At 40.3% G+C, this 72,089-nt stretch overlaps 1 protein-coding gene across 1 annotated transcript; it reads right to left on the minus strand.

Moving 5' to 3' along the window:
* Positions 1 to 17,252: 17,252 nt before the first annotated feature.
* Positions 17,253 to 42,628, minus strand: ICOS (inducible T cell costimulator). Its single transcript, XM_005904279.2, has 5 exons — positions 42,494 to 42,628; positions 21,844 to 22,182; positions 21,151 to 21,257; positions 19,731 to 19,815; positions 17,253 to 19,289 (listed from the first exon to the last, which is right to left on the minus strand). The coding sequence occupies exons 1-5, from the start codon at positions 42,549 to 42,551 to the stop codon at positions 19,249 to 19,251; spliced, it is 630 nt and encodes a 209-aa protein (XP_005904341.1). The 5' UTR covers positions 42,552 to 42,628; the 3' UTR covers positions 17,253 to 19,248.
* Between the last annotated feature and the right edge of the window lie 29,461 nt (positions 42,629 to 72,089).

Here is a 72,089-nt window from a genome sequence, read left to right on the forward strand (position 1 = left end):
TGGCACTTTATGATTGAAGAAAACAGACTACCTTTTCCCTTAGAAAGCTGTCAAAGTGTAGAAGATGGAAGTAGAGAATCTCTTGTGACTTGGGTGATTTTTGAAAGCTTGGGAGCTTTCAGAGTTTCCCAGAAATTAGAGAAGTAAGCGACAGAGTGCCTGACGATGCAGTTTTAAGAAGTACAGACCTTACCAAAAAATAGAAATGTATCTAGCTGATGAAATTTATGAAATTTTACATACAACAATGGTCATCTCACCCACCTGGGAAAATGAAGAGCTGAAGTACATGTTTTCAACAGTGAACTGATAGGCTCTGATAATCTACAAAATGTTCACCATGTAAGGTCTTTAAAAAAACACTGAAATTCAAGTGCTGGGAATGGAGCTAAAGATTCTAAAATGCTAGAAGGGTAAAAATTATAGTACTAGAAGCGACTTTAGAAACTATTTTGTAAATGAGGAAAATGAGACCTTGAGTGTGTTTGACTGGCAGTGAAATGACTACTCAGTCACTGTGAAGATAAATGCACAGACAAAAGGCAACATGCTTTGAGAAATAAGAAAAATTACATGCAGAGGTTAAATGCGATTGGGTATAATTGAGATGGGATGCAGCAGTTCATCTGCAAAAACCCCCAAGCTTCAATCCACACTCCTAGCTTCCTCCCCCATGAGTACAAAGAAGTTGGCAACAATGAAAGTGGTAATATAAAGAAACTTAAAAATTCAAAGCTAGTGATAACTGTGAGAAAATGAAGAGGTGTGAGGTGTGAAAGCCAAAAAGCTCACAATAATTATGAGAATAGGAAATTGACTAATTTTAGACAAATTATTGGTGAAAATTGTATAATCACATTGTAAACTTTCTTTCAAGCATGTGATTAAAAAGTGTGTCCCAACGTATTTTTAAGTGTCAGTTTTGAATTCAGGTTTGTCTTTTTTAAAGATTCTTATGTTAATTTGTTCTACAGCAACACTAAGTACCACTTCTTTAGAAAAGCAAATTGTACCATGGGAAAAGTGCTTAGCAAGAGCTTATAGTTTGTTCTTTGTGGGGGTGGCAAAGTTTCTTGGGTGTAGGCACCAGAACTCAGTCTCATTTTCTCTCTAAGCATGGTGTCCTAAGTTTGTTATGCCTGTAAGTAAATAGGGCTCCCAGATGTCTCCCACAGCCAGCTGTGGCTCAAGGTGCTTTTCAAGTGAGTTGGGTGGGGTATTTGAAATTGTAATATTAAGTGCCTCCGGGCACCAGAGATTGCTGCTGATAATAAAGATAATGAAAGGAGGGGAAAACCCAGATGACTTCAAATAAGCCTAAACTTCAAAAGTTTCAAGACTTAGAAGCTGGTAATTTGAGGTAAAGATCTTTTGTGGGTTGAACTTGACTTAATTAATTCCCTGCCCCTACCTTCACCAATAATGCATTAAAGAAAGGAAATTGAAATTGTCTCTTGGAAATTGGATAAAGGAAAAAATTAGGTCCATTTGGCCTAAAGAAGAGAAGGTAGAGACAAGGTTTACTAACCATCTTCAAGGATATAATCCTCATGAGAGGATTAGTGGACTTGTCCTAGAGGTGTTCAGTAATAGTTACTGAATGAGCCATTTTCGTTAATGGCAGGAAGAAGTTAGTTTAAATTTCAACAAATAAGAAAGACAGTCTAGTGAGAACTAATGAAAAATAACTATATAGGAAACATCCACCTCTGAATATTTTAGGAATAGATAAGGCAGGAAGATAGATTACACTTTTTCCCAAGATCATATCATATTTGAGTTCATCAAAGTTCATCTTAACATAATAAATGGCCTTGTAATATCTCTAGGATTATTTCAAGGGAAATTAATGTATTTGTCTATGTGCTCCCAAATTCCTACAATAAGTTTTACACATGGAAGAGAGAAAAGCTTTCTGTGGCTACAAACTTTCCTTCCTGAGCCTACAAACAGCAGAGAAGTTGAAATGAGAAGCCTGGGAGGAAAGGAGAGATGAGAGTGCTCAGAATCAAAGAGGGCCATCTCAAACCCAAGGAAGCACTTGACTGCCAAGTCAAAGAAGATATCAGTGACTCCACTTCCACCAGAGCCCAAACTGCTCCATAGGACTTCTGGGAACACCAATTACAAGGTGAATATATCAGCTGCCAACTCTGATTGTCCTACACCATATTATCTGATCCCAAGTTTCTGGAACCACTGTCACCCCTTAGGAGATCATCCTTCCTTGCAAAATCCCAAGTCAAGATAGGAAACAAACTTCTCAGAGTTGATTTCTTATTAAATTGGTCAAGATATATTTTCTAAGCTTTTCCTTTTCCTCTGAAGCTACCAGACTTTCTAACCTAGGGAAGAATAATGATATCTGATAAAAACTCTCAGCTATCAGTTCTCTAGAAGATCACCAGAAAAACTTATTAATCAAGCAAACTCAGACTACTAAATGCATTGAAGTAACAGAGGACACCACTTTGAGAGTCTCAAAATAGAAAATTGAGATAAATTATCCATAGTGTTTTAGGGCCTAGACAAGATGACTTTAAGGTAGGTCTTCCAAGGCAAGAAATTGGCTGGGGCTGGGCAAAGTTTATGACAAAATAAGTTAATTTAGTAGGCACAGTAGGCAAGGTTGTTAAAGTAGGTCTTGATGAGCAAGCTGTTAGAAGTAAGTTATAGAGCTGACATTACAGGTTGGGTTCTCCATAAAGCAGATCCTGGGGCAGTTTAGTATTTCAGATGGTCATTAGGGTGTGTCCTTGAGATCAACAGCTGTGCAATAGAGGTGGGGGAAGGGGCAAGCCAGAATGGCCAGGAGGGAAGTCAACCTGTGATACAGTCTCCATAATCTCAGAAAATCCCCCATAGTGAGTTCTACATATTTAAAATGACTCATCAGAAACGTCCTTTATTGGGCCATGTCACTGGATATAGGTTACCCCTGGAAGGAAGTTATGGTCAAGGCAGCTTTGATGAAGTAATTAGTGCTCAACTGCAGCTGAGGTGATCTTGGAAAGGAAAGACAGAAAAAGACATTCAGCCAATAGCATACCTAGCAGCTAGGGTAGAAGTCTTAAAGAGGGATCTAGACAAAGTGGTCCACAGTTTCATCATATTCTCTAATCACACTCCCTGAATAAGTATCTATTATTATTGCTTGGTCTGAATACTGTCTAGCGTAGGAGTAGGAAAATATGTCTGATCTCATTATTGTGTAACATCAGATCAGATCAGATCAGTCGCTCAGTCGTGTCCGACTCTTTGCGACCCCATGAATCACAGCACGCCAGGCCTCCCTGTCCATTACCAACACCCGGAGTTCACTCAGACTCACGTCCATCAAGTCAGTGATGCCATCCAGCCATCTCATCCTCTGTCGTCCCCTTCTCCTCCTGCCCCCAATCTCCCCCAGCATCAGAGTCTTTTCCAATGAGTCAACTCTTCGCGTGAGGTGGCCAAAGTACTGGAGTTTCAGTTTCAGCATCATTCCCTCCAAAGAAATCCCAGGGCTGATCTCCTTCAGAATAGACTGGTTGGATCTCCTTGCAGTCCAAGAGACTCAAGAGTCTTCTCCAACACCACAGTTCAAAAGCATCAATTCTTCGGCGCTCAGCTTTCTTCACAGTCCAACTCTCACATCCATACATGACCACAGGAAAAACCATAGCCTTGACTAGATGAACCTTTGTTGGCAAAGTAATGTCTCTGCTTTTGAATATGCTATCTAGGTTGGTCATAGCTCTCCTTCTAAGGAGTAAGCGTCTTTTAATTTCATGGCTGCAGTCACCATCTGTAGTGATTTTGGAGCCCAGAAAAATAAAGTCTAGGAACAAGGAATTAGGACAGTTTCAGTTTTCAAAACAAGTTCAACTTCTGTCCTCCCCACATGAAATTTGTCTGGATCTCAGAGAAAGAGGTGCTTTTCCTCTATATATCAGTTGGATCCTCTATCCATCCATCCTCAACCCCTTTTCTCCACTCATGTATTACATGTGTTATCATTGTACCCTATGCGTGTCCCATTGCCCCTCACCTCTGATAACTTTTCTGCCAAAAGTTAATTAATTAATTTTGATTTATTTGGGCTTGTAGATCTGTATATAATCATCTGTCTTCCTTTCATCATCAAATGGCTTCACTTTAAAAAGAAATAAAAGATAGTTCTTACTGGCTTCATTTCTCTTACCAACCCTTCCAATTCTACTTTACTCTACTCTACTTTATGAAAACTACCCATTGGGAAGTCATTAGTAAGTCTCCCTTGATATTTACAAGATTTGCTCAGATTGACCACCTTCTTAAAACTCACTCTTGGCTTTTCGCTTCTGCAACTTTTCCTTCTGCCTCTGACATAATCATTTCTTTGTCTTGTTTTTTGTTTTTCTTTCTCTTCATTATCTGTCTCAAAAACAAAGATAGTTCCCATTTCTCTCTCTTTTCTGCTTTAGCCATACTTTCCTAGTTGTTGATCTCTACTCATATGAACAGCACCTCCATGTGAATAATATATTGTTTTCTTCAATATCCAGTTGCCAACTAGAAATCTAGAAGTGATTCATTTGTCAGCACCCCAAACTCACCGTTTCTATTAGCAGACTTAATGTATACTCCTTCAAGCGTACAATTCTCATATTTCCTATCTATATCCTCCCATATATCCCTATTCTATACAGAATACTGGAGGAGAAAGTGGCAACCCACTCCAGTATTCTTGCCTAGGAAATCCCATGGACAGAGTCGGAGCCTGGTGGGCTACAGTCCATGGGGTTGCAAAGAGTAGGACACGACTTAGTGACTGAGCACATACAAAATATAGTCCTGCGTGGATCAGCATTCAGTGAGGGAAAGAGAACACCACGCCAATTATTCCAACAGAGAAAATTTAATACAGGAAATAATTTAAATAGACTTTGGAGGATTGAAAAGGCAGAGTAAGAGGGGATTCTGAGGTAACTCAAGACAGTAAGTCCAGAAAGCAGCTACCATTTGTAGGGCTGTTGGAACAGAGGGGAAAAGTTTGGGTTATTAGAACCTAGAATCTTGGGTCTGAGGAGAGGTCTCTGCCTGTCTGGCACTGATGGCTCAGGAAATCAGAGGAAGATCCTCAGGATGACAAGATTCAAACCCCAGTGGAGACGGTGCTACGTGGGCTGGTGCTCACATCACTAAGGCAGCTCTATTAGAGGCTGATTCTAGAAGTATGGGAAGAAACTGGAAATCAGAACCCACTGCAGTTTCCAGGGTACAGAACCATTGTAATGACCCTGATGGGAACAGCGATCAAAACACGAAGGAGCATGTGCCTTCTCCCTGCTCCAGATCTCACAGGGAGCAGAGGGAAAGCAGAATTGTGATTTGCAGAGTCCCAGTCCCAGCATCCCAAGAGGACAAGTTTATAGCTCAGAGGTGACAGCTTAATGAATATCAGCTCTGGTGCCATAGTCTTCTAAGCCAGGGATCAGCAAACCACAGCCCACAGGCTGAAAGTCTTAGTAAATAAAGCTTTACTGGAATACAGCCTTGATTGTTCATTTATTAATATGTATTGTGTGTAGATGCTTTCATGCTAACTGTGGAGAGTTGAAAATGGCATGAAGTCTGTATGGCCCAAGCAGCCAAAAATATGATTTTGTCCTTTATAGAAAAAGCTTGCCAACCTCTGCTCTAAACTTCCAAAGCTGAACAACTGCATTTTTTTTTTAAATTAACTGCACTTCTTTCACCCTCAATAGATCTATCAAGCTACATGTCTATGATATTATTTCTCCTTCTTGACTGTTTCCTCAGACATTATCTCTCTTCTTGGTTATCATCTTTCATCTGCCTTCAGTCTATTTACATACAGCTATAAGATTATTTCCTTGGGCTCTGCAGATGGTGACTGCAGATATGAAATTAAAAGGTACTTGCTCCTTGGAAGACAAGTTACGACAAACCTAGACTGCATGTTGAAAAGCAGAGACATTACTTTGCTGACAAAGGTCTGTATAGCCAAGGCTATGGTTTTTCCTGTGGTCATATATGGATGTAAGAATTTGACCATAAAGAAGGCTGAGTGCTGAAGAATTGATGCTTTTGAAATGTGGTATTGGAGATGATTCTTGAGAGTTGCTTGGGCTGCAAGGAGATCAAACCAGTCAATCCTAAAGGAAATCAACCCTGAATATTCATGGGAGGGACTGATGCTGAAGTTGAAATTCCAATACTTTGGCCACCTGATGCAAAGAGCCGACTCATTGGAAAAGACCCTGATGCTGGGAAAGACTGAAGGCAGGAGGAAAAGGGGACGACAGAGGATGAGATGGTTTGATGGCATCACCAACTCAATGGACATGAGTTTTAGCAAACTCCTGGAGTTGATGATGGCCAGGGAAGCCTGGCGTGCTGCAGTTCATGAGGTCGCAAAGAGTAAGACACAACTGAGCAAGTGAACAACAACAACTAGATTATTCTTCGTAAAATTTGCCTCTGGAAATGTTTCTTCCCTGGCCAAATACCTCCATTGCTTCCGCTTTTTGCTAAAAATAAAAAATCTAAAGTCATTCTCATGTTTGGCTCAAACTACATTTCCTGGCTTGTTTTCTACCACTTTCATGCACCCTCAGATCAATGAATTGTCTCTAACAAACTCTACTCTTAATATCTTTGTGATTTGCACTTACATCTCTGGTTTAACATAATTAAAAATAAAAAACACCTCTACTCCACACCTGAGTTAAAATCCAATTGAGAAAACCAACTCTCAACTGAGTATGGGAAAAAGATCAAAATGTTAGATTTATTACAATGAAAGCTAAGGTACAGTATGTGGTGTATGCAAGAAAAATGGATTACTGATACTCTTTACTATCTCTCATTCACATACCAATTAGACCTTTAGGAAAGCCCACTCAAGGAGAAAACTTTGATCTTCAAAATAAAACAATATCCAGGACCTCTGCCTCCCACTGATGTAGGATAGAGAGGACATGATAGAAATTAGCACCCAGGGCTTGGAACTTTGTGATAGATCAGCTCCACTAAATGGATCAGTGTGTACCAATGGATGTCTCCTACCATCAGAAAGGATGGAGTAGGAAAGAAGACAGGTAAATGATGAGGGTGTTAATTAAGGACTCCCATATAAAATTTAAAGCAAGAATAGGGGAAGGGTTAGTTCCTCCAAATAGTCCCCATTTTTTCTCTCTTCCTCTGGGATTCATCATGAATTATGTCAACGAAAACAGTGATCATTCTCTGAAAGGGAGGAGACCAGCTGTTGATCAAGGCAGTCTTATTTCCACCTTCATGGGTTGCTTCCTTAGTATCACCTATTGATCCTTTGGTAACCTTCTGGGGAAGCATAAAAATGCTCCAGACAGTATACTAATGAGATTAACTCCAAATCGACACTGTATCCAAGGCTGAGACTTTGCTTCTTCTTCTATTTCCCATCCCAAATGATGCCCAACTACACTGCCCACTGTAGCTTACCAGAGGTTAGGCAACACAATTAAAATGCTACACCAACATATTTCACGCAGAAATTTCCAACAAAATAAAGATGACAGAGCTTTGCATAGAAACTCCCTCCCACTGTGAAATTCCCAGAAGAAATTGAAGTCCAAATATTAAATTCTCTTGCAAGTTAAGGTTCAAATAATTTAACATGCAAAGAATTAACATCCTTAATTCTTCTTCTCCATATTGCAAAATGGCTCTGTGAGAAGGCCTTACAAATAGCTGTGAAAAGAAGAGAAACGAAAAGCAAAAAAGGAAAGATATACCCATTTGAATACAGAGTTCCAAAGAATAGCAAGGAGAGATAAGAAAGTCTTCCTCAGTGATGAGTGCAACGAAATCAAGGAAAACAATAGAATGGGAAAGACTAGAGATCTCTTCAAGAAAATTAGAGATACCAAGGGAACATTTCATGCAAAGATGAACACAATAAAGGACAGAAATGGTATGGACTTAACAGAAGCAAAAGATATTAAGAAGATGTGGCAAGAATATACAGAACTGTACAAAAAAGATCTTCATGACCCAGATAATCACGATGATGTGATCACTCACCTAGAGCCAGACATCCTGGAATGTGAAGTCAAGTGGGCCTTAGGGAGCATCACTACGAACAAAGCTAGTGGAGGTGATGGAATTCCAGTTGAGCTATTTCAAATCCTGGAAGATGATGCTGTGAAAGTGCTGCACTCAATATGCCAGCAAATTTGGAAAACTTAGCAGTGGCCACAGGACTGGAAAAGGTCAGTTTTCATTCCAATCGCAAAGAAAGGCAATGCCAAAGAATGCTCAAACTACCGCACAATTGCACTCATTTCACAGTCTAGCAAAGTAATGCTCAAAATTCTCGAAGCAAGCCACGCTTCAACAATACGAGAACAGTGAACTTCCAGATGTTCAAGCTGGTTTTAGAAAAGGCAGAGGAACCAGAGATCAAATTGCCAACATCTGCTGGATCATGGAAAATGCAAGAGAGTTCCAACAAAACATCTATTTCTGCTTTATTGACTATGCCAAAGCCTTTGACTACATGGATCACAATAAACTGTAGAAAATTCTGAAAGAGATGGGAATACCAGACCACCTGACCTGCCTCTTGAGAAACCTGTATGCAGGTCAGGAAGAAACAGTTAGAACTGGACATGGAACAGACTGGCTCCAAATAGGAAAAGGAGTACATCAAGGTTGTATATTTTCACCGTGCTTATTTAGCTTACATGCAGAGTATATCATGAGAAACGCTGGGCTGGAGGAAGCACAAGCTGGAATCAAGATTGCCGGGAGAAATATCAATAACCTCAGATATGCAGATGACACCACCCTTATGGCACAAAGCAAAGAAGAACTAAAGAGCCTCTTGATGAAAGTGAAAGAGGAGAGTGAAAAAGTTGGCTTAAAGCTCAACATTCAGAAAACTAAGATCATGGCATCTAGTCCCATCACTTCATGGGAAATAGATGGGGAAACAGTGAAAACAGTGACAGACTATTTTGGGGGCTCCTAAATCACTGCAGATGGTGATTGCAGCCATGAAATTAAAAGACACTTACTCCTTGGAAGGCAAGTTATGACCACCCTAAACACCATATTCAAAAGCAGAGACATTGCTTTGCTAACAAAGGTCCGTCTAGTCAAGGCTATGTTTTTTCCAATAGTCATGTACGGATGTGAGAGTTGAACTATAAAGAAAACTGAGCACTGAAGAACTGATGCTTTTGAACCATGGTGTTGGAGAAGACTCTTGAGAGTCCCTTGGACTTCAAGGAGATCCAACCAGTCCATCCTAAAGGATATCAGTCTTAAATGTTCATTGGAAGGACTGATGTTGAAACTGAAATGCCAATACTTTGGCCACCTGATGCGAAGAACTGACTCATTTGAATAGACCCTGATGCTGGGAAAGATTGAAGGCAGGAGGAGAAGGGGACAACAGAGGATGAGATGGTTGGATGGCATCACCAACTCAGTGGACATGAGTTTGAGTCAACTCTGGGAGTTGGTGATGGACAGGGAGGCCTGGCGTGATGCAGTCCATGGGGTCGCAAAGAGTTGGACACGATTGAGCAACTGAACTGAACCGAAAGGATTTAAGCTCAGATATCTGGTGGAGTCTATGTTCTTTTGACTACTACTGCCTGGGATTTTTATCACTGATATGGGCATCAATTTTGTTTTTCCCTCACATTTAAAGAAGTCTTACTTTGATTGTTACAGCAGCACTGCACATGAAATTTAAAACAGGACAAAACTCAGACCCTAGAAATTTCATCTCAGGCAAAACTGTGCCCTGAACACAATACTTAGTCTAGACTCATGTTCATTTGTCCAAAGATCATGGCAATGAATCTGTGGTAATGAAGGGCAGTCAGAGTGGAGAAGTTCTCAATTTTAGTCGTGCCAGGATGCCGATCAGCTGATGTCAGTTATCTATAGTTCATGACTATGAACTTAAGCCCACCTGGACAAATTCTCTTAAGAGATTAATACTACATCTGAGAAAAAATCCAAAAGCATACTCTCTTTTTTCTTGGAGAGAAGTGCTGAAGATGCAATAGCCGTCTTTAAAAGGGTAGAAATTTATAGTGGTTAGAGTATTAGTCACATGGTCTTATTTCCATTTCCCGTTTGAGTTTTGGGGTAGTAGAAGATAGGAGCTGAGTCCCAGAAGCCAGGGATCTGGCTTTCATTTCCACTGACCATTTCATTCAAAACCAGTTTTGGGCCAGACTTCTCATGTGTGGTTAGAAGGAAGAGAGATCTTGGATGAAGAAGAGGGTTACACCAGTGTTTCCTAGGTCAAGAGCAGAGAGGGGTGTTGAGAGAACACTGGCTCTGGAGGGCAGGTGGGGGTTTGGAGGTGGGGACAAGTCCTGGTGAAGAAGGAGAAGAAAGAAAAGGAAAGTGAAATCGACAAAAGGGCCCCAATAGAGTCTCTCCACATGCTCCCCACCCTTCCTCTTTCTTTGTCTTCTTCAGTCTTCCTCCATGGGTGGAGAAGTTGGGAGATAAGAGGGGTGAGTTAATGTTTAGGGAGAGGATATAGGGTTTGTGAAATTGAGTTGTGTAAGATAAAACAAGTGGGAAAACAGATAAGCAAAGGAAATAAAAGGTACAGTTTCTAGTCTCTTTATGATACTAGGAATGTTAACCATGAAAAATTATTTTACTTCTTTAGACCATCAACAAAGTTGGACTGTGGATCCTTGTAGATTCTGTGGTTGCAGAGCCTGTGGAGTTTCTGTGGTTATTCTGTTGAGCTTTATAAATATCTTTTCTTGTGATCAGATTTGATATCTCAGGCCTCACCTTCACACATGTAAAATTGAATATTCTAGACATTTTAAAATCTGGACAGTGGGATTTCTATAGCATTTTGCTTAAAATTCAGAAATTAACATAAAATTCCTTTAGGATAACAGAGTGGTATTAGACAGGGACGAGAAGGATGGAGAGGCATTTTGGTTATTTTAAATCACTCCTTTGGTCCTCACATACCAAGAGGGTTTAATCTCAAAGTACTGTTTGGGAAACGTTAGGCTGAATTCAAGCTTCAACTGGACGGCAGTCAGTGGTTCCCATATTTCTCATGTTCATTCACTTGGGTTTCTTTACGTTAAAAGAAGAATGCTTCCCAGAAATCGCCATTTTTCTTGACTATTGCTAGGAAATAAATTCAAACCCCATGGCATTTAATATATATCATAGGATGGAGGAAAATAGAAGATCCCTACCTTGATTTCCATTAGAGTGGAAACTCTGACCCAAAATAATTTAATTAATTCTAGCCCACTTCCCACATTAATAAAGTGAACAGATATTAAAAATTAACATCAGCTTCTTTTAGGATGCTGGCAGGCACTTCCAAAGGATGCAAGATAAAAACTTATTTCATAGTGGTGAGGACCAAATGACTCCTGGCTAAGTGAGGCAATTGAGTCTTTTCTTAATCTGAGCTTAAACTATACTGATTCCCAAGCATAGTTTGTTTTGGGGGGATTTGCTTACTTTAGTCGGAGAAGGCAATGGCACCCCACTCCAGTACTCTTGCCTGGAAAATCCCATGGACAGAGGAGCCTGGTAGGCTGCAGTCCATGGAGTCGCTAAGAGTCGGACACAACTGAGCAATTTCACTTTCACTTTTCACTTTCATGCATTGGAGAAGGAAATGGTAACCCACTCCAGTGTTCTTGCCTGGAGAATCCCAGGGACAGGGGAGCCTGGTGGGCTACTGTCTATGGGGTCGCACAGAGTTGGACACGACTGAAGCGACTTAGCAGCAGCAGCAGCTTACTTTAGTGGACCAATTAGTAAACAAACCACTGGGTTTACAGCTCCTTTTGGTGGATGTAATGGAAAGGAAATTGGACTTGACAAAACTGTATTCACTATTGCCCACTGGACTGAAACCGATTCTAGCCCATCCTCCTTCCATCTCAGCACCTGCTCTGCAAAGAGTAATGAACTTCAGCCATCCAGTTAGCTGAAGCCTAAAACTAATCACAACACTAGGGCCAAGAATAGGAATATTGTCCACTGGATAGGGAAAGAATCTAAAGAGGCAGTAACTGGAGCTTTGTCAAAGAAGGGTTTGAAATTTCAGAAAGAGAGAATTAAAGAAAGGGGTAGGGCATCCAAAGTATACAGACTCAAGTTGAGAGTGAAAGGAAAAGTTCATAAGGGATTCCCCACCCCCGACACCCTGATGGTTAGGGGACTATGGAAGACAGAATAATGGGCTAGGAAAGATATCCCAGTCTTAAGCCCTGAAATCTGTGGATAACCTTCCAAGGCAAAGGGGACTTTGCAGACATTTGCAGATGCCATTTGGTAAGGATCTTGAGATGAGAAATCATCCAGGTGGACCCTCAATGCAATCACAGGATCCTTATAAGAGAAAGGCAGAGGGAGACTCAACAATGGGACTACAGAAGCAGAGATTGGAGTGATGACAAACCAAAGACCACTGGAAGCACTGCAAAAGCAAGAAAATGGATTCTTCCCTGGAGCCTCCAGAAGGACCAGCCTTGGTCCATCCATTGACCGTAGGCCAACAAAGCTGATTTTGGACTTCTGACCTCCAAAACTCTAAGAGAATAAATTTATGTTGTTGTAAGCCACCAAGTTCATGATAATTTGTTACAGCAGCCTCAGGAAACCAATACAAGGACAATGTGAATTAGGAAGAAAGAGCTATTTTTCATGTGTTGTGAATGGGAAAGTGCAAAGGGGAAAAGGAAGTGATGGGCAGGCTGCTTGGAGAAGGCTCTAGGAGAAGAAAGGAGGGGGCTACTGCTTCCAGAGCTGCCCCCAGGCGTGCAAGAGGCACTGATGAGGAGGACAGGGTTTTTTTTAATGACATTTTTTCTGTCCTTTGTGAATGAAACCCATCCCCATTTGGGCATGTTCTCAAAAGACTGGAAAGATATTTTCAGTTAACGTTTATTTCTGATGCAATGTTATGTTTTTCAATGCAATTCTGAGTAAGCTCGGAGATATCTGGGTTTTATCCTGGGGGTTTTAGAGAATGTCTTTGATGTTTTGGACCTAAAATGGGCGGGGGGGCGGGGGGCAGGTATTCAACTATGTCTTCCTAGCTTAGCTCAAGAGAGCATTTCATTATGACTTCCAAAGTAAGGGAATAATAATGCAATATAGTGTCATGTCCATTAGACAAGCTGCAGTCATTTTGGACCATGACCCATAATTAAAGCCAAAAGGACAGAGTAGAGAGAGACTGTATGGAGGAGAAGTCACAAATAGGGTTCAGTGTTTCTGGCAAAGAACCATACATAGATGCCATTATAATCTTCATGTACATGAAAACTAAAAACTCCCCCATACAAAATGAGATTTGTTTTTTTTTTTCCCCAAAATGGCTAAATTTAATTTTTGTATGTTAAAGTTTACAGAGTCCTTTTGAAAGGACTTGCTAGAAAGGGAATGGGGGGCGGATAATGATATTACATACAGGAAAGAAAAGAGACTAGCTGGCCCAGGAGTGCTTGGCATGGAGAAGTACAAAGGTATCTAGATGTGTCATGGCAGAAGGAGAAGCTGTTGAAATGTTAGTCAATGGCTAAGTAATGTCTGATTCTTCAGTCCCCTGAAGGAGTCCCCAAGGAGGCAAGGCTTCCCTGTCCTTCACTATCTCCCAGAGTTTGCTCAAACTCATGCCCATGGAGTCACTGATGCCCTCCAACCATCTCATCCTCTGTCACTCCCTTCTCCTCTTGCAGGGCTGTGAATTCAGTTTCTGTTAGTTTACAATTGTATTTAGTTTTGTTTCATTAAAAAAAATATTCAGCCAGGCAGCTCCCTTTTCCACAAGCCTTTTTGAGACTTTAAAATTATTGTAGAGAAAAGATTCTTTTCTATATTATAAAAAACAATTATCCAACACAGTAATATTGGTATCTGTCATTTTTCCACTTTTGTTGAACCCAGCCTCAGTGGACACCCTTTCTTAAGGACAGAGGTCAGTAACAGACATCCATGGTTTGGTGAAGGCTTTTATCCAGCAGAGATCAGGAAATTGAAATTGAAAACTTTCATAAAAAGCTCTATGCTAAGGAGACTTGGAAAGAAAGGAAGATTTTTAGTCATGGTTAGAGCAGTCCCTGAAATGAGAAAAGAATGGATTGACTTGGAAGACAAAAAAGTAAGAATCCACAAGTGTTGGTTTTAGGGATAATTTTTAGGTTTGTTGATAGACACTCTTATTGCCTTTAGATGGGTTATATGGCAAAGTGGAGAATAGCTTAGACTCATATTGAATCACAAACACTAATCAGCAAGAGAAAAATAAAAGGTAGCATAGAGTGAACGACATCCAAGGGTAGCTTCCTTTAAATTCACCAGCGTCTTCTCACTGAAAATATAGACTATGGGAAGGGAATTAAATGTTGATATTGATGCAGTCACCCTACTAGAAAATTTCAAATTTCCCTGTTTCTCATTTTCACAGAACAAAGGTTGACAAGCAGGTAGGATGAGCATAGCCTGTCTTCCATGGCACGAAGAGAAATCTTATGTACCCAATACAAGAGAAAAATTATAAAACAGAGTGGGAAATGGGAAGACGATTTAGAGCACCCAAAGAACAAGTGGTCCCCTCACATAAAGAATGTGAATGTTACAAGGTGGAGAAATGTATTCACCAGAATTCAAGATGATACTTCTAAGCAAGGAGGTCAGATCCTAGGAGGACTCTGTGTCCCAGGGCACTGGACACAGTGGAAGGGAGTAGAAGGGGCAACAGATTGCAACTTAGTGGTTAAGTGAAGAGGGCAACAAAGAGATTTTTCCAAAGGTGTACACAGAGTCAAGGAACAAACGGGAGAGGATGAAGCACCAGTTACAAGCAACAGTGGGAAAATAGGCTTTCCCTAGTCCTGGAGGATCAAAGGCTATCTAAGCTGGAGTTACCCCAGAAGCCAAAGCTGAGACAAGGATGCTAGGGCAGGAAGTTTATGTGAGAAGTGAAGGAGATGCCAGTAGGGATGTAAGCAGGTAGACAGGGAAGGAATGGCTGCCAATAAAGTGTATCAAATTGAACCAGTAGTCATTGTAGGCAATCAGAACTTAACACAAAGGGCAAGCTCTGGGAGCCAGTAAAAAGCACAAGCCATAGGTTAGACATCCCAGGCCAAGGGAGCCACTGTGGCCCCCAGTTGAGGATGGAGAAACCACCCAGACTGGGGTGTTAGAGCCCAAACAGAGTTAAGGGGGCATCCATGGGGTAGGGGCATCCATGGGGTGGGAGGACCCAGCATAGGGAGTGAGAACCCAGACAGAAAGAGGAGGCTATCATGTGGTGGGGGGAGGAGGTGCAACCAAGATGGGAGATTGGTTTCATTCTGGGGGACTGATCAAACAAGTGACATATTAAAGATAATAAAAGTCATATTTCTCAATGTCATAAGAGGAACAAATAATAGAAAGGAATAAATCTAGAATGAACTTTGTTGTGTTGCATTAGAATCAAAGGCATAGGTGTGAACTCATGAATTTCAAAACAGCAGATGTGGGTATAGAAATAAACACAATTGTAAATGTGTATATGTATGCATATAATGTATATATATATATATACACACATATTTATATCCAGACCTAGGTATACATGTTATATATGCATGTATATTTGCATCCAGGCTTCCTAGGTGGTGCTAGTTGTAAAGAATGCGCCTGCTCATGCAGGAGACGTAAGAGACATGGGTTCGATCCCTGGGTCAGGATGATCCCCTGGAGGAGGGCATGGCAACCCACTCCAGGGTTGGAGAATCCCATGGTCAGAGGAGCCTGGTGGGCTACAGTCCATAGGGTTGCAAAGAGTCAGACATGACTGAAGCAACTTAGCATGTCCAATTTGTATCTACACACATACACACACATATATACACACACACATATTTACATCTACATTTGTGTATATGTGGGTATGTGTGTCCCATTTCTGTCCAGTAAGGATCCTGGAGCAAGGAAATCCCAATAGGAATGAACACTCACTAATGCTTAAATCTTGGCTTCTAAAAACCATTGTCCACTTAAAGAGATCAGGGATCCGTGGGGAAACAACTGATTTCAACACTGTGGAAAACACGAGCTGAGCCTGGGGGATCTTGTTCTCCCAGAAAGCAAGGAAGTGCTGAGAAGATGATGGAGACCTGGTTGAAAGACACCAGAGCCAGTTTGAGTAGGTGCCCACTGGCCAAGGATGGGACAATTCAAGCATCAAAACAGACTAAAGATAGTAATAGATGTTTGCCACTGAATAAAACAGGAAATCATACATATATATTAAATAGATGGACAAATGACTAAATTGTCACTTCAATGAGGAACAGATGATTCACAAAACTTGAAAGTACCTCCCTATAAACTGTTACTATAAACAGGAAAAGAGTTAACTTTACAGAGGAGAAGCTTGACAGATACCAGCTTAGTCAAGGGATCAAAATGCCTGTTGTCAGTAACATAACAAGTTGAGATTTCGAACCACCTGACAAGATGCAATTAAAAGAAAGTAGCATCGCTTCCCAGAGAAGGCAATGGCAACTCATTCCAGTGTTCTTGCCTGGAGAATACCAGGGACAGGGGAGCCTGGTGGGCTGCCATCTATGGGGTCGCACACAGTCGGCCACAACTGAAGCGACTTAGCAGCAGCAGCATCGCTGATTTTAATTATGAAGAAACACCAGACTGAGCCAAATCAAAGGACCTTCTACAGAATATCTGCTTATAATCTTCGAAAGAGCCAAGGCCATAGAAATCAAGGCTGAGGAACTGTCCGGACCAGAGTTCGCAACAAAGGTGTGACGACTAAATGCAAAGGGAGATTCTGGATAGAATCTTTTGCATAGAATATATTATAAGGATATCTGGAAAAACTTGAATGTGGTCTGAGAATTAGGGGCAGCAATGTAACCATGCAAATTTTCTGATGTTGACGATAGTATTGTGTTTATGGAGAAAAGGGGCTTGTTTGTTACAGGAAATACATACCAGTTGGAGGTGATAGGCTATTAGGTCAAAAACTTAGAACTAATGCCCTATTAGGGCATTTTGGTGGCCTTCCAACTATATGTTTGTGATGGCCTCAATTAAAAAAAAAATGAGAACAGAAAGAACAACTGTTCCAAGCTGTACGACAATCTTTAAGAACGAGGTCAGATTTGCACATGCTGGCTACAGGAATCATTTTCCTCCTCCAAGAAAACAGATATTTTCAGTTGCTGAGTATCAAATGTTTATTCTTCAGCTTCCTAATACTACTAAAATCTATTTCATAATTAGCTCCTCTTCAAACCAGCTTTTATTTCACAGAAATTGTATCCTTTAATAATTCCCTTTGAAACATACAGGGCTAAGGATGCAGGTGTTTCAGAGTACAACTCAGACAACCAGGAGAAGTGGACCACCTGAGGGCTGTCCTCCCCACTTGACACCCCACGCAGAAAGCCACAAACAATTCTGGGAACACCTCTGCAAAGCCAGCCAGGTTGTCCAACTCAGTAGAACATCGTACTTGATTCAAATTACACATTCAGTACTGTACTGTACATATCCAGCATCACACATGCTTAAAATAATATAAGTATGCATAATGACATCTCAGGTCTCGTTTTTAAAGTAACGATAAGCAGGCAACTACACATTCTAAAACTACTAAATAATCCCTTTTTACCTAAATTGAAAATGTCACATACACATTGGCTGCTTCAGAAGCCTTGGGCATGCAGACAGGAAGTGAAGAAAATATTTCAGCTAAGAATAATCACATGTTATATGTACTTAAGAATCTCTACAGCCAAACTGAAGGCAAAGGAAGACTGTCTTGAAGAGCCAGGGCCAGTTTCCAGGCTGAATGGTTACTAGGAGGGGGGGATCATACAGATGTTTTCCTGACACATCTGTGTTTCATCACAGATCCTGGAGGAAAAGTCAAGCAGACCCACTCTGGTTCCCAGGGTGGCTTCAGCCCCAGGGGGAAGACCACCTGGTTGTCCTGGCTCAGTAGAGTCTCCCAATTCTGGGAATTCCATCCAGGTCTGGATAGCTGCTCCAGGCTGATGGGGGCCACTTCAACCTCTAAAGAACAGCGGCATCATGGCTGAAGCTTGGCAGTGACCTCTAAGAACTGTAGCCTTCTGCTGAATGGATCATGGGCTTTACCTTCCAGGACAATGCTTGACAAAGAAAGATGGTTTTCTTAGTTTGTTCAAAATTTTAGCATGATATCCAAAAACAGGCTGGTTTGTAATTAATAGCACCGTGAAAATATAAAAATAGTAGAAAAAAGTGTCAAAAAATGAAGTCACTTTTGATTCTGAGCAGTGCTTCCTACCACTGATGTCAACATGTCAGCAAAGTAAACCATTTGGAAAGTAAACTGAAGGCAAAGTAAATCTTTTTCATAGAATACATTATAAGGACATCTGGAAAATTTTGGGAAATTTGGGAAAATAAGATATCTCTCTGGAGCAAAAATTATGCTTATTTAGGGAGAATACAGGCAAGTTATATTCACTAGACTGCAACTACATATATGTAACTGAGCAGCAGAAGGAAAAAATGTAGACAGTAGCTCCCAACTCTGTATGCCTGTCAAGTAGTTAGGTAGAAGCATTTTTAAAAGGAAAATTGAGGGCAGAAGAAAGCATCTAAATTGTTGGGGCAGTGGTCAACTGGGGTTAAGAAGTTGGAAAAGAGTGCTGTGTACAAACGTATCAGTATGTTATTGTTACACATCCACACCTCAAAAATAAAATAACTACAGTTTTCAAGCATCTTCCTCTACTGCCTGATTATGAAAGGAATGGTCATTCCTACAGAAAGAAAAGGTAGTCTGTAGTGAAATGCAGATAGACTCTGGCTCTCAGCTGCCCATTTGCTTTGCAGATTTGGTACCCCTGACATCTTTAAAACATTTTTGTAGATGTGTTTGTTCTCCTGGCTGGTGCTTTGCTATAAGCAGATGTGAAAACAGGGATTCCATCCCAGTGAGGTCTGTTTGTCGAGCACACATGAGCTGGGCTTTCTATAAAGCTAGTTGCAAGAGGGTATTTGTTTTAAGAGAACTCAACAGTACTAAGGCAGTCTGTTGAAATCCCTATTGACTGACGTAGTCAGTGGTCCAGACTGAACAAAACTCTAGCAGAAGATGTATGTAGTCAAATCAAGTCAGACTCTCTGTGGTCCAGGAAATAGAGAATCTTGCCCTTCAAGTTGTAGAGAACTGGCCAAGGTGGTTCATGCCTGGGTGCCAGGGAGTTCCAAATTACGGGTCACATCTGTAATAGAAATATAGCATAAATTCTTTAAAAGTTCTTTATGTGCCAAGCCCATTCAACAAAACTTCTCCTTTCCTCTGCCTCTTATAAACACACACATATACACACACACACATGCACACACACAGGGAAACATATACCCCTTCTAAACTCTTCTTTATGTTTCAAGATTGAGCACCAATTCTACATTTTCCATGGAGTTTGACCCAACCTCTATTGTAAACTTGGCTCCTATTGCAAACTTTGAGCTCTACCATATTGTTTATTTTCAATGAATGAGACAAAGCATCAATTCAGTGAAAATGAAACTTTGGCATTTTACAGAAAATACTAAAATTCTGTCTTAAAGACATCTTCCCTTCTTTTCAAATAAAAAATTAAAATTATAGGCTTCATGTAAAGAACACTCTTCCCTTCCCAAATCCCCGTGTGTCACTGTACCTGTGGGTGCAGGCTTTTTAGCAGTGTTCACCGCTGCCATGAACATATATTCACTGTTAGGGTCATGCACGCTGGTGGGATACTTCTGCAAGAAAAGTCAGAAACGTGGTTTGTCTTCTCCTCGTCCCCATCTCCATTCTTGTGTGTGTGTGTGTGTGTTACTGATTTCTATTCTTTGTTGAAGCAGTATGTGACAAAGTATTAAATGAGACTTAGGCTCTTGACTTTGGGATTCCCTGATAGCTCAGTTGGTAAAAAATCTGCCTGCAATGCAGGAGACCCCAGTTTGATTTCTGGGTCAGGAAGATTCACTGGAGAAGGGATTAGGCTACCCACTCCAGTATTCCTGGGCTTCCCTTGTAGCTCAGCTGGTAAAGAATCCGCTTGCAATTTGGAAGACCTGGATTCAATCCCTGGATTGGGAAGATCCCCTGGAGAAGGGAAAGGCTACCCACTCCAGTATTCTGGCCTGGAGAATTCCATGGACTGTGTAGTCCATGGGGTCGCAAAGAGTTGGACACAACTGAGTGACTTTCACTTTCAAGGGGAACCATATGTGTAAAGGACTTTAAATAAAAGGCTTTCTGCTCGGTATCTTTTCTCATTTATGCCTTTACTTTTCCTTCCGCCATAGACTTAAGACCACAGGACTCATCTTACTCTCTTCCTTTTTTGTCTCTCTTTCCAAATTCCTTTCTGGAAACAAATACACATACTGTATGGCCAATGATCACACTGTGGATGTGCTTGAAGGTGCTAACATCCTTGCATAATACTCAGAATGGTATAATTTCTTTGAGAACCCATTTTGTGATAGATTAAAAAGAATATTCGCCAGCACAGAGAGACTTTCGTTATCGTTCTTTTATCTTTCTGCATAGCTTTTCAGTGATTTTCTTTAAAAGCAAAGAGTCCTAATAACTTACCATGTAAAAAAACTGGCAGTTTCTTTCTCAACTACTGATGGCATCTTCCAAGACTTTCTCACTGATTATTTCTTAATTGACAAGTTGAGGAAAGCTTATAACTGTTTCATCTGCCCTGACTTTGGAAACTTAGAATCAAATTTGCAGTCCACATGGAATAATATATTTTAAAGTTGGAAGCATCTTTTAAAAAATCTTTTAAACTTCCTTTTCCCTTTTGGTCTTTCCATGGCCCCTTTCCCTTAGCATTTTGGAATAATAATAATGACATATCTCTCTGGAAGCCACTGAACTCTTCTTGGAATGAAGTGGCTATAAAGTAAATAAGCTTCTGTTCCAAGTTAGTAGTTTAATTAATAGGCACATCTTAAAGAAAAGACATTATCTGTCTGTCAATCAAATTATTCTGGAAAAAGCAATACATACTCTGATGAGTAAAGAACTACTGATATCCCCCAGTAAAGCTAGTGCAAGAAAAGATCGATGTTGCTCACCTTTTTTGTAAGCCAATACATAAGGACACATCCAAAAACGCAGACTGTAACAAAAGCTGCACATCCTATGGGTAACCAGAACTTCAGCTGGCAACAAAGCTCTGATTCTGGGTTGAAAAAAAAGATTAGTTAGACAAGGAAAAAGTCTCAGAATCAAATCTCCCCTTTCACTGCTGAATTATAAGTTCATTTACTAAATTTAAAAGAGCTATTTAATCAAATAAAGTTTCTATTCAGTACAACCATGAAATGCAGTAAATAGTAAATAAATAACATCATCTCAGTATGATAGCAAGGATCCAAAAATAAAACCAAAAAGACCCCATGTACATATATGTCTACAAATGTGGTTAATGGAAAAGACTTTGCTGTCTATGTTCTTGCAAAACAGTAAGAAAAGTACTGTAGAAAACTATTGTTTTCAATCATCTCACTTAATTCCACACACCCCAACAAAAAACCCAAACCTTAAACTTTAGGTGAATAGAGGTAATAGCTCTTAAGCCATGGGTTTTGACATTTGTTCTAATTTTTTTCCTGATTTTCAACAGCATGTCTGTTTTAAAGACAATATGACCTATTTCTAACTCAGCAGTTTATATGATACTTGTTTGTTTAACTGTTTTCACAAGTGAGAAAAATGTTAAAATGCATATATACTCTTAAGTCTAGAAGATGAAAACAATATCTTACCATAAATATTCAAATATTCTCTGCTTAGAATATCTACTTGAAAAGGAGGAGGATCAAAAATTGACAATTTGCAGATGTAATAGCTGGCATAAGAACTGTCCAAATTATATAGAAAAAAAGAGACACTATTATTGGATAACTGAAATTTACAGACATTCAGATTCCTGATGGATACTGTGTCTTCATTTCCTTTAGTCTTAGTGAGATCACAGAGTACATTATCCCCTTTCAGCAACTGCATTTTAAATTGTCGAACAGTATCAGGGTATTTGCATAAAATTTGTACACCTCCATTGTGAAATATGAACATCTCAGATGCAGCAGAATCATTGAATTCTCCTGGGCAAAAAAAAGAAAGCAAAATTTTATGATTTTGTTCCTCTAATCATTATATTTGAACACAAAAGTCATCTCTTCATAAAGTCACCATCATTGCAACAAAATGAAAGAACTTCACAACCAAAATATAGAATATTAAGGTAGAACTGTGAATTAGGAAAAAACCTAAACAGAGACTTGTTTATCATACATAAGTACATAATATTTAATATATTAAATAATACATTTACATAGTATAAATCAAGCAGAAGTGGTTCCTTCCTTTTGGCAGATTTGATATTGGAGACAGATGACAAATAAATATGTAGTCATGCACCATAATTTATGCTAGAAATGGAGTACTATTCAAATATAGGTACATGGGTCCTAATTTTTATTGAAGAATTCAGATAATGCCACTTGGAGAAAGTGACTTTGAAAATTAAAATTGAAGGAGGATTAGCACTTTAGTCAAACAATGAGAAATTCGGGGAAAAACATAGTTTAGGGAAAAAAACTTTTTAAAGCACAAAACAGCTTAAACTAAAAATGAATGATTATGTATAACTATATATTTACACTATATGCTCTAAGAGAGTGAAAGAACAAATGAAAATTGTTTTCAAATGATAGAAACATGTCTTCTCTGAACCTCATCCATTGAGAACTGAATCAAAGTCTGATGATAAAGATAAAGATCCAAATTTTCTATTTACTGTCTCATTTTAATAAACAAATTTGAAGCTTATAGGAAGCCAAAGTTGTTTTTGTGAGCTACATAGGGGATCACAGAAGAAAGAGGCTGAAATGGTTTTGGACCAGTTGCAGATTCTGAGTTATAAGTTCAAACAGCTCTCTGCCTTCCTTTTTCCTTTTTTATTTTTAATATGATTAAATTTCATACTGAAATTGTTTGGAAAAAATTATTACCATGACAGTTGCTAGTTTAAATTTTGAAATCCCTGGTTTTACTCTTGAGAAAACTATGTAACAAGTACAAAGAATTTTTAAGGAAAAAAATTACCTTTTGCTCCTATTCCAGTGAAATAGATATTATCTGTGAATTTTTTGCTCTTTACCTTCCAGATATATACTTATTTTATATAGCAAACGTATTACTTAATGTTCTTCTATTGGCATTTAATATTATAAATGTTCTATTTTTTACATAGTCATAATAATTATCCTTTTTAATGCCTATACAAAAGGCTGAATGTCAATCTAGAATAACTTGTTAAAGCATTCCACTCATGTTGACTGGTTGGGGTTATTTCCAGCATTTTGATTTCATGTAAATATTTCAACATGTGGGAAAAATCTTTTAAAGACTCTAATGACACTCTGCATGGCCATGTTGCTTTTGGGAAGAACTGTTCCACTTTTTAACAGGACTAGCATTATGCAGGAGAATTCACTTGCCACAACTCTGCTTACACCAGTGTGTCAATTTTATTTAAGATTTACCATAGTTACTTACTTTTTTTTTAATATCTCTAGGCTTTCTATCTCTCATATTGTTAGGGAATAGATTTTCAACTTGAGGATTTGATTGTGAAAATATATATGAGTGTTCTATTTTTCAGTTATGGCAGTCCAGATTTTTCAAACTAACTCCCACACCGAAATAACCAAAAATGCTTAATGAAATGCCTAAAATTATTAATTTAAAAGATTAAATGGTGAAAATAAAGAAGAAATTACTAGATTAAATTTAAAGAACCAGAATCAAAGGAGAAAAGCAAAGGTTAGAACTTGCTTTTACTTTGAGAGTGTATGCTGTTCTCTCAGATTTATATTTTCGTTTTCATGTCTCAACTTCCAGAGTCTGAAAGTGAGAAATCTGGTAAAAGACATTTTATCAGATTTCTCCTTAGTAAGATGAAATCCCCAAGGTTTGCATTCTTGGAATACAGGTAAAGCAGAAGTAAACCAGCTTTCACCCAGATTATGCCCCCCCTTCAAATCACTCCAATGGTCCAGAAAAACCTCAATAACTGAACTTTGTTTAAGGTGATTGGGATTACTATTCAGTTCAGTTCAGTTCAGTCGCTCAGTCGTGTCCAACTCTTTGCAACCCCATGAACCGCAGCATGCCAGGCCTCCCTATCCATCACCAACTCCTGGAGTCCACCCAAACCCATGTCCATCAAGTTGGTGATACCATCTGACCATCTCATCCTCTGTCATTCCCCTTCTCCTCCTGCCCTCAATCTTTCCCAGCATCACTGTCTTTTCAGATGAGTCAGCTCTTCGCATCAGGTGGCCAAGGTATTGGAGTTTCAGCTTCAACATCAGTCCCTCCAATGAACACCTAGGACTGATCTCCTTAAGGATGGACTGGTTGGATCTCCTTCTTGTCCAAGGGACTCTCAAGAGTCTTTTCCAATACCACAGTTCAAAAGCATCAATTCTTCAGCATTCAGCTTTCTTTATAGCCCAACTCTCACATCTGTACATGACTACTGGGAAAACCATAGCTTTGACTAGACGGACCTCTGTTGGCAAAATAATGTCTCTTTTTTTAATATGCTGTCTAGGTTGGTCATAACTTCTCTTCCAAGGAGCAAGCATCTTTTAATTTCATGGCTGCAATCACCAACTGCAGTAATTTTGGAGCCCAAAAAATAAAGTTTGTCACTGTTTCCACTGTTTCCCCATCTATTTGCCATGAAGTGATGGGACTAGATGCCATGATCTTAGTTTTCTCAATGTTGAGTTTTAAGCCAACCTTTTCACTCTCCTATTTCACTTTCATCAAGAGGCTCTTTAGTTGACATATTATAATAAAAATCTTGAAAACAACCAGGGGAAAGAGACTGACTTTTTTTCTAAAAAGCAACTGTTAGACTGACAGGTGGTGTCTCAAGATCCACAATAAAAGTTATGATACAGTGGGATTACATCTTATATCTTTAGAGTACTGAATGAAACTGTCAACCTAAAATAGATTGTCTAGGCAGACAGAAAATGTATATGTAACGTTGAAACTTTGATAAATGAAGTACACATGTTGTGATTTCTTAATAATGACCAAAAGAATAGAAACAGACTATAAAACCCAAATGAATGTCACAAAATTTAGTACGATGCTTCTGTATAAAGGGGAAGAAGAGTTGGGATCAGGAAAGAAATACAGAGCGGAAAGCTGTCTGTGTGCTGACAATGTTTGACTTCTGGACCTGTGGTAATTGTGGGAGTAAGGTAGTATGCTAAGTCACTTCAGTCGTGTCCGACTCTGTGAGACCCCAGAGATGGCAGCCCACCAGGCTCCCCCGTCCCTGGGATTCTCCAGGCAAGAACACTGGAGTGGGCTGCCATTTCCTTCTCCAATGCATGAAAGTGAAAAGTGAAAGTCAAGTCGCTCAGTCATGTCCGACTCTTAGCGACTCCATGGACTGCAGCCTAACAGGCTCCTCTGTCCATGGGATTTTCCAAGCAAGAGTACTGGAGTAGGGTGCCATTGCCTTCTCCGAAGGTAGTATGCTTAGTAGTTATTCATTAAATTGCACATTTTATTTTTTCACTTTTCTGAATAGATGCTTTGTTCTAGAAAAAAAATGGTTTCAAAGTACAAAAAAAAAAAACTAATGCTTGTTTCATTTAAAAAATTGAGGGTAAATATAAGCAACAGGCAAAGGGGGAAAATTGATCACATGAGAATAGGTGCAATCTACATTAGATTAAAATAAAAGATGATTTGCATGGGGACTTATTTGTCTGAAAGTAAATTATGTTGCACTACTCTTGCTTTGATGCAGAAGATAAAATCAGTGAGCTGGTTCACAGTTTCTTTAGAAATGTTCACAGCAAATTTCCCAAGGACTTTAGAATGGCAGTGTGTAAACCACAAAGGAATCTTGGAACAAAAGTGTCTGCAGCCACCCTTGTGCTCACCCAGACACAGATGCACTTCTATTTCTGAAGATGATTCTGTCCGCACCTTTTCCTCCTTTTATACCCACACTATGACCTATAACCCAACACAACATGAAATATAATGGTTGGTGGTGCAGAGTGAGAGAAGTACAATGCAGTGGTTCCCAAGGAAACCAGAGGAAAATTCTGGCTTTGCCATTCACAAGTCTCTGTAACAAGGATCCCTCTCTAGACTGTAGTTTCTTCATCTGTGAAATAAGGAACTGGGACCAAGACATCTTAAAGTCCTTTCCAACACTTACTGTCTGTGGATTCAGGATGAGAACATAACCAGATGAGACCATGAACAACCAAGAGAGATTACTTTGCCATTGAATTCTTCAGAGGAGAAACCATGTTTCCATAATCCTCTCTCTGTTCCAGCATCTTACTGGGCTATTCCAGGAAGTCAGGAGAAATGAAAATTAATGAGACTATCTTCCTGACCTATAAAGCATTTAGGTATGGCTAGGAAGACTCTTGAGAGTCCCTTGGACTACAAGGAGATCCAACCAGTCCATTCTGAAGGAGATCAGTCCTGGGTTTTCTTTGGAAGGAATGATGCTAAAGCTGAAACTCCAGTATTTTGGCCACCTCATGTGAAGAGTTGACTTATTGGAAAAGACTCTGATGCTGGGAGGGATTGGGGGCAGGAGGAGAAGGGGACGACAGAAGATGAGATGGCTGGATGGCATCACCGACTCGATGGGCACAAGTTTGAGTGAACTCCGGGAGTTGGTGATAGGGAGGCCTGGCATGCTGCGATTCATGGGGTCGCAAAGAGTTGGACACGACTGAGTGACTGAACTGAACTGAACTGAACTGAGGAAGACTACTCAAGTTTTTCTTGAGTGACAGTGCTGAGGGTGTAAGCTCGGGGAGTAACTGCTGCTGCTGCTGCTGCTGCTGGTAAGTTGCTTCAGTCGTGTCCAACTCTGTGCGACCCCAGAGATGGCAGCCCACCAGGCTCCCCCATCCCTGGGATTCTCCAGGCAAGAACACTGGAGTGGGTTGCCATTTCCTTCTCCAATGCATGAAAGTGAAAAGTGAAAGTGAAGTTGCTCAGTTGTGTCCGATTCCTAGCGTCCCCATGGACTGCAGCCTACCAGGCTCCTCCGTCCATGGAATTTTCCAGGCAAGAGTACTGGAGTGGGGTGCCATTGCCTTCTCTGCAAGGAGTAACTGGAGATCCCAAATTCTCATATCTAGAGACACTTTTTTTTTATTGGAGTATAATTGCTTTAGAATGTTGTGTTAGTTTCTGCTGTGCAACAAAGTGAATCAGCTATATGTATGTATATATGTATATGTATCTATATATCCTTTCCTTCTTGAACCTCTTGCCCACTCACCCACCCCCCTCGGCACCCACCATCTCACCCATCTAGGTTATCACAGAGGGGAAAAAACCATCACCAAAAAAATCTATAAACAATAAATGGAGACAGTGTAAAGACAAGGGAACCTTCTGCTAGACACTCTTAATTATTCATTTTATCAATTTTAATATATAAATTGCCTGTCACCTTTTTATTATTAAATGTGGTGGTAAGAAGCCTGACTTAAATGTCCACATACCCAATGCTTGGAGGATGAAATTTCAACCTACTCCAGTATTCTTGCCTGGGAAATTCCATAAATGGGGGAGTGTGGTGGGCTACAGTCCATGCGAGCTCAAAGAGTTGGACATGATTGAGTGACTAAGTGTGCAGACACACCCAACATTTAAACCTTTCCATCTGGAAAACCATTTAGTAACTCTTAATCTGCTATTTGAACTTTTTCAACTACAGGAATCAGATAGGGCATGTAATCAATTGCTTCACAATTGCTCTGGATCCTGTAGAACCTCAAATCTCTCATCACAAAATCTCCTCATTCTTTGATGGCATTTGAAAAACAGTATCAAAAGGAGGTCATCCCTATAATCATGACTAAAGCATTTAATGGATATACAGACAATTTAAGAAAAATCTGAATATTTTAGTTCCTTATAACTATAGAAGCAGCTAGAATCTTTTCTCCACATTTCCCAGATGTTATCTTCAAGTCTGATATTCAACCAGGAGTACTGGTACAATAGCACCAACTTTTATAGTCAGTGTCTGCTTTGATTGGGCATCACATCTCTTTGGTCAGTTCTCCTGCCATGCCAGTGGTGGAAAATTGTGACCGTCTTCCTCATCAATGTCTTTCTTCTCACATACCACATTTTAATATAAAATCATCCTCTAAAATAGTCTCTTACACTCTCTTTGATATGTTCCTCACACTTGCTAAATCACCATCTCCATTCCCAGTATGCATAAGTTTTCATATTCACTGTCTGCGCATGTTTCAGGCATCCTGTAAACAGCTCCACCTTCACACTTGTGTTTCCTGTAACATGATTCAACGTCTGCCCAGTATCAGACACAGTCAAACCTAGCAAACATACAAATCATACAGCAAGTCCAATTTTTCCGTTTACAGTCAACTGATGACCCAGACAGATTAGATTGTCTGTCTAAGGTCACACAACCTCTTGGGCACATGAAAGATTTGGGGTACAATCTGAGGTTGAAGTGCCACTAGCAACAACCAGAGAAAGTATAATGGAAGCAGGCAACCACAAGAAGCTTTACAGTGATCACTTCAGACTGAGTCTTAGAGGATCACTGTTGAAATCTGTCTACAGGAAGAAAGTCTAATTTCCTCCTCTGTTTTAAATCCAATAGAATCTACCCATTTCTCCATCTAAACTGCTATTGGTCCAAATTAGCAACATCTCTCTCTGGCATGACGAGAGCTTCCAAACTTTCTGTTCTCACTCGTGCACATTCACCATCCATGCTCCTCAGGGAAACCAGAATAATCTTCTTATGTACATAATCCGATAGAGCACTTGCCCTGCTAACAAAGCATCCAGGGCCTCCCATCTCAGTTAGAAGAAAATCTAACTCCTTACACTGGTTTCCATGACTTGCATGATCTACCCTGTCTTGCTAACACTATTTAATACCAGTCACTCACTACACTGCAATCACACTGCTCTTCTTTCTATTCCTCAAACATGAGAAGTTGGACTCCAGGGCTTTAAATTTCTTGTTTCTTTGTCTGAAATGTTATCTCTTATTTTCATATGGCTGCTTCTTACTTCTCCAGCAACCACTGACCACTCAATCCAAGTGAAAGTGTTAGTTGCTCAATCATATCTGACTCTTTTTGACCCCATGAACTGTAGCCCTCCAGGTTCCACTGTCCATGGAATTTTCCAGGCAAGAATACTGAAGTAGATGGTCATTCCCTTCTCCAGGGGATCTTCTCAACCCAGGGACTGAACCCAGGTCTCCCACATTGCAGGCAAATTCTTTGCCATCTGAGCTACCAGGGAAGCCCCATTCCAAGTCATGTTCTAGCATATTACCTGAGATAAAGTATCATTATCTGATTTGTTTGTTTACTTGTTTATTACCCAATAATGTAAGCTTTAAAACCAGAGACCTTGTTGATTTTATCCAGTGATCCATCGCAAGTATCTACAATAGCACCTGGTATGTAGTAAGTCACAATAAATATTTATTGGATGGATGGATGGATGAATATGTAGAGCTCAGTGATATAATAAATCTAGGGAGATAAAGCATAGAATATTAAAGAACCAAAAAGGCTCTTAGAAATGATCCAGTTAACCCTTTCATTTTAAATTTAAATTTATCAAGCCAAACTGGGGTCAGAAAAGTGAGTATATTACCCAGGATTACACAGCTCATAGTTGGGACATGATCCTAGGATTGTCTTTCCTCTGCAGACAAGTACATGCAAATACACAATCAAGTACAGAAGATACCTCCTCAACTGGGATGTCAGATTCTAATGAATATTACCTGAGTATTAAAGAAGCATGTTCTTTAAGTACTATAAATATCTACCAGGTTCATAAAGACTTATTTGTAGGTGTGCATCTAAGTTGCTTCAGTCATGTCCAACTCAGTGCAACCCTATGGACCGAGCCTGCAAGGCTTCTCTGTCCATTGGATTCTCCAGGCAAGAATTCTGGAGTGGGTTGCAATGCCCTCCTCTAGGGGATCTTCCCAACCCAGTGATCAAACCCAAGTCTCTTAAGACTCCTGCATTGGCAGGTGGATTCTTTACCACTAGTGCCACTTGGGAAGCCCAGAGATTTGTTTAGATGGTTGACTATTCTCTTGGTTCTTGTATCTACAGAGAGGAAGACAGATTTAAACCTGGTTATTTTTGTATCCTCCAGAGGGCAGAATCATTAAATTTGCCCAATGGATGTCTATGATAGGTGCCTCTGAACCAATAACTGTTCTAATACACCCAGATGTTTCATAACCAGAGCCTGTTAATGATTTGTAATAGAAAGTGAAGTCACTCAGTCCTGTCTGACTCTTTGCTACCCCATGGACTGTAGCCTACCACGCTCCTCTGTCCGTGAGATTTTCCAGGCGAGAGTGGGTTTCCATTTCCTTCTCCAGAGGATTTCCCAACCCAGGGATAGAACCTGGGTCTCCTGTATTATAGGCAGATGCTTTACCATTTGAACCACCAGGGAAGATATTTGTAATAGAAACACAATGCTATCACATTTAGCACTTAATGCATTGTTAAAAACACAAATAGGATAATGCTCTCTTGAACTCTGGTGATGAGTTTTAAAATCTGGATAATAAGACTTCGTTTTTGTTTTGCTACCATATCTGTTCACTTCTTGTTGCTACTCCTAGATTATCAGTACTCTAAAATATAGATACTATACTTAATCACATTGACCACCATGTCTAAAGGGTTCAGTCTTTCCAACAGAGGTTCAAACCTGTTCACTGCTTCTAGCTATGATTTTTATAACATTATCATTGATATTAGTAGACTAAGGTTTTAACAGTAAAATCAAAATCTTTGTATTAGATGATTTCTTTAGATCTTCAAACATTTCAAAAGATAAAATCATTTGCATCTTCTTTTAGGGGCAGCTATTAAGAAAAAGCTCTGAAAAAAAGTTCACCTGAGAATTGCACTATGGTTCAGAAGTTTATTTGCAAACTGATTCTTTTAATATCTGAACTATTTCATTTCTTCAGTGTCAGATTGTCTTGTTAGAACCTGTTCTGCCAGGACTCTTTATAAGGAGTCATATTATACTTGTTTGAAAGTCTTTTGGCAAAAACACTTTAAAAACCCACACAGTGCAGAGGGTGCGAGACAGATCAGCAATTTGACTTAACTCTCCTTAACTCAGACTTTTAACCACAAACCTCCACAAAGATCTGAGTGATAGAAAGATAAGAACTCCTGAGTATGCAATTATTGATAGGCTTATTAAAAATATTTTCTGTAATCCAATAACGATAATCTTTAGCTTAGCATAGCACACAAATGTGACATAAGATGCAAAGTGCTAAAAATGGCAATGTTTATGTTAGGGTTTTGTTACGTTTGGGCTTTTACTAAGAAATTCTAGCATTTATAAAATGTGCTTTCTACCACTTTTTTTAAACTACCACTTTTTTTAAACGACTCATAAGAACACTGTCATTTCTTATACACCTACCAGCTAAAACTTTTAGAATCCTGATTAGCAGATTTTAATATATGCATTATTTCTGCTGCTGCTGCTGCTGCTAAGTCACTTCAGTCGTGTCCAACTCTGTGCGACTCCATAGACGGCAGCCCAACAGACTCCTCCGTCCCTGGGATTCTCCAGGCAAGAGTACTGGAGTGGGTTGCCATTTCCTTCTCCAATGCATGAAAATGAAAAGTGAAAGTGAAGTCGCTCAGTCGTGTCTGACTCTTAGCGACCCCATGGACTGCAGCCCACAGGCTCCTCCGTCCATGCGATTTTCCAGACAAGAGTACTGGAGTGGGTTGCCATTGCCTTCTCCAGAAAAACAGCTGCTGCTGCTGCTGCTAAGTTGCTTCAGTCGTGTCCGACTCTGTGTAACCCCATAGACAGCAGCCCACCAGGCTCTCCCATCCCTGGGATTCTCCAGGCAAGAACACCGGAGTGGGTTGCCATTTCCTTCTCCCATGCATGAAAGTGAAAATTGAAAGTGAAGTCGCTCAGTCGTGTCCAACCCTCAGCAACCCCGTGGACTGCAGCCTTCCAGGCTCCTCCATCCTTGGGATTCTCCAGGCAAGAGTACTGGAGTGGGTGCCATTGCCTTCTCCAATATTTACCTTATTATTCAAAGGCATCCGTAATCTAAAGTAGAGATTTAAATCAGTAGCAAGGGTAGGCAAAATAAGCCCAATCCAAAGTCTTAACACTTGAAGAAAAGGAAGTAAAAAAATTTAAGAAAAAAAGGAGAAAGTTAAAAAGCCAAAAGTGTGTGTGTGTGTGTGTGCGCGCACGTGTGCATACTGACACAAGCATAGATTGTGTGAATTGCTTTTTTCTCCAAGGAACTCTGTAGAGGAGGTAAAACAACCTTTGGTGTTCCAAAATGTGTAATGCTTTTAAATGAAAGATTGGTTTTCTTCTAGTGAAAACTGATGGGAAAATCCCAGAGATGTTATAAACTTTGTCGTGATATTTACAAGTAATTAAAATAAACTCTACTCTCTACTCAGTAACCTTTATCTCCAGCCCACCGTTCCCTTGGCTTAGTTCCTTCTTTCCGGCTTCCTTTCAACATCTTTCTCAGGATGTGCCTGACACATCAAGAGTAACATTTCCAGACTGAATTCAGCATTCACTCACCAAACCCAAACAAGTCCTGTCCTTTAAGGAGTTAGGACCTCAGTCTTCCTCAGGTCTCCCTCTCTCTGATCTGCCTCTCTGACTGTCCTGATCCTATTAGTCACCAAGTCCAGTTGCTCTCAAATTCAGTTGCTCTTCTGTATTCCTATCACCAATCCAGGACTATTTTACAACTTCCCTCATGTGTGGAAGCATCTTCTTGACTGGCATTCTCAACAGCCTCACTCCCTCCAAATCTAGCCTCTATACCTGCTTCCAAAATTGTGTTACTAAAAAGCATGCTACTTCCCAGGTTAAAAATATCCATTACCTTGTTGCTTATGAGGTTAAAAAAAAAACAATTTTCTTGGCATGATACAAAACCCTTTCATGATATTAAGGACCATATAGCTTCAAGCTGCACTATACATTTTGGCCATTCCTTTAACTTGGTTACCTCTATCCCCATAGACTAGAATAGCCTATTACCACTTTATTTGCTTAGAAATCCTTGTTCATCCTTTAAGAACAAGTTTAAACTGGTCTCAGAGACCCCTAGACAAAGATTCCCATCTCTATGCTCTCAATTAATCTTTGTTTACATTGATATGTTTATAATATGTATAAGCTTAGATCATAATTATTTTTGTCTATCTTCCTCATTTAACCAATAGCTTTACAAGTATAAAGATTGTATCATGGTCACTTAAATAATCCCAGGACCTGGAGTATATTAGATACTCAATAATAATGAATGAATGAGCAGATGGATATGAAAAATGAGCACGATTGGTAAATGTCCTTCATTGGGGTGAGGAGGTGATCAAGGAAAAGAGAGCAAAAGATCCTATTTACTAGATAATGGAGAACACTTATTTCCAAGTCCAAAGGCAAAGGCTCAGACTGAATGACTCCCAACCAATTCTTTGAAGCCCAGTGGTTCTGGAGTTATACAAATATCTAAGCCTTCCAAAGCTTCCAAATAATAATAATAATAATTGCAACTTATAAGCATTGCATGTTTCTCATGTATTAAGGTTTTAGATACATTACATTCAATATATCATTTGATGTTTATAACAGTATTTGACATCAGATTTTCTATATTTATCCCTATTTTACAGATGAGGAAACTGAGGCTTGAATAATGGGCCCAGAATGAGGTAGAGCCATGATTTGAACCTAGACAATCTGAAACCAGAGTCACCCTTCCTAAAGAGCCCCTTAGTCCAATAATCTAGCCCAACTCCCTAATTTTATAGAAATTGAAGGACAGAAGCTAAAGAGACTTGCTGAGAAAAAGGAAGAAAAAGAAGTTCTTAACATTAACCTAGATTTAGAAGTTATTTTCAAGTATTTCTTTTCCTTCAAGATGTATTAGGTATATAATTGTTCCAAATACTTAAAGTGGTGTTTATGTTGGTGCCAAGGGGACATTTCATGCACAGATGGGCTCGATAAAGGACAGAAATGGTATGGACTTAACAGAAGCAGAAGATATTAAGAACAGATAGCAAGAATACACAGAAGAACTGTACAAAAAAGATCTTCATGACCAAGATAATCACGATGGTGTGATCACTGATCTAGAGCCACACATCCTAGAATGTGAAGTCAAGTGGGCCTTAGGAAGCATGACTGAACAAAGCTAGTGGAGGTGATGGAATTTCAGTTGAGCTATTTCAAATCGTGGAAGATGATGCTGGGAAAGTGCTGCAGTCAATATGCCAGCAAATTTGGAAAACTCAGCAGTGGCCACAGGACTGGAAAAGGTCAGTTTTCATTCCAATCCCAAAGAAAGGCAATGCCAAAGAATGCTCAAACTACTGCACAATTGCACTCATCTCACACACTAGTAAAGTAATGCTCAAGATTCTCCAAGCCAGGCTTCAGCAATACGTGAACCATGAACTTCCAGATGTTCAAGCTGGTTTTAGGAAAGGCAGAGGAACCAGAGATCAAATTGCCAACATCTGCTGAATCTTTGAAAAAGCAAGAGAGTTCCAGAAAAACATCTATTTCTGCTTTATTGACTATGCCAAAGCCTTTGACTGTGTGGATCACAATAAACTGTGGAAAATTCTGAAAGAGATGGGAATACCAGACCACCTGACCTGCCTCTTGAGAAATCTGTATGCAGGTCTGGAAGCAACAGTTAGAACTGGACATGGAACAACAGACTGGTTCCAAATAGAAAAAGGAGTACGTCAAGGCTGTATATTGTCACCCTGCTTATTTAACTGCTATGCAGAATATATCATGAGAAACGCTGGGCTGGAAGAAGCACAAGCTGGAATCAGGATTGCCAGGAGAAATATCAATAACTTCAGATATGCAGATGACACCACCCTTATGGCAGAAAGTGAAGAGGAACTAAAAAGCCTCTTGATGAAAGTGAAAGAGGAGAGTGAAAACGTTGGCTTAAAGCTCAACATTCAGAAAAGTAACATTCATGGCATCTGGTCCCATCACTTCATGGGAAATAGATGGGGAAACAGTGGAAACAGTGTCAGACTTTATTTTTTGGGGCTCCAAAATCACCACAGATGGTGATTGCAGCCATGAAATTAAAAGACGCTTACTCCTTGGAAGGAAAGTTATGACCAACCTAGATAGCATATTCAAAAGCAGAGACATTACTTTGCCAACAAAGGTCTGTCTATGGTTTTTCGTGTGGTCATGTATGGATGTGAGAGTTGGACTGTGAAGAAAGCTGAGTGCCGAAGAATTGATGCTTTTGAACTGTGGTGTTGGAGAAAACTCTTGAGAGTCCCTTGGACTGCAAGGAGATCCAACCAGTCCATCCTAAAGGAGATCAGTCCTGGGTGTTCATTGGATGGACTGATGCTGAGGCTGAAACTCCAATACTTTGGCCACCTCATGTGAAGAGTTGACTCATTGGAAAAGACTCTGATTCTGGGAGGGATTGGGGGCAGGAGGAGAAGGGAACGACAGAGGATGAGATGGCTGGATGGCATCACCAACTCGATGCACATGAGTTTGGGTGAACTCTGGGAGTTGGTGATGGACAGGGAGGCCTGTCGTGCTGTGACTCATGGGGTCGCAAAGAATCAGACACGACCGAGCGACTGAACTGAACTGAACTGAACTGATGTTGGTGCCACGTATGTTTTATATGATTGAAAAGGTTATTATACACCAAAAAATACATAAAATTATTTATTGTATATGAAATTACATTGTGTTTAATACACTCATTTCCCTAGACAGCCTTAAACCATTGTGTGTTGAGCTGCCTTGTGTACTTGAACCTGCAACAAAGTCTGGGTCCTTGCTCTAATGAGGTCTAAATTCTTGATAAGTATTGTAACTAACTTGCCTGTAGAAAAGTAAACAGATATATTCACATCTATAAGAAACTCTCATAGTTAAATAAGTGCAAACAGGAACTCCAAGAAGATTTTGCTTCAGTCCTAAATAGTACAAAATGAACAAAGCTTGAATTTGAGAATGGTAGGCTGCAGTCCATGGGGTCACAAAGAGTCGAAGAGTCGGACACGACTGAGCGACTTTACTTTCACTTTTCACTTTCATGCATTGGAGAAGGAAATGGCAACCCACTCCAGTGTTCTTGCCTGGAGAATCCCAGGGATGGTGGAGCTTGGTGGGCTGCTGTCTATGGGGTCGCACAGAGTCGGACACAACTGAAGCGACTTAGCAGCAGCAGAGGTTTATTTCTGTTTCTTGTTGTTTTTTATGAATGAATTTTTTTGGCTCTAAGTCATAGGAGAGTATAATTGCTGGCTATAAAAACTTTGATGTCTTACACTTGAAGAGGTTCCTTCTAAGTGATCGTCTGTTGCTTGTTGGAAGTGCCATGTCTATGGCAGTACACTCAGACAAACAAAAGACACTATCAGAACTAGTGGTTGACTGACTCAAAATTCTTGAGTCCATTACTTTCCTTAAAGACAACCTGATTCTTCTTGGCTTTTCTTCATGCAAAGTAGATCCAGACATCAGTATGTCTGCAAGAGTCAGAGGAGGTTCATATCCTGATTTCTGCCTCTCTCTAAACTTGCCTGTCTGTTTCAATCAACCATACAGGCCAGACTAATGGGAAAAATCACTTGTTGACTAACAGCTCTCATTTGTGTTACATATTTTTTGCATACTTAAGTTACAAACTCCAAAGTGTAATTTTGAATTTTCCTTAAAAGGTGTTGAATGCCATATTCTTATTTTACTTAGAATGACCAAAATATGTCATTTAATAGACTCAATTTATTAGAATAGAAGTAGCACAGAGATGCCATTTATGGAGTAAACGTGGCTTTTTATTCAGGCATTGAAGACAGCAAATGATGTGTGCTGCTGCTGCTGCTAAGTCGCTTCAGTCGTGTCCAACTCTGTGTGACCTCATAGACGGCAGCCCACCAGGCTCCCCCGTCCCTGGGATTTTCCAGGCAAGAGTACTGGAGTGGGGTGCCATTGCCTTCTCCGAAATGATGTGTAAGTGTATGTGTATATACATGTGTGTATATGTATATGTACGTGTATACATATGTTTATATATATACTGAGCTTTGAAATTTTATCTTTTGCATCTTTTATGTATAAAAGTCACGCTGTTAGGATAGGGAGTCAGCATAAGCTATGGGTTTTGCTCAGTTTACAACTGTGAATACTGAGGCCAATTTTTTTGTCAAGCAAGTCTATGGATACTACAGTGAGCAAAGCTTAGATGAGAACTGAAATCCTCCCTACACACTCGCATTTTGTTTCTACTAAGAAATTGGAATATTCTGCTAGCAATTTAAAAACCAAAATATTCCATTTCATCTGAGGAAGTTGTTAATACCAATTGCAAGTTATGAAAGTCATTTTGTTCACTAATTATGAAACAACAAGGATCTCAAGACCTTCATGAAAATAATAAGCATTTCTAGAAAGAAGGAAAAAAAGACAAAGATATGACTAAACAACCACGGGAAGAGAAAAATATCCCAAAAGTTTAAAATAAAGAACTGAAATCTTCAGTTTGAAAAGACTCACTCAGTCTCAAACAATGTTAATGAAAACACTCACAGAATTAGGCATATCCTAGTGGAATTCCAGATTCCAATAAGTCGCTCAGTCGTGTTCAACTCTTTGTGACCCCATGGACTGTAGCCTATCAGGCTCCTCCGTCCATGGGATTTTCCAGGCAAGAGTGCTGGAGTGGATTGCCATTTCCTTCTCCAGGGGACCTTCCCAACCCAGGAATCGAACCCGGGTCTCCCGCATTGCAGGCAGACACTTTACAGTCTGAGCCATCGGGGAAGCAACGAGACTCCAGAGAAATTTTTTTAAGCTACTTGCAAAGTAATGAGAGTCAGACTAGCATGGAACTATTTACCCACAACTCTAGAAGCCAGCAGACAGTGAATGAATATCCACAGACAATTAAGAGAAAAGAGGACAGATCAGGAATCTTATTCCCAGGAAAGATATTAGTTATTCATCAGAGTAAAAGGAAAACATCTTTACCCATGCTGGAATTCAGAGACTTCAAGGTATCTGAAGAAAATAATAGAAGTCTTCTGAACATTGGATAAGAACAGGGATGACAAGGCAGGAGCAGATGGCAAGACTGATGCTGCCATTGAAAAGAGGTGATGTGAGTATAAGGAGAGAATCCTTCAATCAGAGGAGAATTTCTGTTAGAGAAAACTTAGCAATGATCTGCAACTACAAGTTTTCATTTATTTCAACAAAACCCACATATGGGGTGTGCATGCTAAATCACTTCAGTCATGTCTGACTCTTTGTGAGCCTATGGACTGTAGCCTGCCAGGCTTCTCTGTCCATGGGATTCTCCAGCCAAGAATATTGGAGTGGGTTGCCATGTCCTCCTCCAGGGGAACCTTACTGGTCCAGGGATCAAACTCAAGTCTCCTGTGTCTCCTGCACTTTCAGGCGGACTCTTTACCACTAATGCCACCTGGGAAGCCCCATGTAAGGGGCAAGGGTGCACTAAACAGAAAATATAAGAGTGAAAAGAGAACATTGTGAAGTTCCCATGTCACTGCAGGGGGTGGGGGATAAACATGTCAAGCAAGCCTATTGTCATTATTGATTTTATTATGATTTTATCATTTCATTATTAAATTATGATTTATTATTTACAATAATAAATAGATATTCAATTAAGATGCTCTGAATATGACAGTGACTTAGTCAACCAAGAAGTGTAGCAGACCTTTCAAATTACAGAGGGAAGATTTCCTCTGTAGTCTGGAAAAGAAACTTCCTCATTTCAACAAAAATAAAAGAAAATACCACAACCAAGGAAAATCAAAATAAACATAATGTTGAAGGAGTAAAATCAATATAGGGCTTGCTTGGTGGCTCAGCAGTAAAGAATCTGCCTGCAATGCAGGAGACACAGTAGACTCAGGTTTGATCCCTGGGTTGGAATGATCCCCTGGAGAAGGAGATGGTAACCCACTCCAGTATCTTGCCTGGCAAATCCCATGGACCGAGGAGCCTGGCAGGCTACAGTCCATGGGATCGGAGAGAGTTGGACACAACTGAACAACTGAGCACAAACACACTAAATCAACATAGAGTTATTGTACTGAGTGAGAAAATGGCGTGAATTCAACTACTGAAAGAAAAATGGACAATTTGGATTTTTTAAATGTAGCACAAACACTGAAAGGAGGAGGCTCAAAGGTTGCCTCAACTCCTCCCCTGAACACTGGGGAGGAGCAGATGCTGGAGACACCAAAGAGATGGTTTTTCTCTCAGATGATGGAGTTGAGGAACCACTGCTTCAATGCCTAGGTGACAAAATCAAGGCTCAAAATGAGCCTGAGGGTTCCCCTTCCAGCTTCCACCCAGAACACACCATGAGACATGCACATTTATTAAACACCACCTGATCTTGCCCATTCACACTTCACTGCTTTCAAAGTGGTCTTTCCAAAACCAGAATTCATCAGATCACCCACATGGTCTCCATTGCCCATAAGTTCTGGAAAGAACGTCTTCTAAATGTAGACAGAAGGTCCCACTTTTCCCAAATGCTTCTACAACAAAGAACCTTATTGTTCCAGAATCATTAAAAGAAGATGATTTTGTTAAATTTTACATTGAGATCAATAGAAGACTGAGAATCACCAAGATTTCTTTCCCTCTTAACTCACCAACCAAATAACAAAACTGGTAATTTCTCTTATTTGAGATTCATGTTATTTCTCCACTACTTCAACATGGTACAGAAAGATAGTGGATATTGGAATCAGATGTATTTGAATTCTAATCTTGGTTCTGCCACTAAATACTAGGTAACCAAACACTTAGCCTTTCCTGAGATTCTTCAAACATTATCTAAGAATGCCTACCTCTTCGTGGGATGAGAAAGCCTACCTAGTTGGGAGGATTAAAAATATGCCAAAGGAAGGGAGCTGCAAGAACTTAGTTGACTGCAGTTTTGGTCTTTACTTTGCATTTAGAGTCTTTAAAACAGTAGTTGCTGAATAAATGGATTGTGATGATACTTTGGATATGATGACCTAAATGGGAAGGAAATCCAAAAAAAAAAAAAAAAAGAGAGAGAGATATATGCATACATGTAGCTGATTCATTTTGCTGTGCAGCAGAAACTAACACAACATTGTAAAGCGACTATACTCCAACAAGAATTAACTGCAAGAAAGGCATAGTGATTGCCTTAAATTAGGAGCATAGATGCTCAAGTTCATTTAATAAGGAATGCCTTACCAATGATAAATCCCTGAACCAGCTGAATCAATTATATAAATTAAAGGAGCAAAACACAGCTAGAAAAAAAAATTGTTAAGCAGTTTACTATCTCCATCTAGCCATTCATGCTCCAATTTTGCCACCAAATAGGAAAACAGCTTGTCGTGTGGCATGGTTTTCTGTGTGATGAGAGGGAATGTTGATTTTATTCCATCAAAATTTAAGATATATATCATTCCAGAAGTACAATGTATTAATCAGCTTAGTCTGACAACTGGAAATAATTCCACCTAGGCTGGATCGATCCTTCCACAGTGGTAACACCATTGTTAATTTGAATCTCCTGAGCATAAACCACCACAAGTACCCAGTCGGGTTTGGCGTACTGGGACACTTTCTAACAGTACAAACAACCCCTTCAATGACTTGAACCAAAGTTCTTGGGAGAAAATCCACAATCCTTCATGTGGCACATAAGGTCTGAATAGTCTAGCTTCTGCTTTCCCTTCCAGCCTCATCTTGCACCATCGCCAACTCTTTCCCTCTCTGTCCTCAGGCACATCCATCTTCTTCCTGCTTTCTGACTTACTTCATTCCTTCCTGACACAGGACCTTTGCACTTACTCTTCTCATGATATGAAATGTCCATGATATGAATGTCCCACCATTCTCCCCATTTATTCTTATTTATCCTGCAAATCTCAGCTCAAGGACCACTTAAAAGACTTGAATGAACCCCACCCCCCACCTGCACCTCCATATCCACCCAGTCTACACAAGTTTTTTTTTGTTACATCCCCTGATGGAACTGAGTTCTGTCTGTAATTGTCATTTCATTCACAAAATTATCTGATTTGCCTCTCTCCAGCCTTTCAGTTAGTTTCATGAGAGCAGGGACTAACCTGGTTTTGCTCATCATTACACACACAGAGGCCAGCACAGTACTGCCTACATGGCAAGTTCTTGGTGCTGAATGAATGAACGGCTGAGTGAATGAATGAATGAATATCGATCCCTGTGCTATTCCCTGTTGCTTGTGCAGCTAAAGGATTTCACTGGCTGTAGAAAAGGTATAGTGGTCCCAAACTACCCTTGGGACCTATAAATAATTCCTCATTCCTCTTAAGAGCTTTGGAGCCACCTTGAGCCACCACAAGCTCAAATATTTGATCAATACACTTTTTTTTTTCTTTGAAGATAAAAATAAAGTCTGCTTTTGGTACCACTGCAAAACATTTCTAAATAAAAGTATACCAACCAAAATTCTGCCTGCACTTTTAGTGTTAGTAAAACTTCCCAAAGTAATATAATTTCACTTTGTTTTTTCCCAACCTTGGGAACATGGCCCAGACTTAAAGATAAAAAGAAAATAATTGAAAACATACCCAATAAGAAGTAGAAGAAACACATATTAATTTCATCGTTGGTAGCATTATTTAAAATATTCAAATAGAGTCTGATATACACCATATCAGAGAAAGAATTGAGGACTTCAGAATGGTTTTTTTTTAGTGTCTTCAGAGGCTAAGGACTGTTTTACATTGTCCACTGATCCTTGGCCTTTCACAAGGACCTTGACATTAGTGCTAAAAAATCCCTGTGGCAGCCAGGGCATTTCTGACAAGACCACCCAGATAAGATTAAAATAAAACTCCTTCTTTTCAAAGCCCTTCCATTTTATTTTCTCCCAGCCAAATGCCAGGCCTACTTTTTTTCATTCTGTTGACACAAGTCATTTTGCCTTTCATCTTCCTCTGAGAACAGTAAGCCACTCTTCTATTTTATCCACTAAAAGTTAACTTCAAGCAGGTAATTTAAAATTTTAATGATCTGATGAGACATTTTTCATCTTAAAACAGTGACATAAATGCTGTTAGCCATGGGCTTGGGCTTTTCTGTAATTGTTCTTACTTTCTAAAAAACAAACAAAAACTTTCTATTTGGTGCCTAACTTTTCCACCTTTGATTTTTCTTAATGTTCACTTGAATTATAACTTAATAATGCATATTCAATAAGTCACTTACCTGCTAGAATTTCAACTTGGATGCAGAAGAGAAAGAAATACCAGAGGTCTGACTTCATGTTTGCCAGAAGCAAATGCAGTTTTCTCCTTCAGTGTTTAAGCCTGACAGTGAATTCACGTCCTTAACTGTTTTCTATTTGCTGGAAAGGAAGTGGGTTTGGTGGGGGTTGATGTCGTGTCACACTTACCATCAAGGCAAGGAGGTGTCTCTGAAGTGATGTCAATGTCAGTGGCATTATTGCTCATGGAGGTTAAGTTTAATTCATGGATTATTATAATTTGTTATATTTATGTATTTGGCTGCACAGGATCTTAGTTGCAGCACATAGGATCTGGTTCCCTGACCAGGGATTGAACCTGGGTACCTCCTATATTAGCAGCATGGCTTCTTAGCCACTGGACTACCAGAGAAGCCCCTTACTCCATGGATTATTGATGATTTGGAAGACAAAGGAAAACTTTGCCCTCATTTCAATTCCAAGAAAACAAATGAAAGAGACAACGCCTGCTATTTTCAGAACCACCCTATTCCCTCTGAATGAATAGTTGTTGGGTATAGCATGACCTAAAATTAACAATATGATAAATAGCATGTATTTTGATGCATTTCTATCTTATGCTATTTGCTCCAGAGATAGAAAACCTTTGAAGTAGGACAAGAAATACATAAAATTACTACAAAACTTCGGGCTTCCTTGGTTGCTCAATGGTAAAGAATCCTCCTGCAATGCAGGAGACATGGGTTCAGTCTCTGGGTCAAGAAGATTCCCTGGAGGAGGGCATGGCAACCCACTCCAGTATTCTTGCCTGGAGAATCCCATGGACAAAGGAGCCTGGTGGGTTACAGTCCACAGGGTCACAAGGAGTCAGACATGACTGAGCAACTAAGCACACATGCATGCACTACAGAACTTTAAATAATGATATCTGAAGGAGCAGCAACACAGAAATCTAAGAAAGAATATTTTTTATGGCATTCATTGTAGATGGTAATTTTCCAAGTGATAGAGTCAGTTTTAATCTAACTTAAACCTTGCCTCTTGATGAAAGTGAAAGAGGAGAGTGAAAAAGTTAGCTTAAAGCTCAACATCCCGAAAACTAAGATCATGGCATCTGCTTCCATCACTTCATGGGAAATAGATGGGGAAACAGTGGAAACAGTGTCAGACTTTATTTTGGGGCTCCAAAATCACTGCAGATGGTGATTGCAGCCATGAAATTAAAAGACGCTTACTCCTTGGAAGGAAAGTTATGACCAACCTAGATAGCATATTCAAAAGCAGAGACATTACTTTGCCAACAAAGGTCCGTCTAGTCAAGGCTATGGTTTTTCCAGTGGTCATGTATGGATGTGAGAGTTGGACTGTGAAGAAAGCTGAGCACCAAAGAACTGATGCTTTTGAACTGTGGTGTTGGAGAAGACTCTTGAGAGTCCCTTGGACAGCAAGGAGATCCAACCAGTCCATCCTAAAGGAGATCAGTCCTGGGTGTTCATTGGATGGACTGATGCTAAAGCTGAAACCTCCAGTACTTTGGCCACCTCATGCAAAGAGTTGACTCATTGGAAAAGACTCTGATGCTGGGAGGGATTGGGGGCAGGAAGAGAAGGGGACGACAGAGGATGAGATGGCTGGATGGCATCACCGACTCGATGGACGTGAGTTTGGATGAACTCTGGGAGCTGGTGATGGACAGGGAGGCCTGGCGTGCTGTGATTCATGGGGTCGCAAAGAGTTGTACACGACTGAGCGACTGAACTGAACTGAACTGAAACCTTGTTTTGCAGAATATAGCAGAGTCTGTGCTAAGCTGCTTCAGTTGTGTCCGACTCTTTGTGTCCCTATGGACTGTAACCTGTCAGGATCCCCGGTCCATGGGATTCTCCAGGCAAGATTACTGGAGTGGGTTGCCATGCTCTTCTCCAGGGGATCTTCCCAACCCAGGGATCAAACTCGCATCTTTTATGTCTCCTGCATTGGCAGGTGGGTTCTTTATCACTAGTTCCACCTGGGAAGCCCCAGCAGAGTCTGTAGAGAAAAGGGATTCTGAATCTATGGCCTCAGATGAAGGCAAGAAAGCTGAAGAGCCTTCCCATAGTGTCTCTCTGTGCAAGGAGATAGAGTAGACAACAGTAATAATAATATAAAGAGTTATGTTTATATGTATATAAATGTTTATATGAAATGTGACATGTGCTCTGTCATGTTCAGCTCTTTGTGACCCAAGGACTATAGCCTGCCAGGCTCCTCTGTCCATGGGATTTTCCAGGCAAGAATTCTGTAACGGATTGCCTTTACCTCCTCCAGAGGCCTCTCCGACCCAGGGATCAAACCTGCATCTCTCTAGTCTCCTGCATTGTAGGTAGACTCTTTACCTGCTGAGTCATCCAGGAAGCCCCTTTGTATGAAACAATGCATGTTAATGCAAAACATATAAAATTAAATGTAAAATATGTATTTAATATGTATAAAATATGTAAATACAGCTAATATTATGTTTTTTCACATTTATTTATGTGGATTATTTGCTATATATTTATATAATGTTTTACACATGTATTAATTCATTTAATCCTCTTAACCATCCGATTAGATGGGGACTACTATTTGGAGAAGGAAATGGCAATCCACTCCAGTACTATTGCCTGGAAAATCCCATGGACAGAGGACCCTGGTAGGCTACAGTCCGTGGGGTCACAAACAGTCGGACACGACTGAGCGACTTCACATTCACATTCACATTCACACTAATCCTCCCATTGTACAGATGAAGAAAACTGAGGCACAGAGTGGTAAAATACGTGGCCCAAGTCATTTAGTTAGTAAGTGGCAGTGCTAGGATTTGGAGCTTGTGGCTCCAGAATTCTCACTCTTAACCAAGCAGGTGAACCCAGTCATGCCAAGGCCTGCCAAGCTTAACACTCAGAGGTCTGAACCAGCTTCCAGAACGCTGGATTCAGGCTGGGTTTCTAGGGAGTAACAGGGCAGGATCAACCCTCAGTCTACAGAGTTGACACCCAAGTGAGGTGCTGGAATCCGCTGGGCAGGGCAACAAAGGGGTCAATCCAAATGTCCAGGCTCTGAAGCAGAATCCAGGATAGACTATAAGAAAGCAATTAAGGATACTGGACCAGAGTCAAGGGATTCTAAAGGTAAAGTAGGAGGCTGTTCCTATAGTGATTTCCAAGCTGCTGAGGCTTCCCAGATACCTTTTTCAGGGCCCCTGAGCCTCCATGGTGGGTATGAAAGATGCTATTCGAAGCTGATTAGCACCAACGGGGCCACAGGTATCTTGGGAATCTGCTACCCCTGTTTCCTTCCTTTCCCTTCTCTCTATCCCAGACGGCATTGCGGGCAAATTCTTCACTGTCTGAGCCACAGAGCAAGACCACAACTAAGTTAGAAAAAGTCAGTTATTCTTCCCTGCTGTCTCTGAGGGCAAGGACTCCAGTACAATGTCAGTGGGACTCTTGATGCTGTCAAGGACAGAGAGAAAGGAAAGGAAGGAGATACGGTTTACTGGGGCTTCGCAGGTAGCACAGTGGTAAAGAATCCTCCTGTCAACGCAGAGGACACAAAAGACACAGGTTTGATTCCTGGGTTGGGACAATCCCCTGGGAAACGGAATGGCAACCCACTCCAGTAATCTTCCCTGGAGGATTCCATGGATGGAGAAGCTTGGCAGGCTATAGTCCATGGGGTCGCACAGAGTTGGATTGCTGCTGCTACTGCTGCTAAGTCGCTTCAGTCGGGTCCGACTCTGTGCGACCCCATAGACGGCAGCCCACCAGGCTCCGCCATCCCTGGGATTCTCCAGGCAAGAACACTGGAGTGGGTTGCCATTTCCTTCTCCAATACATGAAAGTGAAAAGTGAAAGTGAAGTCGCTCAGTCCTGTCTGACTCTTAGCGACCCCGTGGACTGCAGCCCACCAGGCTCCTCTGTCCATGGGATTTTCCAGGCAAGAGTACTGGAGTGGGGTGCCATCGCCTTCTCCGACAGAGTTGGATAGGACTGAGCAACTAACACTTTCACTTTCTTTTCCAACCTAGTTGTGGCCTTGCTCTGGAACTAAGAATGGAGAGACTTTACTTCATTTGATAAAAGCTGCTACAAATTCGAGAGTTCAGATGCAGTTGCACAGAGGAAAATGGGGGTGGGGGATCTAATAATGAACATTTATTGAGTAGCTGGGGATTCCCAGGTGGCTCAATTCCCAGGTGGTAAAGAATCTGCCTGCCAATACAGGAGATGTAGGAGACATGAGTTCGATCCCTAGGTTGGGAAGATCCCTAGGTTGGGAAGATCCCTAGGTTGGGAGAAGCAAATGGCAACCCACTCCAGTATTCTTGCCTGGAGAATCTCCTGGACAGAGGAGGCTGGCAGGCTACAGTCCATGGGGTCACAAAGAGTCGGACATGATTGAACATGTGCACAAACAGTAAGTATTCAGTTCATTGGGTTCAAAAGGTTCATTGGGTTTTTGCATAAAATCTTATGGGAAACCCCCAAATGAATCTTTTAGCCAATCCAATGCTATGTACCAGACACTGTGTGCCACATGAATTATCTCACAACTATTCTCTAAAGTATATCTCATTATTATGCCCATTTCCCAGATGAGGAAACTGAGATTTAGAAAGATTAAATAAGTAGTCCAGGATCACACAGCTGATAAGTAATAGAGTCAGGTCAAACACAGACAACAAAATCCTGAATTCTATACTCTTAATTACCACAATAGGCTCACATGCTGGTCTTCATTTATCTGGCCAGAAATTACTGGTAACATGAATTTTTGGCTTCAGATTTTGGTGGAAGACACACACTTAGGTCCTTGATGAAGTTCCCAAATATCTGAATGCAAAAGAGATTTCCTATAAAAATTGAGATGCAATGTTTCTATATCAAGGGGAGAAAAGTTGGGTTCTGCTTTAGTTCAACTGAATATGCATATTTTCATTTGATAGGAATCTGTTTGCTTTTTCCCAACCAAATGACTTCTCTGTTTTAAGATTCTTGATTGAAACTGAGCTTGAAGCAAAGCAGGCGCGGCATCAACAATGTAGACGGTACTCATATCAAAGGCCCCTCTGAGGGATCTTTCCCTCACCTCCTCATCTCAAAAATCTCAGTTCAGAAAATAATTACTTGTGGTTTTAATTATTCAGAACTACTTTTCAAGTGCCTGGAAAACAAACTGGGCAGAAATTTCCATTCACCCCACAGGAAGAACTCTTTGTTTGCTTTTACTTTTTTCACTTTTTCATTCCATGACTTAAGAGGGTTTTGATTTGTGTGTGCAGATGCCTAGCATGCGGGTGGGAATGGAAAGTCTGTTACATTAAAGGTGCCGTGTTTATTATTACTTGCTTTGCGAGCACTGGGGTTGGGGAGACTATGTGCTTGCTTGTTTGAAGTTCTGCAGGTGAATACCTTTCTTTTGCTTTGCTTGAAACTTATTGAAAGCAACAATCACAGGTGTAAGACAGCCCACACACCAAGGCCAGTGAATCCGAACAGTGGGGCTGAAAAGGACCCCCAAAGTATCTCTGCTTCATTTGAACTTGGCTTGCTCATCTGAAACAGAAAAGCACTGGAAGAGAAGCATTCTTCCTAATCGAAATTATTTCTCCTCCTGTGTCTCCAGTTGTTGGGCAACGCCGTCGTACAGTCAGCTGGGAACCTGCATGTCAGCCCTCTCTGCTCCACTATTTCACCAACAAGCCCAGTTATTCTACTTTCTTGCTGTCTTCCACATTGTTTTTCTTCCTCTCTTGTCTCCAGCATCTCTCTCTGGATCTTTCTGTCCCTCTCTTGCCTGGTTTCAATCTGTCTCCACACTATACCCAGAGTAAGCCATCTTTGTAAAATGTAAATCTGATACAGCTGCTTCCCTGATTCTCACTCCCCCCTAGCCTCCTGCCAGCCTTAGATAAGGCCCAGGCTCCTTACAATACCCTTTACAACAGGGTTCCAGTGCAGTGCCATCTCTTGCCACGTGTCTTCTTTCTTCCTCCTGCACTCAGTGCTTCAGCCACACTGAATGACATATCATTCTCCAAGTTCCCCAGCAAACTCTTCCTCCAACCACCAGGAGCCTCTTCTTGTCCCCACTTCCTTCGTTCCCACCCCAGCCTCCCTTCTTCTGCCAAAATCCTACCAAACTTCAAGTCTTTGCTTACATGTCCATCAATTTATCAAAGAAGCCTTTCCTGACCCATTTACTCCATAGTTAGAGTCCATTGGGTGGCTTTTCTGCATCTGCCTAAATTCCCTCTGTATCCCTCATCCCAAGACTCATTACACTAGTGCAGTGGCCTGTTTGCTTCCCTGCTGGACTGTGAGCAGCATCAGAGCAAGGACTGAGATATATTGTCTTCAGCCATATCCTCCTGGTCTCACACAGTGCCTGGAGCTGACTAGATGCTCCATAACTATTTATTGAATGAGTGAGAGTTTGAAGAATCCTCGACTTTTGAAGAAACTATATTACCTCAGGAACCATCAGCAATATTGCTCTTAGAATGATTATCTGAGAGCAGAAAGTTAGCAAGATGTGTTTGTATTTCACATTGAAATTAACTCAGTAATATAATAATCATCTTGATTTATCTCTTTTAACTGATCATTTGTCCATCCCTAATCATTAAACAAATAAACATTTCCATTTTAATAGCAAAATAATAGCTTCTCATTTAAAAGTTACTAATTCATCCCTAAAGCCCTGAAAACTAAAAGTATATTTCAGTTAATGGTGAAAAAAATCAGTGTAAGATGTGACTGTGAAAGTGAAAGTCACTCAGCCATATCCAACTCTTTGCACCCCATGGATTATACAGTCCATGGAATTCTCCAGGCCAGAATACTGGATTGGGTAGCCTTTCCCTTCTCCAGGGTATTTTCCCAACCCAGGGATTGAACCCAGGTCTCCCCCATTGCAGGCGGATTCTTTACCAGCTGAGCCTCAAGGCAAGCCCAAGATGTGACTATAATGTGATATAATCAATATTTTTGACAACAAAAAAAACCCCACTTAGTCACTTTGGCCTCCATTCTGATAATGGTGCCATTGTCCCAAACATCACAAAGCACTTCTCTAGATCCCAATTCCTCCAGAATCTCCAAGCTTATATTTCTCTCAGTCCCACCTTTCACTCTTGGGTGGCCTTCTATAGCTCCTTCCTTTCTGTTTATAAGTGTGCTAGAATCGCTTCAACCATTAACATATATGTGCACATTTCTTCTGACCATACAGCCCCAGCCATTGACTTCTCTCTCTTCTTTCTTAGTAAAAAGACCTCACTCAGACTCACTCAGTCCCTGTCCTTCACTAATTCCTAGATGTTCCTCAATCCACTGTTTGTTGGTTTCTGTCTCTATCATGTCATTGGAACTGCTCTCCCTAAGCCTACCCATGACCTCCACATTGCCAGCTCCAAAGAGCACTCTCCCTCCTTCCTTTCCTTGACCTCTCTGAATCATTTGATGCCATGCTTACTTTGTGTTGATGTTACACTTACTTTATGTTGAAAACGGTACCATCTGGTCCTGATGGAATTATCAGAACTAAAAATATTCTGATATATTCTGTGTTGAATAAGGTCTAACTCTCAGAAGGAAACTTTAACCTTCCTAATTTCAAACAGGTCATCACAGCCTACCTGTGGTCTGCCTCAAAGTGATTGGTCAGATCATTGCTCCTTACTTTTTAACTTCCATCTCTCAGACCCTTTTTTCCTGTGCCAGTCCTTCTAATTCCTCTCTCCTCCTCAATGTTGATGTTGATGTTGACAGTCCCCAGAATTTGAGCTTCATCCTCTGCTGTCTTCATTCGAAATACTCCACCTAAGTGACCAAGCAGATAATGTCACTGTTATTTTAAAAATTAAATGGGCTAACATACCAGCACCATTTTTCTTGTGTGACTTTTTTTTTTGAGTGGCTTGACACAATAGAAACTTATTGGCTCGCAGTTACAGAGGCTAAGAGTCTAAAATCATGGTGTCAGCAAGGCCATGCTCCCTCTGAGGCTCTGAGTAGAACCTTTCTTTGCCTCTTCCTGGCTTCTGGCAGTTGCCTGTATCCTTGGTGTTCTTGACTCACAGTTCCATCACTCCTGTCTCTGCCCCTTGTCCTCACATGGCTAGCATTGTTGAAAGGAGTACATAGTCTTTCCTGAAAGACTGAAATTCAAAAGATTTGCAAGCTCATGTGTATACAAGGAGGCCGGCAGATAAAAGAAATGAATGAAGTGGGCCTGGTAGAAGGCAATAGGGAGTGATGGAAACTGGGCCACACAGGAGAGGACGTGGGAGAAGCAGCCAATCAGATCCATTGCTACAAGGAAATACAACTCCAGTAGCCATAGCTTCTGCTTTTTTCCAAATATGTGTATGGAACTCCAGTCTTTGTAGGAAACGTCCCAATTTTAAAATTTTGCAACTTATTCAAAAAATTTAAAATCCATTATGAGTGAGCACTCTGGGGGTGGGGTGAGGGGGCAAACAATACATATCTGAAGATCCACTTTGGTTTAACTCCTCCTCTAAAGGATAACACTCAGTTCGCACTATAAACCCAGGCATACCAAGTCAGAAGACTTGTTCTAGACCTGGATGTGTCACTCAATAACTGTGTGGCCCTGAGCAACAGGCCTAATCTTTTTGAACACAAGTTTACTAATTTATAACCTCAGAGGATTCTTATGAGAAAAAGATAATGGATATAAACGCTCTTAAGAACTGTTACATGATACCAAAAAATCTAGTTACTATAATTTTTAAATTGCATAACTTTTTCATAAGTGTTAGATATTTTTTAAATATATCATATTTTGACTCATCTTGAATTCTTATACATAGGATCTGGATTGTTGACCCTCTTTCAAAAAAATAAGACCTTCTTTGAATGGCTAACTCAGAGTAAGATTTTAATAACCTCTTCCCAGTAATTGATATATTTTTAGAATATTAAAAGCTTATGAAATTCATTCCATTTCAAAACTGTTCTTTTTTCTTTGTAAGCACCTTGAGAGCTTTCTTTGTAAGCACCAGGTCTTCCCTGGAGGCTCACCTGGTAAAGAATCCACCTGCAATGCAGGAGACCTGACTCCGATCCCTGGGTTGAGAAAATAACCTGGAGAAAGGAAAGGCTACAATTCCAGTATTCTGGCCTGGAGAATTTCATGGACTGTATAGTCCATGGGGTCACAAGGAGTCCGACTCAACTGAGTGACTTTCACTTTCACTTAAGGGCAAAGGTCACCTCTTCTCCAGTTTCTATTTAAAACCTAAATACCCTTCACCCAAGGGGCTCAGCTAAGCCAGAATACAACAATGGAGCTTGATATCAATGGACACTACAAAGAAGTCAAATTACATTAGTTTTCCTTGGTTGGGCTTTGTGTGAATGGATGACACCTACTGGTATAAACTGAAAATTTGCTTTTTCTTTTTAAGAACTAAAATAAATGTTCACCATTTAAGCCAAAATGAAGAAAAGAAATGAAAAGAAAACTATATCCATTAGAGTTCAACACTTTCAAAATGTAATTACCAGAAGTACAAGTCAAGGATTCCATAGAATCATGAGAAAATGTCTTTAGAGTAAGTGAAAAAAGCAAGATATATGTATTACAGGAGTACAAAGTTAATGTTTACATTTTTATATAAAAATTTACAAAGAAAAAAATAGAAAGTATACGTTAAAAGTTGAAAGGATAGGCGCTAGAATGTTAATTTGCTTGTATTACAAATGATTAGTTTTCCTTTGTGTTTTTCTGCACTTTTGCAAATTTCTCCTATGACCATATATCATTCACATAACAGAAATAAACAAGCACAGTGTGTGTGTATATATGTGTGTGTGTGTATGTGTATAATTGTTTCTTTCCTAAAAGTTTTATGAAATTACTTCATGTATAAGAAAACAAAATGCCTAAGACAAAAAGGATGAAAGTGATTAAAAAGCTTAATAAAAAGCTGTAAATTTTGGCCAGGCAAGGCCTCTGATTTGTTTCTTTTTTTAAAATATCCCAAGTGATTTTCCAAGTGAAGCTGAGGGTCATTGTCAAATTTTTACAAGTTCTCCCTGTCTAACCTCCCCACCTCTCAAATTCCTTTGGAATTTTGACTTCATACAGGATTGGGTATTCAGACTTCTGTGTTCCTCATTCTGAGCTTGGGAGCATCCTATAGCCTAGCAACTCAAAGCTTTCATAAACCATTTTATTTTAAAAGTCAAAAGAAAGTTTGACAGATATAAAACTAATCCCAAATTTCTTATCAATATTCATCTTTATTTCTTAATTTACTGTTTCATGTTTTGAGTTAACCTCGGTGACTATAAGAAATTAATTTGTGACAAGAGTTTTCCCCATTCTTAAGAGTTGAACTACTTGAGAAGAGGGGCAAAGATATTGTAAAGGCTAATTGGGTCAACAGAAAATTAAAAGAGCAACAATAACTAAGATAGGCAAATGAGTAGCTGTTTTGGACTCAGGATAAATCAAGAAAAATCAGAGATGGCAAAAAACATTTGATGGATAAGATGAAGTGAATACCTTGATGATTAAAGTAGGTAAAGGAGATAAGAGACAGAAAATATGTTAATTCACATTTGTATGGTACAGTTTGCATGCAAGGTAAGTCACTTCACTTGTATCTGACTCTCTGCGACCCTATGGACTGCAGCCCGCCAGCCTCCTCTGTCCATGAGATTCTCCAGGCAAGAATACTAGAGTGGGTTGCCATGACCTCATCCAGGGGATCTTACCAACCCAGGGATTGAACCTGTGTCTCTTATGTCTACTGCATTGGCAGGCGAGTTCTTTACCACTAGTGCCACCTGGGAAGCCCAATATTGATACCTACACACGCTTTATATGTTAAAAACCAATGACTTGCTGAGAATAGTTGTTATCATTCCCGTGTTGTAGGGATGGAAACCTGAGTCTCAGAAAATTAAATGCTTTGTCCAAATTCTCTAAGCCAGAGTCAAAACCCAACTCATATAATTAATCATATAATTAGATTAGTGTTCTTGTGTTTAGAAAGAAAGAGAGAAACAAAAGTATAGGCCTTACAGAAGATTATTCTGGAATCTTCATTCTATTTCAGTCTCTCAGACTTTATGTTTTCTGATGCCTAAGGAATGCAGTTATAAATAATCTTGGTCTCAGCCTCATCTCACAAGAGTTAGTCACTCAGTCGTGTCTGACTCTTTGTGACCCCAGGGCTGTAGCCTGCCAGACTCCTCTGTCCATGGAATTCTCCAGGCCAGAATACTGGAGTGGGGAGTCATTCCCTTCTCAGAGGATCTTCCTGACCCTGGGATCAAATCCAGGTCTCCTGCATTGCAGGCAGATTCTTTACTGTCTGAGCCACCAGACCCCCACAAAACCACTGGTTATTTACTAGATTATAGATTCACTGGCATGTCCAGACGATTTTGATGTTAGCTTCTCATAAGCAATTTGATGTAAAAATAAAAGCAAAGTTTTGATGGGTGGTTGTAAAGCCATAAAAATTAATTTTACATTTTATTATCAAAACTCCCAACTTAAATGATTAGAATTGTGTCATGACAGTTACACTAGGTTTATTATCCAGACACTGTGAACCTAGCCTGAACCCTCCCTCAGCCAGAAGATGAGCAGTTTCCTCAAATGGCACACTGAATCAAAATCTTCAGGAAGCAGGGGTGAGGACTATGAGGAAGTTGTCAGAGTGATACTAAAGTTCATCCAAAAGAAGAAATGTTTTTAGACTAGACCTGCCATATATTAAAACATACTATTAAGTTATAACAATTAGATCATTTTATACTGGCACAGGTACAAAGGTAGACAATTCAATGGAAAAGAGTACATATCCAGAACTAGGCACTTGTGAATATAAAAATTTAATACATATTTTAAAGCAGAAAAAAGTGCTGAATGAAGAGACAAACAAATTGTAAATAATTCATAAAAGTTCTATTTTTATTCTTTAAAAAACATTAACTTGAGCAAGACTATCTTAGCATGAGGAAAAGAAAACATATGTACACAATGTTAGAAGAAAAGACAGATACAGATGAGATTTTTTTTTTTTTTTAAAGAAAATTCATCTAAGACATGTACCTTTTTAAAATATGGTTCAAATGGCCAGTTTTCTGGGATTCAGGAAATTGGAACAAATAGAAAACTGAATAGACTTATAACCTTGGAAGAAAATGAAAATGCAACCAGGGGACTAGCCTGTACAAAAGGGCTGAACCCCATCTGTTGTACAAGCAAGCTGTTCAATGACTTTAAAAAGTAGATAACGCTCAAGCTCTGGACCACTTGAGATACAGACTGAAGATTTTCAGTTTATTTTGTGAAACTGAGAGAATGCTGGTAACAAAATCAACTCAAGCAAGGTCCACAGACCAAATCTCATTTATGAGTATCGATACAAATGCTCCAAGCTAAGTACTAAAGAAATCTAACCCAGTGGTTTATTAAAGGAATAACTCACCAATTGGGATTTACTCCCTAAATGCAAGAATTTCTTAATATTAAGAAATCTAAATCTCATTAACTAAAAGGGGGGACATATACAATCATCCCAATAGATGCTGAAAAGAACTTCAATGGATTCATGTTTTTAAAAAGAAAAATCTGTTACTAAAGAAAAGAAAAATCTGTTACTAAAGCAAAACTAGAAGGATGCTTCTTAGCCAGATGAAAAGTTTCTGCCTCATATCACTAGACATTATCATCTTAGTTACAAAAAAGCTGAAGGAATCCCCTAAAGTTTGGAGGAAAACAATATGCCCATGGGTTTTCAATATTCAGTAAGACATTTGAAAGAAACAAGTGCTATATATTTTTTAAAAGAAGAGAAACAATCATCAGATATATGTTCCAATATAACTGATTACTAAGAAAATCCAAGAGAATAAACTATAAAGGTGTTTTGATTAATAAGAAAGTTTAGTAAGGCAGCCAAGAACAAAATGAACATAAGAAAAACATATAGCTTTCTATATGTTATGAGAAAAAAAATGAATGTTTGAAAACTTCAAGGGAAAAATAACAATAAATACATACAGTCTATATCAAGAAAGCTATGAAACTTACTAAAACATAACAAAACGTTTGAATAAATGGAACAGCACACAATCCTTCTGACTGGGAAGACTCAATGTGATAAAAATAGGAATTCCCTCCGAATTAATTTATTGTTGTTGTTCAGTCACTAAGTTGTGTCCAGTTCTTTGTGACCCCATGGACTACAGCACACCAGGCTTCCCTGTCCTTTGCTATCTCCCAGAGTTTGCTCAAACTCATGTCCACTCAGTTGGTGATGCCATCCAACCATCTCATCCTCTGTCATCCCCTTCTCCTCCTGCCTTCAATCTTTCCCAGCATCAGGGTCTTTTCCAATTTGTCGGTTCTTTTACTAGTAAGCAAAGAAAAACAAGATACGTGAAACCATGACATACTCTTTTGTTCTACCCAGTAGTACAAAATACTTTCAAAAAGTATTTAAATAATTTTTAAAAGATATTAATAATATGTTGAAGGTATTAAATAAAATCTAATGTTCAGTTTTGGTAAGAAAATGGGCACTTTTTCCACAGCTGGTGGAAGTGAGCATTGACACAACCTTCTGAAGGGCAATTTGATCATAAAATCGGTCTTAAAGTGCATCACACAATCCCATGCTCAACCAGCATCTTTCCAGGAAGCCTCCTCTTCCATTGTATGAGACCTTTCCCAACAGGTCAGGACCCTCAGTGAAGCTACAGTGGACTCCAGATCCAAATACAGACGTGCATCTGCATTATAAATTATGTCTTCATAGCCATGTATCAATATAGTCAGCCAAATGATTGGATGAATTTTATTCTTTAATTATTTAGTGTTGGGTGGAAAAATCCTGAACAATAATGTGGCACAATATATACCTACTTCATCTTTGAAAATCTGCTCTGGAAATAGCCTTGGAAACACATTTATGGCCTGAAAGAAAATAATAGCAAAACGAATAGAAAATGTAACAAGAACTATTCTGTGTATCCTTCCCAGACTGAGTGAATGAGGCTCTGGAATACAGTTAATGTAGCTTAAAGATTTATAGGAAACAAGAGCAATTTCTAAGCACACTGTATCTTTCATCACTCCAGTAGCCTTGTTGATATTCTTTAAAAAAAAAACCTAAAAATTATTTGTTACATATTTCTCTGGATGGCCCATAACTGAATTTTGCATTATTTTAGCAAATAAGTGATATTCTTTATAACTGATAGGTGACATCTATTCTCAAGAAAAAAGTGCCAGCTCGCAGCCTGTAAAGTATCTTATTTTTCTGCTAACAAACGTATTTTCAATGACGCTAATCTACCCACGCCTGCAGTGCAACGTGGAATTGAATCCATGCCACTTGATGATAAACAAGATGTATAGAACTCAACATAAACAAATATGTTTGCCAGAAATTTCCATTATAAGTGACAGAAACTCAAACTGACTTAAGAAAAGGAATTGTGGCTTATGTGAAAATTATAAGCCATAATGAAACTAAAACTAAGTTCAAGGGAACTTTAGGTACAGCTAGATCCAAGAATCTATCTTTATTTGTATCCCCTTTCTGCTGTTTCCTGTGTTGGCTTCACTATGAAGCAGTTATTCCAAGGAACACTGAGCTTACAAACCTGTGTTTGTAAACCTTGCAAACCTGACAGCGTATAAAGGCTATATTGTACTAGCAGAAGCCCTACATCTTATGCATGAGGCTGTTATGGAACACAAGAATGTTTTTGACATAATCCCTTTAGCAAAGGAGATGCAGAGCTCTGTTTGGCTAAGCTTAGTCATGTGCCTATTCCTGGAGCCCAGGGACAAGGTCAGCCCCATCCCCACCACTTAAACCAAGAGTTAGGGAAAAATAGCCCCTGGAGAAGGCAATGGCACCCCACTCCAGTACTCTTGCCAGGAAAAATCCATGGACGGAGGAGCCTGGTAGGCTGCACAGTCCATGGGGTCGAGAAGAGTCAGGCACGACTGAGCGACTTCACTTTCACTTTTCACTTTCATGCATTGGAGAAGGAAATGGCAACCCACTCCAGTGTTCTTGCCTGGAGAATCCCAGGGACAGAGAAGCCTAGTGGGCTGCTGTCTATGGGGCTGCACAGAGTCGGACACGACTGAAGTGACTTAGCAGCAGCAGCAGCCCCTAAAGGCTCATCACAAGCGCTTCCCTTGTGGCTCAGCTGGTATAGAATCCGCCTGCAATGCAGGAGACCTGGGTTCGATCCCTGGGTTGGGAAGATGCCCTGGAGAACGGATAGGCTACCCACTCCAGTATTCTGGCCTGGAGAATTCCATGGACTCTATAGTCCATGGGGTTGCAGAGTTAGACACGACTGACTTTCACTTTCACTTTCAAAGGCAAATCAAGGTACTGTTAGCAGGAAAGAGGAAAAGGAATGTAGGTCAGACAAAAACAGCTGAAGTCTGCACAGACACAAACAGGAGCATTCTTCCTACGTCTTGATGCTGGAAATAAAGTAAATGCCCAAGACACAGTATGAAAACTCACTGTGGTAGGATATATGACAAAACTTTTAGACTAAATAATTGACAGTGATTAAGAGAAGCTTTTTCTTAAGTCATTTCATCAGTCAAAATAGAGAAGGAGAAAAATGGGGGTGTAGGATTAGCACTCATCCTTTGACTGTTCCGAGGCCTTGAATAGTTTGCCTCATGTGTGTGTGTGCTCAACCACTTCAGTCATGTCCGACTCTTTGCAACTCTATGGACTATAGCCCATCAGGCTCTTTGTCCATGGGATTCTCCAGGCAAGAACACTGGAGTGGGTTGCCGTGCCCTCCTCCGGGGATCTTCCCAACCTAGGGATTGAACCCACATCTCCTGCATTGCAAGTGGATTCTTTACCACTGAACCACCAGGAAAGTCCCAGTTACCTCATATGCAATAAGAAATGAAACATGTGGAGTGAGAATGACTTTTTCACCCTGCTCTGAGCTTTGGGAGGCTGACCCTACAGACCACATCAACTTCCTCAACTTCTGGCTTCCAATTGCTTGCAGCTGGGGGAAACAGGAGGGTGGGAGGAAAGTGAAGCTTAGTACTTATTCCCTAGACTACCTCCCTTCAAACCCATAGCTTCTGTCTGGGAGCCCTCCCACAGCTACCCCCGGCTACCCTAGCTCTGCTGGGTTCTGGTGAGCACTCCTTCCCCTTGACCTTCAGATCTAGAGGTGGTAATGGCTTCCTGCTGTTGCTTGCCCTGGGATATTTCTCCATCTCTAATGGTTTTCTTTAACCCTGCTTACACCTTTGCAAATAGTCTCTTTATTAAACTTTCCTCTATTACTCTTGCTTGAGTTCATTGCCTATTTCCCTTGTGTGTCTGTTGGGGGATTTGTGGGGGGTGGGGTGATGCCCCCATTGATCTGAAAACCAATCTTGTAAAGAGATGAATTTAGTAGGTGCCTTGCTACCTATTGTTATTTCAGGGGTGAGACAAGGAAAAAAAAATCTCACACACTCACCACACACACAGCTGTTGATGTACTCATTGACGGGTGAATTTCCTTTAAGTGGAGACAAAGCCTTTCATTACACTATCTGGAGATGACATACCATGCAAATTGCTCTGAGTTAAAATTGCTTCATTATATCAGATTCTTTCTCCAGAGATAGCATAACATTAAATGAAGAGAGATAGAACAGTGAGGCAGAAAGTCTGATTAGTATAAACAAGATGATGACAACATAGTGGAGAAAGGACTCAGAAATAAAAAGACTGTGGGTATACCAAAGACAGACGTTTTCAACTTGTAATTTAGAAAGCTAGCTCTAAAGCTAAGCATCTCTTCTCTACTACCTCCCAACACCTCGGAACATGACTGTATTTGGAGACAGGGCTTTTAAAGAGGTAGTTAAGGTAAACTGAGGTCAAATGGGTGGGCCTTAATCCAGTATAACCAGCATCCTTATAAGAAGAGGAAATTAGAGCACAGAGTAAAGAACCTGTGAAGACACAGAGGAAAAAACAGCCATCTATAAGACAAGGAGAGAAACCTGGAGCAGATTCCTCCTTCATAGCCTTCAGATCAATCCAATTCTGCCAACACCTTAATCTTACACTTCTAGCCTCCAGAATTGTGAGAAATTTCTATTGCTTAAGCCACTCAATCTATGGCACTTTGTTATGGCAGCCCTAGCAAACTAACACACTCACCTCCAAGACTCCTAAAGTAAAGATTTCTAGGGAAAAAAGTCTCCTCCATCAGATCAAGAAAACCAAATCAATCCATTATGTTAATATCATGAAGCTGCAACTTATATATATATATAAATCCTCAGGTGACTTAGCCATTTTCTTGCCTATCTAACCATCAGTATATGCCACCAGATCCATCATCTGGGGCAACAGAATTGTCAGTGCATTTGTTTGTCAGATGTTTTGGGGAATTAGACGATGATTGGACTACTGCCCATCCTACCAAATGTTGGGATAAACCTCCACTTCTAAGCGAGGACTTGGCATGCTAGGACTTAATGTGTTATCTCTTCTCCCACAATGATATTAGACAAAAATATTTCGGATAAAGATGTGTGGAAATTCGACTGATATGAAGAGTAAGAAATAAAAGATTAAAATAAGGTAAGAGCATTGTATTGCAGAGATCAGTTCCCTACCCAATCACTAGCTGTTGCTCCCCCAACAAAGTATATTTGTAATGCTTTTTCTAAGACTGCTGGGTCTCCTTGAGGCCATACCTTGACCTATCCCTACCCCGTTACTTTACAGGATATGCTTGCTAAGGATTAGTAATCTATTTATCAGGGCATCCCTGGTGGCTCAGCTGGTAAAGAATTTATCTGCAATGCTGGAGACCTGGGTTCAACCCCTGGGCTGGGAAGATATCCTGGAGAAGAGAAGGGCTACCCACTTCGGTATTCTGGACTGGAGAATTCCATGGACTGTATAGTCCATGGGGTCGCAAAGAATTGGACATGACTGAGAGACTTTCACTTATTTACTTAGTTGGGTTTGGGCCACTGCCCCACATGAACAACAAAAAGTCTAAACAGCAATGGAGAGCAAAGCCGAGAAAGAGCCCCGGGCAATCACATTTTTTTTCTCTCTCTCCATAGGAATAAATACTGCCAGGATGCCCCCTGCTTCTATTGCAATTATTAAGAAGTAATAGAATTCTCTTTTGAAATGTGTGCTCAGAAACCCATCTCATTAGAAATGAATGTAGAAACATTAAGTAGGTTTGGGCCGAGGAAAAACAAACTCAAAGAAAATCAAAACCAAATTGCTGAAATGTTAGAGATCTCAGCATCAAAAATGGAATGTCATTTGTGACGGAAGCCTTAATAATGGAGTCATTTGTCCTATACCGTCTATTTAGTTTCAAGCTCCAGAGCTGTTCATTTTTATTTAATTTAGTAAGGCTTCCTCTTCTTAACAACAGTTTATATGAGTGAGTTTTTTTATTCCTTCCAAATATATAAAATTCGAATTTCTGTTGAATTCTTAAATGTGATGTTTATTATACCCCCGTGCCCAGGAATTTTTCCAGTGGAATACAACTTGATTTCAAAACAGAAAAACTGGATTTCCTTCTCAGATTCTTATTGGCTCCAAACTCTGGAGAAACAGTGCTTCATCCAGAGGGCCTAGGGCCTGGTACAGGGATGAAGAGCTGAGCTTCTGAAGCCAGGCCTTCTGCCTTTGAACTCAAGCTTCCCACCTTAGATGGGCTTCCCTGATGGCTCAGATGGTAAAAAAATCTTCTTGCAGTACAGGAGACTTCAGTTTGATTCCTGGGTCAGGAAGATCCCTGGAACAGAGAATGGCTACTCACTCCAGGTTTGCCATTCCCTTCTCCAGTGGACCACATTGAATGGACCATCAGAATGTGCTTCACTGGGAAAGGGAATGGCAAACCACTTCAATATTCTTCCCTTGAAAACCTCATGAACAGTATGAAAAGGCAAAATGATAGGATACTGAAAGAGGAACTCCCCAGGTCAGTAGGTGCCCAATATGCTACTAGAGATCAGTGAAGAAATAACTCCAGAAAGAATGAAGGGATGGAGCCAAAGCAAAAACAATACCCAGTTGTGGATGTGACTGGTGATAGAAGCAAGGTCTGATGCTTTAAAGAGCAATATTGCATAGGAACATGGAATGTCAGGTCCATGAATCAAGGCAAATTGGAAGTGGTCAAACAAGAGATGGCAAAAGTGAATGTCGACGTTCTAGGAATCAGCGAACTAAAATGGACTGGAATGGGTGAATTTAACTCAGATGACCATTATATCTACTACTGTGGGCAGGAATCCCTCAGAAGAAATGGAGTAGCCATCATGGTCAACAACAGAGTCCGAAATGCAGTACTTGGATGCAATCTCAAAAATGACAGAATGATCTCTGTTCATTTCCAAGGCAAACCATTCAATATCACAGTAATCCAAGTCTACGCCCCAACCAGTAACACTGAAGAAGCTGAAGTTGAACGGTTCTATGAAGACCTACAAGGCCTTTTAGAACTAACACCTAAAAAAGATGTCCTTTTCATTATAGGGGACTGGAATGCAAAAGTAGGAAGTCAAGAAACACCTGGAGTAACAGGCAAATTTGGCCTTGGAATATGGAATGAAGCAGGGCAAAGGCTAATAGAGCTTTGCCAAGAGAACACACTGGTCATAGCAAACACCCTCTTCCAACAACACAAGAGAAGACTCTACACATGGACATCACCAAATGGTCAAGACCAAAATCAAATTGATTAGATTCTCTGCAGTAAAAGATGGAGAAGCTCTATACAGTCAGCAAAAACAAGACCAGGAGCTGACTGTGGCTCAGATCGTGAACTCCTTATTGCCAAATTCAGACTTAAATTGAAGAAAGTAGGGAAAACCACTAGACCATGCAGGTATGACCTAAATCAAATTCCTTATGATTATACAGTGGAAGTGAGAAATAGATTTAAGGGACTAGATCTGATAGATAGAGTGCCTGACAAACTATGGATGGAGGTTCGTGACACTGTAGAGGAGACAGGGATCAAGACCATCCCCATGGAAAACAAATGCAAAAAAGCAAAATGGCTGGCTGGGGAGGCCTTATAAATAGCTGTGAAAGAAGAGAAGCGAAAAGCAAAGGAGAAAAGGAAAGATATAAGCATCTGAATGCAGAGTTCCAAAGATTAGCAAGGAGAGAAAAGAAAGTCTTCCTCAGTGATCAATGCAAAGAAATAGAAGAAAACAACAGAATGGGAAAGACTAGAGATCTCTTCAAGAAAATTAGAGATACAAAGGGAACATTTCATGCAAAGATGGGCTCGATAAAGGACAGAAATGGTATGGACCTAACAGAAGCAGAAGATATTAAGAAGAGCTGGCAAGAATACACAGAAGAACTGTACAAAAAAGATCTTCACGACCCAGATAATCACAATGGTGTGATCACTCACCTAGAGCCAGACATCCTGGAATGTGAAGTCAAGTGGGCCTTAGGAAGCATCACTATGAACAAAGCTAGTGGAGGTGATGGAATTCCAGTTGAGCTGTTTCAAATCCTGGAAGATGATGCTGTGAAAGTGCTGCAGTCAATATGCCAGCAAATTTGGAAAACTCAGCAGTGGCCACAGGACTGGAAAAGGTCAGTTTTCATTCTAATCCCAAAGAAAGGCAATGCCAAAGAATGCTCAAACTACCGCACAATTGCACTCATCTCACACGCTAGTAAAGTAATGCTCAAAATTCTCCAAGCCAAGCTTCAGCAATACGTGAACTGTGAACTTCCAGATGTTCAAGCTAGTTTTAGAAAAGGCAGAGATCAAATTGCCAACATCTGCTGGATCATGGAAAAAGCAAGAGAGTTCCAGCAAAACATCTATTTCTGCTTTATTGACTATGCCAAAGCCTTTGACTGTGTGGATCACAAGAAACTGTGGGAAATTCTGAAAGAGATGGGAATACCAGACCACCTGACCTGCCTCTTGAGAAACCTGTATGCAGGTCAGGGAGCAACAGTTAAAACTGGACATGGAACAACAGACTGGTTCCAAATAAGAAAAGGAGTACATCAAGGCTGTATATTGTCACCCTGCTTATTTAACTTATATGCAGAGTACATCATGAGAAATGCTGGGCTGGAAGAAGCACAAGCTGGAATCAAGATTGCTGGGAGAAATATCAATAACCTCAGGTATGCAGATGACACCACCCTTATAGCAGAAAGTGAAGAGGAACTAAAAAGCCTCTTGATGAAAGTGAAAGAGGAGAGTGAAAAAGTTGGCTTAAAGCTCAACATTCAGAAAACTAACGTTCATGGCATCTGGTCCCATCACTTCATGAGAAATAGATGGGGAAACAGGGGAAACAGTGTCAGACTTTATTTTGGGGGCTGCAAAATCACTGCAGATGATGATTGAAGCCATGAAATTAAAACGCACTTACTCCTTGGAAAGAAAGTTATGACCAACCTAGATAGCATATTCAAAAGCAGAGACATTACTTTGCCAATGAAGGTCTGTCTAGTCAAGGCTATGGTTTTTCCAGTGGTCATGTATGGATGTGGAAGTTGGACTGTGAAGAAAGCTGAGAGCCAAAGAATTGATGCTTTTGAACTGTGGTGTTGAGAAGACTCTTGAGAGTCCCTTGGACTGCAAGGAGATCCAACCAGTCCATTCTGAAGGAGATCAGTCCTGGGTGTTCTTTGGAAGGAATGATGCTAAAGCTGAAACTCCAATATTTTGGCCACCTCATGCAAAGAGTTGACTCATTGGAAAAGACTCTGATCCTGAAGGGATTGGAGGCAGGAGGAGAAGGGGACAACAGAGGATGAGATGGCTATATGGCATCACCAACTTGACGGACATGAGTTTGGGTGAACTCTGGGAGTATGTGATAGTCAGGGAGGGCTGTCGTGCTGTGATTCATGGGGTCGCAAAGAGTCGGACACGACTGAGCGACTGAGCCGAACTGAACTGAACCCACTCCCGTATTCTTGCCTGGAGAATGAATCCCAAGGACAGAGGATCCTGGTGGGCTACAGTCCATGGGGTCACAAAGAGTCGCACACAACTGAGTAACTAACACACGTGTTCCCACCTTAATAGCTGTAGGCTCAGCAGGCAAGTGCCTGAACTTCTGAGTTCAACTTTCTCATCTGTAAAATGAAAATAATAATACTATCTGCCTCGTTAGTTTGTTCTGGTAATTAAATAAATTAACCCAAATAACCTATTTCCACCTATAATGTTTTATTTGCTCAATTTTAGCTGCCTCTGGGGTTTAAAGTTGCAGAAACAGCTCATGACTTCTCACCTATTCTCCACACTGCTTGGCTCAGCCTCCTATTTCAGTCAAATGGCCAACGGAAGGACCGGAGGTATCTGTATGACTTGCACGGTGACCCGGTGGTTAGCTGGTAAACACATCAAGCTGTCTGTGGTGACAGTGGTGAGGCTTTGTGACTCCAGCTTTCTCGGTGGGTTTTGTTTTGAAGATGCAGAGGTTGCTTAATTAGCTCTAAAAAGAACCACTTGAAACTTTCTCTTGCTTGACCTGTAAAATTCAGCCAAAACTAAAGCGATTCCCTTATTATGTGTGCTCCAAGCTGAATATAGAAAGAAGACAACTAAGGTGAAATTTGAGAAAAGAGGAGGGGTGTGAAGAAAGCTAAGTGCAGAATTTGATGTTATTTTCAAGTCCGAGGTGGAAAGTTTTCTTATATCATCTCGTGGGAAAAAGTCTTATATATTCTTATAGTATCTAGTGGGGAAAAGTCCCTTGAAGCTTCCCTCCTAATCAAACTCCATCCATAATGATAGAGGAGAAGGAAACAAAAATCAGTTTTCCCTTAAATAGTTTCCAAGTTGGCCGTTCAGTTTGATATATTTAACTTCACATTGACAGAGTTTTCCCTAAATATGCCCAGAATTTAATGAAATAATACCAATTATTTAAGGACATCAATTATCCAAGCCAGATTCATTTTGATGTCCCATTTGTGCCTAAAATAGATAAAGTAGTGTGCAGGACAACCTGGAAAACCCACCTGTCTTCCCCAGAATGTTTAAGAGCATCATGAGCAATGCTTCTCTCTATGAAGCATAGTCCCTTCCAGTTGGCCAGAACTGGAAACCAGAAATGGTTAAAGTAACCTTAAAGGGATTGAAAACATCCAGAGAAGTTTTTGCATATATGTGCTTAGTCGCTCAGTCCTATCCAACTCTGTGTGACCCCATAGACTGTAGTCCACCAGGCTCCTCTGTCCATGGGGATTCTCCAGGCAAGAATACCAGAGTGGGTTGCCATTCCCTTCTCTAGGGGATCTTCCCAACCCAGGGATCGACCCGATCTCCCGTATTGTGGGCGGATTCTTTACCGTCTGAGCCACGAGGGAAACCACCGGGGAAGGTCCTCTTTTGGAGATATCAGAGGATGCTGAAAGCACAAGATGCCTGATATAGCACCCTGATTGGTCAGCTGGCAGTACATGCCCCATCAGAGGTGAGCAGTGATTGGAGGATAAGGACAGCCAGAAGTTTGAAGGGAGATAAGAGAGGAAAATATGAGAGGGAGCAGAGAAAGGACTTGAGGGATAAGAAATAAAAAGAAAGGGGAAGGGAGACACAACAGTCAGAGGAAGAGAGAACTGCGAAAAGGAAAGCGATGTTTCTAGGGAAAGATTTTAACAAGGAAACATTTATTGAGAACAACCCATTCCACTTCTGCAGGCTTAACTGTCTTCTTAAAGGCTTGGATACGGTAGCACCTCTGAAACGAAGCATTGATACCCAAATTACAAACCTTCTTGTAGTCATCATTTTATTTTTTGGTTTTGTTTTTGCTTTGGGTTTTTGTTTCTGCTTTCATTATTTCCCAGTGCCACTTGGACTGTAATTACCTTGACATTAATATTTTTACAAAATTTGCCCTTTTGTTTATATTTTTATTTAAAAGTTAAAGAAAGTTCGTACCGGTAATTAAATGGAAAGATAGTATTATTTGCCGTAAGTAAAAGGTGATGAGATAAATAAAATAGAAACAATGCATTAAATTCTAACTAGAGAGTGGGAGAGTTTGAGATAAGCGAATGTTAGGGAAGTGGTGAAGATATAAGGCTACTGAATGAGACTTTGTCCTTTGATGTAATCAAAAAGAATGAGAGAGAATGAAATGGGAAAAAATTATATTCTCACTTTGTGAGTCAATGTGATTTTATGTCATTGTTCAAGTTCTATCTGAATTCATTTTTTCTCATACTCTCCAAAACTAGTGGTATCCATCACACACTTTGAAAAGCTTACAAAATGCTGTTTTGTTATCTAGAAGGGACCTTGCTCTTTATAAATTGATACATTTTCTCCTCGAAGAGCCATCAGTATCACCAGACTTTAGTTAACTTTAGCCCCTCTTCTAGGAGTTAATCACCTTTGGGAGTTCTAAGAGTATATGATAGGAGGAAATCCAGATCAGAGCCGGGAGATGTACCACCCCAGAGAACCACTGCGAAGTAGCCACTGGGCACTGGATGACATCTCATCCCTGCAGCCACTCTTGCACTGTCCAATATGGCAGCCTCCAGACCACATGGTTACTGAGTACTTGAAAACTGCTAGTCCAAATGGACATGCACTATCAGTGTAAAATACACACCAAATTATTTTAAGACAGTAACCAAAAAAGTTAAAATCTCATTAAAATAATTCTAAAATGAATACATGTTGAAATAATAACTTTTTGGATGTATTAGGTTAAATAAAATATGTTACAATACTAAACTGACTTGTTTCTTTTTAATTTTTATATTATTATATTTTGAACCACTTTCAGACTTACAGAAAAGTTGCATATTTGTACAGTGTTCCCAAATATTCTTCACCTAGTTTCCTCTCAACTCAGTATCTTCTGTAACTACAGTACAATTATCAAAAGCAATAAATTAGTGTTGCCATAATACCATAAACTAAACTGAAAACTGTATTCAAATTTCACTTTTTTCCACTGATACCCTTTTTTTTGTTGTTGTCCCAGAATCCAACCCAAGATACAGCATTAAGTTTAGTTCCCTTAGGTCCTCCAGTCTAGGACAGTTCCTGGTTCTTCTTGTCCAGATCCAGAATTTGAACACAGGGATTGAATTCCAGCACCTGGACTTAAAACTGCCACACTTATTAAAGCCACGTGTGTGCTTGCTAAAGTCGCTTCAGTCATGTCCGACTCTTTGTGACCCTATGGACTGTAGCCTGCCAGGCTCCTCTGTCCATGGGATTTTCCACACATGAATACTATCCAGGGACCAAACTCAAGTCTCTTTTGTCTCCTGCATTGGCAGGCAGTTTCTTTACCACTACCACCACCTGGAGCCATGACATCAGTTAATTCATACTCCACAACTCAAGATTTACCAGTTGTAAACCCTCTGTTTTAACTTTTTCTCTGCACAACATAGAATGGGAGAATTGACATTTATTTAAGCTTTCATTATACATTTGAATCAGTTCTAATGAGGTGGATGAAACTGGAGCCTATTATACAGAGTGAAGTAAGCCAGAAGGAAAAACACCAATACAGTATACTAACGCATATATATGGAATTTAGAAAGATGATAACAATAACCCTGTGTACAAGACAGCAGAAGTGACGCTGATGTATGGAACAGTCTTATGGACTCTGTGGGAGAGGGAGAGGGTGGGAAGATTTGGGAGAATGGCATTGAAACGTGTAAAATATCACGTATGAAACGAGATGCCAGTCCAGGTTCAATGCACAATACTGGATGCTTGGGGCTGGTGCACTGGGACGACCTGGAGGGATGGTATGGGGAGGGAGGAGGGAGGAGGGTTCAGGAGGGGGAGCACATGTATACCTGTGATGGATTCATTTTGATGTTTGGCAAAACTAATACAATTACGTAAAGTTTAAAAATAAAATAAAATTTAAAAAAAAATAAGCTTTCATACACTTTGCTACGAATTTAACACATATTATCTCATTAAATGCTCAGAGCAGTTCTATTTTACAAATAAGAAAACTGAGGCTCAAGAAAATAGCAACTGGCAGAGACTGGAGTCACATGTTTGACTACTATTTACCCATTATATTCACGTATGCTTCAACTGGCTCAACTGAATAAGGGTTTCATTTTATCACCTTTTTAATGTTTTAATAATTTTGAAAAATTGGTCCTCTACTATAAGGATTCTATCCATCCTCAGGTTTTATGATAATCGATAATGACCCAAATGTTCACAATGAATCTGCCTATAGTTTAATACAGAATCCATTGTGTTCATCAATACCCACTCCAGAGGCTGAATGGCAGAATATTCTTTAATAAAAGAGTAGAACTGATCACCACTTCCTGGGCTTGTGCTGCTTAAGTGGAGACAGGCAGAGTATGGGTCCAGATGGAATATTCCACAGATTCCTGAGACCAGAGCAGAGAGACGTAATTCTTTCTATTTGTTCAACTGGGTTGTCTTTTAAAAAGTTTAGTTAGGTGATTTTTAAATTCCTGAATAATTAAACATACTTGGATAAGTTGTAGGCGTGGCTGGTATTATTAGATATTAAAAAGACAATATTTCTAAGGGTGTTCTAATTTGACGTCCCATCTCAGAGGCATTTTCAATTCCAAAATACAGCCACTAGGAGGTGCTGATGGATCATACTTGACTCACAAAACCCACAATATAAATGCTTTCGTTCTTTTGCTGCAATCAAAGAAAAGAAAAAGCACAATTTCCATAGATATACAGTGCAATTCAGTGTAAGGGCAAGGGTTGTTTTGTTTTGTTTTTAACAGTTTGCAGTACAAGCCCATAGAGCAAACACAATGCAGGTAAATCCCAGCAAAAAGTGATGGATTATCTTGATGCAGTGACACCTTCATTGGAATTGTTTTCTTAAAAGAATTTTTTATTTTCATTCAAGGAGATGATTGCTTGAAAACCTGTGCATTTTTTGTCACGATTTGCCTTGGAGAGGAGGTAGAGAGGAGGATAGAGGGGGTGCTTCCATACAGAGATTTGAGATTTGTCCTTGAAGGAATGTGACATCCCAGTGAAGGCAAGAAAACCAGCTGAAATTGCCGTGCATCCCATCAGACTCGTCTTGGTCCTATTTCCACCCTCTCTAACTGTAAATGCATTTCATAGTACTTGCCTGAGCAGCATTAGATGTGTAACCCACAAAGCAAGGTAACTTGAAACTAAATTCATATTCTCACATGCAGGGAAGAGAGAAAAGGAGAGGGCAAAGGCTGAGAACAGAACATGACCCCACCACCCACGGGGTATGTCATCTGGTTAAAGACACCCCTGAGGAGAAGTATTGGATAAAGGTCAGGTGGAGGAGGTGACAACACCTGTTCACGTACCTCAGGGAGAGGAGAAAGCTGAGCAGAAGCCAGTTCCTTGTGAAAGACTGACCGGTTTCCCAGACATCGTGATCTCAAGAAATTGATCGCTGGAGTCAAAGGGAATTGAATTCCCGGTTTTGCTTTTTAAAATATCTTGTGTCATAAACAGTTTTTAGTATCCTAAACAGTTCAGTTTATATTTTTAGTGTATTAACAGTTTAAAAAAATTTAAATATAACTGTTCAGAATGTCTGTAAATAAATGGCTGCAGAGTTTTTAGAGAACCCTGCTTCTGACCTACGCTAACACAGCAATACTGCCTTTCCCTCCCTCCATAAATGGTTGTTCTTGATTGTTCCCTTTAACCACTGAAGATCCCCTGGAGAAGGGAATGGCATTCCACTCCAGTATTCTTGCCTGGAGAATTCCACGGACAGAGAGCCTGGTGGGCTACAGTTCGTGGGGTCGCAAAGAGTCGGACACGACTGAGTGACTAACACACACACATATACTTGGAGAGAAAGGGTTTCTCAGGTAGAACTAGTCCTAAAGAACCTGCCTGCCAATGCAGGAGACACGTCAGGAAGATCCCCTGGAGGAGCAAATGGCAACCCACTCCAGTATTCTTGCCTGAGGAATCCCATGGACAGAGGAGCCTGACAGACTACAGTCCATAGAGTCGTAAAGTCAGACACGACTGAAGCGACTTAGCACACACTTGAAGAGAATGGACAATCACAACGCAGGCATGCCTCAACTCCCTGAGAGCATACATTCTGGAAGTTCATTGTCAGGCCATGTTTGGAACTGAGAAAAGTATGGAGAGTTAGAGTTCTTAGGCTGCCAATCAGAGTACATGCAGTCCCTAGGCTAGGCTGTATCAGGAGCAGAGAGAAGCTACCTGCACTGAGCGCTTACTGTATACCACCACCAACAACCATACCTTACTTCCTTTTACTCTCAAAGTAACTTTGAGGTGGGTATTAAGATACTGTTTTGTAGATGATTGGGATTAGACAGTTTATAATAACCCCCATCAAAATCCCACAGTCAGTAAAGTCAGAGATAAACCAATTGACTTCAAAGCCTGTGCCCTTTCACTTAACACCCCTGTACCTATCACATGCTTTCCGTGTACCAGGCTCTCTTCCAAGTGCGTCACACATCATGTCATTTAAACCCACAATGGGTGTAACAGGTACTGTTGCTGTTATTTTCATTTTAAAGGTGAGGCAACTGAAGTACAGAGAGGCTAAGAAGAGGTAAAGTAGCTACAAGGTAACAGGGCCTGGATTCCAAGCCAGGCCATGGGGCTCCAGAACTCCTGCTGTGAAATAAACCACCACCTAGGGACCCTCAGGAAGTACTCAGGCACTGGCTGAGTTACAAATCCATGGGCCAGAGGCCATGACTGCCAAAAGGGAAAGAAAGGGGGTTCTCTCCCCACGCTGGATTCTCTCCCCATACTGGGTAAGGTAACACTTGTTTAGAGTTTATTATTTGCCAGGCTCCATGTTCAGTGCTTTATATTTATGATATCATTTGGTTCTCATAGTAGTCCTGGGAGAAAAGGATAATTATTCTCATGTTTAGATGGGAATACTTGGGCAAGAAATGTTTCTTAACTTACCCAAGGACATGCAATTAATAATCAGCAGTTCAGTTCAGTCGCTCACTCGTGTTCAACTCTTTGCAACCCCATGGACTGCAGCACACCAGGCTTTCCTGTCCATCATCAACTCCCAGAGCTTGCTCACGTTCATGTCGATCCAGTCGGTGATGCCATCCAACCATTTCATTCCTCTGTCGTCCCCTTCTCCTTCTGCCCTCAATCTTTCCCAGCATCAGGGTCTTTCAACATCAGGTGGCCAAAGTATTGGAGTTTCAGCTTCAGCATCAGTCCTTCCAATGAATATTCAGGACTGATTTCCTTTAGGATGGACTACTACTGCTACTGCTGCTAAGTCACTTCAGTCGTGTCTGACTCTGTGCGACCCCACAGACGGCAGCCCACCAGGCTCCCCCATCCCTGGGATTCTCCAGGCAAGAACACCGGAGTGGGCTGCCATTTCCTTCTCCAATGCATGCAAGTGAAAAGTGAAAGTGAAGATGCTCAGTCGTATCCGACCCTCAGCAACCCCATGGACTGCAGCCTTCCAGGCTCCTCCATCCATAGGATTTTCCAGGCAAGAGTACTGGAGTG

Source organism: Bos mutus, chromosome 2, assembly GCF_027580195.1.
Source record: "Bos mutus isolate GX-2022 chromosome 2, NWIPB_WYAK_1.1, whole genome shotgun sequence".
In the NCBI taxonomy this organism is placed as follows: Eukaryota; Metazoa; Chordata; class Mammalia; order Artiodactyla; family Bovidae; genus Bos; species Bos mutus.

What these genes read in the sequence shown, in the direction of transcription:
- ICOS (XM_005904279.2), bottom strand. Translation starts at nt 42,551, where the DNA reads ATGAAGTCAGACCTCTGGTATTTCTTTCTCTTCTGCATCCAAGTTGAA. An exon ending in TGTATTGGCTTACAAAAAAG is followed by an intron (nt 19,816 to 21,150) that starts GTGAGCAACATC and finishes CTTTTCTTGCAG; the next exon opens with AAGTATCCCACCAGCGTGCA. An exon ending in TAAAAAGCCTGCACCCACAG is followed by an intron (nt 19,290 to 19,730) that starts GTACAGTGACAC and finishes TTTCTATTACAG; the next exon opens with ATGTGACCCGTAATTTGGAA.